The 72,089-nt window shown below is 39.7% G+C and overlaps 3 protein-coding genes across 6 annotated transcripts in view; all 3 read left to right on the forward strand.

Annotated features, from left to right (window-relative positions):
- Nucleotides 1–1,407: 1,407 nt before the first annotated feature.
- Nucleotides 1,408–36,370, forward strand: arid3b.S (AT-rich interaction domain 3B S homeolog). 3 transcript variants are annotated; one of them, XM_018255553.2, is made up of 9 exons: nucleotides 1,408–1,628; nucleotides 5,453–5,998; nucleotides 19,210–19,275; nucleotides 22,581–22,653; nucleotides 28,883–29,066; nucleotides 30,497–30,741; nucleotides 31,748–31,996; nucleotides 34,221–34,307; nucleotides 34,442–36,370. In XM_018255553.2, exons 1-9 carry the CDS (start codon nucleotides 1,593–1,595, stop codon nucleotides 34,594–34,596), a joined length of 1,641 nt encoding a protein of 546 aa, XP_018111042.1. In that variant the 5' UTR covers nucleotides 1,408–1,592; the 3' UTR covers nucleotides 34,597–36,370. The 3 variants fall into 3 exon arrangements, with proteins under 3 accessions (XP_018111042.1, XP_018111043.1, XP_018111044.1); XM_018255554.2 differs by having other exon boundaries at nucleotides 1,410–1,628; nucleotides 34,224–34,307; XM_018255555.2 differs by lacking the exon at nucleotides 1,408–1,628 and adding an exon at nucleotides 4,731–5,243.
- An 8,331-nt stretch (nucleotides 36,371–44,701) lies between these two features.
- On the forward strand, nucleotides 44,702–60,266 carry LOC108712974 (synaptotagmin-4). Its single transcript, XM_041588351.1, has 5 exons — nucleotides 44,702–45,065; nucleotides 50,211–51,025; nucleotides 53,050–53,212; nucleotides 58,938–59,104; nucleotides 59,795–60,266. Exons 1-5 carry the CDS (start codon nucleotides 44,972–44,974, stop codon nucleotides 59,942–59,944), a joined length of 1,389 nt encoding a protein of 462 aa, XP_041444285.1. The 5' UTR covers nucleotides 44,702–44,971; the 3' UTR covers nucleotides 59,945–60,266.
- A 9,235-nt stretch (nucleotides 60,267–69,501) lies between these two features.
- The window catches only part of clk3.S (CDC like kinase 3 S homeolog), a 22,792-nt gene continuing 20,204 nt past the window's right edge, over nucleotides 69,502–72,089 (forward strand). The window contains exon 1 of one of the 2 annotated variants that reach the window (XM_018255557.2): nucleotides 69,502–69,635. The gene's annotated coding sequence lies outside the window, so the exon portion shown is untranslated. The other variant, XM_018255558.2, reaches the window with a different exon arrangement.

Consider the following 72,089-nt stretch of genomic DNA (forward strand, 5'->3'; position numbering starts at 1 on the left):
TCAGCAGCAGTTTTGAGCGTGAAAATAAACTCACCAAGTGACATTGGGGGGTTTGGGACTGATGCTGTGGAATTCATCGATTGGCTGATCGCCATGTCATTATTTTCCATGTCCTGTCCAGATTTCCTAATTTAGAAATCCGGACAGGAAGGTTTCATCCAGACAGCCCTTCCAAATACCGGGCTGTCCGGATGAAATCCCGAAAGGTGGCAACCCTATCTATATTCTGCCTGATGATTATGCCCAGTATTTAATTGCAGGTATAGAATATATTATACAGAAATTAGCTATCCAGAAAGATCTGAAATATACTAATGTTAATATAGAAAAAAGTTTTTTTATTGATTTGCTTTTTTTTTTGTTTTGTTTCTGTAATAATAAGAAATTACCTGCACTTAATAATAACTAAGCTGTATGTTAGTATTTAAATGTTTTTCATTTATTGACCAAATTATTGTTCAATTTCACAAGACTGAAAACCAAACAGAAAGTTGAGATCCGGAAAAGTTTGGGTCAAAACAGAACAGGTGGCAACCCTAGTGCCGACACTGCTCCAGGAGACATTTGTAAAGACTCAGCAGTGAATGTTCCACTAAAAACGTAAGCTTCTCACTGAAGATGTAGGTTGAAAACCGCATGTCAGCTAGGGTTGACACCTAGCTGCTATTTTACCCGCCTGGTAGGTAAAAATTAGGCTTGATGCCAATGTTGTTAAAAGGGAAAAATGACAATATAGGAAGGCTGATGTTTTTTTCCCAGGTGGCAAACCTGTCAGCCAATAATGCTCATATGCACATTTTTGTACAGAAAACTACTTGGGGATAGGCCGGTAGATGTATTATATGTTTCAGCTGGCAAATAAATCTGATGTGCCATTGTTTGGCCTGTACACCTGCCATTATACTTCCTGGGTATCAAAGAAACAATGCTGCTGCACTTGCAGAAACACCAACATGCAAAGTAGATATTATAATAAATAACATGTAAATATATACACTACATAAAAACTGCCCCTGAAGAGAGAACACCTGTGTAACTCTCCCCGCTTTTCATTAGTGAATGCAGACAACTTTGCCACCACGTGCTCTACCCACATACCCAAGAGCACACAATTCAATTCTGAACCATTATTCAATACAAAGGGGTGTAGCAATATGGCACTGCTTGCCCAGCCCATAAAGGGGGTACTTTGATGTTCTAACGTGGCGAAAACGTATTCATATGATGCAGAGAAAGCCGCAAAATACTGACGAGACGTTAATGCGTTTCCCAATATTTTACGAAACGTCAAAAACATCTCCAAATAAATTCCAAAAACAACTCTCAGGACGACTTTCGCAACCATTCACTAAACATCAAAAGCGCAAGTAGGTGTACAAAGATGGCGTCGTTATCAGCGTTTGCGCATGTTTTTACAAGAGGACGTGCTGACGCTTGGATATGCGGGTTGACGTCAGCAATGGGTTCGATGTACCGGGAGGGGCCTAGGAGAGCCAGGAGGTTGCGGTGAGACGGAAACGGAGGGGAGGTCGGGGTGGGCGGTGGAGCTGCAACAGGATAGCGCGGGGCCGAACGGCCTTCTGGCAGACGTGATGGTGGAGAAAGCCGGCGGCGGGAGAGAGTCAATGGTGAGGCGGAACGGAGTGAGGGTTTCTACGTACGCACGCATACAGTCCGACCAGGGCAAAGCGTAGTAGGAATCCTTGTTGTGTATTCACCCTGCCCCCTGCCTGGAACTACACAGTGGGTACTCGCTACTGTGCGTGATAAAAACGTAAACATGTCCCTGAGTCCAACGCCCAGCCATTAGAAAACAGGAGGGAAGCCTCTGAGACACGCTGGCTAAACGTGCAGCCCTCCCGCAGTTAGAGAGCAGCAACAAGCACAGAGCTGTACTGGGTCGGTAGTAGAAGTGGAATGCGTGAACTCGATGCATCGTATGGATTTGCTGCCAGACTGTGGGGGGAAGTGCTTGTTTGTAAACTATATGCATTCTATCCCACAATCCCAACTCCGAGGCAAGGCTACAGTGTTTGCCTCTTTAGCTTTTTCAGTTCTCATCATTTGGGACAACTTTCCTATTTAGACGTGACCCGTGCAGCTCTTCTGCTTTCTCTTTTGCACAATTGTAATCACAGCTGTGCCGTGAAATAATGTAGGCAATATGTGTTTTCTTTCAGTCACCAAATGAAACCATAAGTTGACAATATGATAACACTGTGGTTGGCTCATCTGGGCCCTTTAGCTGATGTTGAACTACAACGCCCAGTTGGGGCCGGGCTGGTGTTTTAGTTCTGCTGCATTTGTCCCCTAATAAAACAAGTCCTTAATTAGGGATGCACCAAATCCAGGATTCGGTTCGGGATTCGGCCTTTTTCAGCAGGATTCGGATTTGGCCGAATCCTTGTGCCTGGCAGAACCGAATCCCAACCCTTATTTGCATATGCAAATTAGGGGCTGGGACGGAAATTTCACAACTTTTTGTCTCAAAACAAGGTAGTTAGCAATGTTTTCCCCTTCCCAGTCCTAATTTGCATATGCAAATTATGATTTGGTTCAGTATTTGGCCGAATCTTAATAATACAGGTTATCAGCCTTGCTAAGGAGATGTGAGGGGGCCAGGTCTGACCCCCATCCCCCAGTTAGCTGCTAGCAACATATGTTATACAGATTAGAATATCTCGCCATCTTGTGTGGGGATTTGTGACCTAACCGCGAATTGCTGCTTGCTAAATATATATTGTCTTTTTATACAATATTTGTTCACGCTTCTTTTTCTGTTGGATCTGTTAAGTATGGCAAAAGAGTATTTAACATTAACCACAGGGAGTAGGTTTAAGGACCCATGCAGTATATTTTAAGAAACTGTCATATAACCTTTAAAAAAATAAAATAAAGCTTGCACCTTACTTAAATTTGGGCTGAAAACAATTCTGACCCTGTTACAAATGAGCAGTTGCCATGTCCCAGCTCTTCTTCCCCTGAAGCTCAGTACAATATAGGTAGCCAACCCAGTTTCCCTAAAGCTGGCCATAGACTCAAAGATTTTACCTCAATATCGGACGAACGATCGTACGTCCTCATCTCCAGACCTGCCACTTACCATTCAGACCAAATAAAGCAGTAAAAGAACAGATCAGCCGATGTTCTCACCCTACAGCAATCGTACGAAAGTTTATGTACGGCAGCCGACAAATTTTCTAACCTGTCCGATTGACTGAACAACCGATCGACATGGCAAGATAAATGTCGGGACACTCCACACACGATCCAAAAATCGTACGAATCGAGGATCCGTACAATCGAATCTGTGCGTCTGTGGCCAGCTTTACACAGGGAAATATATACTGCAGATCTCTCTCTGCTCCACCATACTGCCTGCTCACAGGACAGAGATGGGCTGATATCCTTCAGTTTAAAGGGCTAAGTGCCATCATCCTTTTCTAAAAAAAAAACTTTAGAAAGGAGGCGATGATGTAAAGGCTAGGTGTTGCTAGGATAATTTTTTGTTTTTCTCTTTTGTTAAAACAGCATAAATGGTAACTTATCAAGGGACTTTTATATTTTTTAGAAATGTGTAATGCATCAACGAATCATTTTGTCACAGTGTATCGCCATGCTTCCTCTCCATGATTTGCATTCCATTCATGCTAACAGAAGACAAGCCTGAGTCATGGGCCTGTTTTGAAAACTTTATAATCTTCCCCTTTGGGTGCCGAACCGCAAAGTGTTTTTCAATTATGCCTTTTACAGTACAAAACCGGTTTAATTCAGCGTGGGTCCCCCTGGTTAGATGTGCTTGTTCCCTTTTTGTGTAGGTCTGTTTTAAAAGTTTTATTTGTCTGTTTAGAACTAACTGCCATTTAGTCCCCCTCCCCCACTCAGATTCGCCAAGGCACAGTAACAGTTTATCACACCTGTAAGGGTAATGGCATATGTTGCAATTCTGTTGGCGAGGGAAAAGCATGCAGAATCATGGGTGCAAATGTGCATCAGTTGTTTGTCCCTTGGAAATGCTGATTGACACCTTTCTCAGCAACAATTACCTGTCATGGGAGTGCACCCATGAATCCAGGCAAAAGCTATTCCAATCAGTTGGAATTCCAAGCATGTTGTCATTTACCCACAGAGATATTCATTACTGGACAACAAAAGCCTTATTATCTGTTTGGCATTGTACTAAATAGCTCTGTGGGCAGGTGATAACTCCCTTTAAAACTCTCTCTCTCTCCATTTGTCTGGCACTTACCTGCTATTGTGGGTGCACATGCATGTGAGCTGATAATCTCAGATGAATGGGGAGTGATTCCAAACTTTTGACTCCCATCCACTGTTAATTACTTTAGAACTCCCTGGATCAATGTGTGCACTATTGATGTAAAGGGGAGACCAGTACTGCACATATTTTTATTTCCCCCCCCCCCCCGCCTGACTTAATTTTTTCCCTCCCAATGGGAACATATAGTGGGACATAAAAACTAATTTCAGTGGCTGCAGACACATTACACGTTTAAATTAGTCATATCATGGGCATATAATTTTGGATAACATTTTCTATTTTTTAAAAAAAATATATATAGTTATACATTCCAGTCTTGTACCTTGCTTAATAGTATAATGGTCATTATTGAAACTCTTAGTATAACTGAACAAATCAATTTCCCCTCCACTGCTGCTTGTGCAAGAACCAGTGCACGGTGCATTTTGGCTAGTGTCACAAAGGTGGCAGTTGCTGTTGTATTGCCAGTAACAGTATATATTGTTTATTCAGGGGTAGCCACCATTAACTCATTGTGAATTGAAAGAGTTAATCTTTTCTGGCCTATTGCTGTAAAGACAGAAGTATCTGTATATTCTCAGCTGTCATTCTTTTGTTTCTTGCCCTCTGGGAGGGCACATTATTCCCCAGGGACTTAATTGCAGTGAACGAATAACTGTTGAGACATTAACATTAAATTAAAAAATTTGCTTACCAGCACTAAGCAAATTGGCACTTGAGCAGTAACCCATAGCAACCAGTCATTGATTGACTTTATTCAGCCTGGTGCAGGCAGAACAATGGAAGAAAACGTTTGATTGGCCCTGTGTTGGTAAATGAGCCCCCATTACAATTGTTTTAACCTATGCAAACCATATTAGGGAATACGGACTTGTTGGCCTTTTTGACTGCCATCAATTTCCATGGCATATTCTGAGACCTTGTGAATCGTCATAGAGAGAAAACTTCCCCATCTGTCATTGCCGTAAGTTTCTTTTGATATCTTTGGTAGGTTAAGCCAATAAGATTATTCTTGAAATGATCTGCCTGCTAGCTACATGTTACATAATAGTCAACGTGTTTAATAAATAGTATATTATCTCAATCTTAATTACCAGTACTGGATGTTTGTAACGTTTTGTAACTTTTTTTGCTCTTCTTTATTTTCATTTTTTTTTTTTTTCCTTTTTACAGCCCTCTTTAATTCCTAGTGGGTTAAATCCTGCACTCTCCAGCAGTTCCCACATGCATCCAAAGCAGGGCATGAAACTGGAAGCTGTGATGGAGCAGCTCCAAAAACAGCAACAGCAAGCTGCCCGAAGTATGGAGGAGCGTGAGAGACAAATCAGAGAAACCCAACGCTTATATGCACAGCAACTGGCATCCCAACATGCAATGAAATCCATACCAGGGCCTTCTCCAAACTCATCGGGTAGGACACACCTGCCAGTAGGACCACCCCATAGTGCTAGTGATCCTGAAGATGATGATGATGAAATGGATGGAGATGGGAGTGACGAAGACGACTCGTATGAAGAGAGGGAAGATAGTAGGGAAGCACATGGTACCACACTGGCACAGAAATACCTCCAAGCTCAACGCGAGCTCCAAGGCATAACCGTTCCCAATCGACAAGGGAATCATCGGTCTTTAACAGTAAAAGAGGAGCCTGTAGAGGAAAACTTCAGTGCTTCTCCTGCTAATATCAACAAGCCGCACACAGAGGAACATATGAAACAGGTAAAGTTTCCAAACGTTTTGCTTGCCACCAGAAGTAGTTGTTGAAATCAAAATTTCTCATAAAACTGGGTATTTAACTGCAGTGTTGAACTGGGATGCCAGGGGCCCACCAGAAAACCTTAGACCATGGGCCCACTCCCCAAACTATTTCTGCTCTTCTTCTCCTCACTGAACTTCTCTTCTCCAAGTCTCCTTTCTATTCTATGATCTATTGTTCTATCTATTTAGCCTATTTGTTCCCATACAGAAATATATAATGACCATGAAATAGGCCAAATGGTTAGAAGCTGGAGGGACCACTGGAAGTTTTACTGGTAACCCAGTGGGCCAGTCCAACACGGTTTGCTTGGTTCATTTAGCTTTGTACATAGTGATACCAATGTGGCTTGTTATGACGTTTCTAAATGACTTAATGCTGTGTGATGACTGGATAAAGGCACAAGACCAGTCTCCTCCCAAACTTGAATGGAAATGGAATTTGTGTTATATGTGGGGCCAAGACATGGCGCATTTGTCCCAGATGTTAAAATGCTAAATGTTATAAGAATGGATGTGAGCTCAACTTGATACTTGCTGGCAAGTTTCCTGACTAGGGTTGCCACCTTTTTTTAAAAAAAAAAAAAATTACCGGCCAGTGGTGGGGCGGAAAATAAAGGGGCGGGACGTGATGCAAAAAGGGTGGAGCTGATGGGGTGCAGCACAAAGAGGGGCGGAGCCACGGGGTAGCGTCACAGAAGGGACGGGACCACCGCCCAAAACCAAAGAAAATGTAAGTTTTCATCGGCGGGCAAGGGATTTTGTACATGGTATTACAAATTACCGGCCGCTACATTGCCAGTAAATTTGTAATACCGGCCCTAGCAGGTGTTTTACCGGCTAGGTCGGTACAATACCGGCCGGGTGGAAACCCCATTGCTGACACATCTTTGTCTTGAAGACGGAAGCATTCTTTATGAAGAGCGAAAAAAGATAGGCAGTTTAGGATCATTGCATACATAGTGTGACCGTTAATCCTTGCAGTGTTCTTGGTGGACACATTGTATAGCCTGCTGGACCTTTTAGATCAGTGTGTCTGTACAATAAATCTGCCAGGTCTGCCAGTGCCTTCCATCTGCTTAAGTGACATTATTGGCATTCTGTGGCACTTTTCAACATAGTGCATTTTGGTTTGTATGAAAACTGTCACAAACTGCCTGTCGTGGCTCCCATTTACTGTACAGTAAACACAGAAATCTTTATATACAGTGTATTTCAGTCTAAAAATGATCTCAAATGATTTTTGGGCTGAAAAGCATCTCTACCAGAAATGTGCCAGGTCTTCTAATTTTTTGGACAAACAACTGAATGAGGCAGTTTGGCAATTCACCTAGGTGGCTAAATCAACTCACATCTTTGCTTAATGTGTGAAACAGACATACATTTTAAAAATTAACTGATTCATTTTAAATCTACATATCTGAGCTCTCTGACAGAAAGAGGGATCTCTGGGAGACAACAAATTGTAGCTGTTCGTGTGACCACATGATAATCCTCCCTTTTGCGTCACTTTTAAAGCAGAATAACAATTAATATAAAATATAGGATGACCTTCCCCTTTAAATGCCCTACAGACAAATATAATTGGTGAACAAGGATTTTTTATTGCATCAGCCAAATGTAATTACATTCTGTTGTCCTTTAAAAAAAACTTTAAAGGATTTAAATGTGGTAATTAATGATCTTTCTTGGAGTAGTAGGTTGTATTAAGTGTCACAGTGGTGACATATTTCACTTGTGTAACAGTAGCCAAACTAAACATTTGACTTCTACAACAGCATCTTTAAAGGGGTAAGTATAGTCTTCTGTGAGTATCAGTTCACTTACCTTGTCTGTTCTGAAATGTTTTGAAACATTGAGCTTTCTCAATAGAATAGCTTGATTAATGCCCCCTCCCTCTACTGGCCAGCAGCAGGCCATTGTTGGAGGAATCTACCACCCCCTTCTATCATGGCTGTGAAACTGAGAAGGCTTTGGAATTCCACACACTTCAGAATACAGTTCCTTAGCAGTGGACATTTGTGTTCATGGCAGACCTGGCCAGTTATGCATTATAATATTGTTGTATAACACTGATAATCAGACATTTTCTGGGAGGGCCCAAAAGGACAACATTTGAATATGGTTTATTGTTGCTGCCAATTGAGCAAATATTATCTTAGCTTCTGAATCCTTTCTCTAATCAGCTCTCCTGAGAAAACCTTGTATTTGACCCTTTGAGTGATAAAATTAGTTGCCCCGGTTGACATTTTTTTTTTGTAAAATCAAAAACCGGTCAATTCTGTTTATTAAAAAAAAAAAAGCATTTTGAGTCACTACTTCAAAAGTTCTGTAGCAAATAAAGCCAGAACAGCACAAACGGCCTGTCATTGCTTCCCACAGCCAAACATTAAACATGGGTGTGATAGATGGATGCTGCTCACAAAACACATAAGTGCATTTCTGAGACGTGTTCTCCTATGTGTAAAGAACATTTCTCATGTTTGGGAAGCAGTGACAATTTACCAGTGTTGTTTGCAGGATCAAACCGTGTGCTATAGACCTTACCTCTAATCAGGGTTCTAAACCCTGTGTATCAAGCTGGGCAGGTTTTCCATCAGCTTGTGACAAAACTTCCTATTGGCCGTGTTCCTGTGTCTGGAGTCTTGTGGGGGAAATGATCTTAGATGTCTTGTTTAACTGTAGCAAAAGCTGAGAGAGCATTTCCCATACTATTATTTCCTGGTATTTACATAGCACCAACACATTTACAAAGTGCAGTTTATTCATTCACACGAGTCCCTGCCCCACTAAAGCTTAAAAGCTGGCCATAGACGCAAAGATCCGATCGTACGAATCAACGTACAATCAGACTTTTCCATCTCCCGACCTGCCACTAACCATTCAGATCAAAGTCTTACCATTCAGATCAAATAAAGTAGTAAAAGAACAGATCAGTCAATGTTCTGCCCCTGACAGCAATCGTACGATAGTTAAGTCTGACAAAGCTAGTGACAGTCTCCCACTGAAAATCGTACGATCAGCAATACCGCAGAGATATTATCGGCAGCCGACAGAAATTTTCTAACCTGTCCGATCGACCAAACGACAGATCTCCGCCGGGACGAAAAATGTTGCGACTCTCCACACACAGCCTGAAAATCATGCGGATCGTTGCGTCTATGGCCAGCTTTACAATCTAGGATCCATAAAGCCAATGGCACCAGCAATCATTTTGCCACCACACTCTATAATCGGTTAAAAATCCTTACTGCCCTGTTTACAAGTCATAATCACCTGACTCTGCAAGGTACAGAGTCCAGGTGATTATCATTCAGGCCAGTTGAGGCAGAGGGGTAACTGTGTGCATTTGGGCACCCTAACTGGAAATTGTGCCATCGGCAAAAATCTTCACCCCATGTGCCATTGCCCTTATGCTCAAACCTTTTGGAGATATTGTATCAAATAGTTATGTCAACAAATCACTTATACAGGTAATGTGCAAACCTTTTTGCTTGTGGCATTTTGTGGCTTGTGGTTTAGCTTGATGAATAGGGCAGCATTGGTATATAAAATAATCTTATACCAGTCTTAATCCTATTCAGAATATAAAAGGTCTTACTTTGTAGTGCAGGGGTGTCCAAACTTTTTGCAATGAGGGCAAGATTTAGTGAAGTGAAAATGTGTGAGGGCCGACCATTCAGCCTGACATCCATTCTCATGTAGCTAGCTGATCAGGGTGGCATGTAGTGGCACACTGCTTTTGCATACGTCTTTAGCTCACTGTACTGGCACGTCAGTACGTTTATTGCACCTTCAGCCCTAAAAAAGTGTGTGAGAGTAGCGTGTCACCATGTGCCAGTACGTGTCTATTGCACCTTCAGCACACAGGCAACAGTACAGACCAAATGGCAGATCATTTCACTAATGTGCCCAATAATTACAGCTAGGTGATTCCTGATTGCACTGTGCTGGAGGGACGCATTATTATTAAAGGGATACTGTCATGGGAAAAAATGTTTTTTTCAAAATGAATCAGTTAATAGTGCTGCTCCAGCAGAATTCTGCACTGAAATCCATTTCTCAAAAGAGCAAACAGATTTTTTAATATTCAATTTTGAAATCTGACATGGGGCTAGACATTTTGTCAATTTCCCAGCTGCCCCTGGTCATGTGACTTGTGCCTGCACTTTAGGAGAGAAATGCTTTCTGGCAGGCTGCTGTTTTTCCTTCTCAATGTAACTGAATGTGTCTCAGTGGGACATGGGTTTTTACTATTGAGTGTTGTTCTTAGATCTACCAGGCAGCTGTTACCTTGTGTTAGGGAGCTGCTATCTGGTCACCTTCCCATTGTTCTTTTGTTTGGCTTGTGGGGGGGGGGGAAAGGGAGGGGTTGATATCACTCCAACTTGCAGTACAGCAGTAAAGAGTGATTGAAGTTTATCAGAGCACAAGTCACATGACTTGGGGCAGCTGGGAATTGACAAAATGTCTAGCCCCATGTCAGATATAAAAAAATCTGTTTGCTCTTTTGAGAAATGGATTTCAGTGCAAAATTCTGCTGGAGCAGCACTATTAACTGATTCATTTTGGAAAAAAATTTTTTTTCCCATGACAGTATCCCTTTAATTTCATGATGGAAGGTGAGGGCCGTTGTAAATTTGAAAACTGGCCGGAATTGGCCCGCGGACCTGACTTTGGACATGCCTGTTGTAGTGTATATCTGTGTGATACATGAAGGGTAATAAAGGAAGATAGTTTTCTGGTTATGGTATATTTACTTTTTAATTACTTGCTGCAGCTGAAATATATATCTAAATATGCAAAATAAACAGAAAGCCAGTCCATTTGTTCAGAAACTCTGCCATGTGAAACTTATATTTTATTTCAAGCATTGGTATTTGTGCGATTTACAAAGAAACCAGTTGTTATGTACCCTATTCTGAAAACAAAAAATTGTTCTAATTCACCATCTTTCATAGTTTGGTTATAGGTAAAACTTTGAATGAGATCCTGACTAATTTAAATAAAAGCCGTGTTGTAAACATCTTACTAAGGACGTTCTGTATTCTAGTATTTCAGATGAGCTAATCCTTTTAGGAAGACTTACATGGAATGAGTTAAATGCGTTAAGCCTTCTGTATCCTCTTACAAGCTGCCGCATGTTGGATATTGTGACTCCCTACTAGATGAAACCAATTGAACGACCAGTTTAGCCTGACCAACTGGCCACAGCAACATTGAGTTCTAGATTTACTTAAAGGGATCCTGTCATCGGAAAACATGTTTTTTTCAAAACGCATCAGTTAATAGTGCTACTCCAGCAGAATTCTGGACTGAAATCCATTTCTCAAAAGAGCAAACATATTTTTTTATATTCAATTTTGAAATCTGACATGGGGCTAGACATTTTGTCAATTTCCCAGCTGCCCCTGGTCATGTGACTTGTGCCTGCACTTTAGGAGAGAAATGCTTTCTGAAAGGCTGCTGTTTTTCCTTCTCAATGTAACTGAATGTGTCTCAGTGGGACATGGGTTTTTACTATTGAGTGTTGTTCTTAGATCTACCAGGCAGCTGTTAGGCTAAGGCCACACTAGGCGATAGCGCCGCGATTTGACTCGCGGCGACTTTTTGCCGCGACTTTTAAGCCGCAATCGCTGGGGAAACTTTTGCGCTGGCGTCTATGGGGAATCGTGAAAAATCGCCAGCGTAAAAACACACGCGGCGATCTTTTCTCTACTGTCGCTCGAAATTGCCTCGCTAGGCGATTTCGAGCGACAATAGAAAAAAGATCGCCGCGTGTGTTTTTACGCTCGCGATTCCCCATAGACGCCAGCGCAAAAGTTTCCCCAGCGATTGCGGATTAAAAGACGCGCCGAAAAGTCGCCGCGAGTCAAATCGCTGCGCTATCGCCTAGTGTGGCCTTACCCTTAGGGAGCTGTTATCTGGTTACCTTCCCATTGTTCTTTTGTTTGGCTGCTGGGGGGGGGTGATATCATAGTACAGCAGTAAAGAGTGATTGAAGTTTATCAGAATTCGGCTGGAGTAGCACTATTAACTGATTAATGGAACTATGGGGAATAATTGACGGAGAACGAGCTAAAGAAAAACGTATGGATAGTGAACTTAGCTTTCTTATTACTTAATAATAAGCAATGCCAGTCAGCAGTAGGAAGGGCCAGCAAGACCTTATCCTATATTAAAAGGGGTAGACCAGAGAAGTGAGTGATTTTCCCTTGTCCTGTTAAGGCTCTGTCTAGAAAATGCAGTGGAGTTTTGGTCTCCAATGCAAATAGGAGAACTACATTTGTACTGCAACCTATAGCAGCGCAGATGTGTGCCTCTGAATGGTCCCTCAATCATCGTTTCTGCTCTAGGCTGTTGGCAATTACCTGAGCTTAGCGACATACAGTAAATATGTAATATGAATTTCACAATACAAAACTAATTGATTTAGATTTGTTACACATAGCATGCAAACAAGTGCCTTGTGTAACAGAATTGCTAATAATCCGTACATTAGCATCTGTGACCCAATACTTGACTTTTAAAGTGTCACTGACTAAAAAGTCTTATCTGGGATTCACTTTCATGGCCCAACCCCATTCAACCTGGGCTAAACAGGGCACTCTGGGGAATTGAACTGCTATATGTTTGGTCCTTGCCAGTGCATAGAGTATCCTCCTTCATATTGGACTCCTGCTAACAAAACCATCTCAATAAAGGATGATGGCATGGTGTACCTTCAATTTTTATATTTGCCTTGTTAGCCCCCCCAAAAAAGGAAACCTTTTGATTTTAGTTACTAAAACAGGCTAAAATATTCTTGGCACAAGCCCTTAATTGAACTGCTGTTGATCATAGCTGTTCAACATAGGCTGTTTGATGTTTGCTACAACAATTTAACATGTCTTTTGGGTAGAGAACATGCTCTATATAATTTATCTGTAGGTTAAATCCCACCAACTGTAACCTCTCACATTAGGAGCCCTCTGGCTCCATATGTCAGTTTTGTGCTTGTTTTGTTGTGACTGTGACTTTCTCCGTTGATGTTTTTACCCCTGTTTTGTCTTTTATTACCCTTACCCATCCATTATTGCATTTATTTTTTAATCAGGCACACAAGCGAGTACACATTTAAAGTTGATGCTGTACAGACCGATCATATTTTTTTAAAGATGATAGATTTTGCAGGGCCTCTCTTGCGGAGTAAAACATTAGTGCTCCCATGTCTGAGTGACGCTTTGTTATAAATTAATCATTTGTAAATCCACCCTAGCATTTCATCATTTTGTCATGAAAATTTGATGAAACTGGGAGCTCTGGGAGTTAGATTACCTAGTCATAGTGATCATGGCTTTTTCCAGTGCTATAATAAGCATAAATATGAAGTTAATGTTCCCTATGCAGAACAATTTGGGTTGCAGGTATGGGATCTGTTATCCAGAAACCCGTTAACCAGAAAGCTCCGAATTACGGAATGGTCTCCCATAGACTCCATTTTATCCAAATAATCCAAATTTTAAAACGTTTTATTTTTTTATCCTGTAATAATAAAACTGTAGTTTGTACTTGATCCAAACTAAGATATAATTAATCTTTATTGGAAACAAAACCAGACTGTTGGGTTTATTTAATGTTTATATGAAAAGATCCATTATCCGGAAAAAAACAGTTCCCGAGCATTCTGGTTACCTGTTCTAATCATAAGTAGAAAACAAGGTTGTCCTTAAAGGGATACTGTCATGGGAAAAAAAAATCAGTTAGTGCTGCTCCAGCAGAATTCTGCACTGAAATCCATTTCTCAAAAGAGCAAACAGATTTTTTTATATTCAATTTTGAAATCTGACATGGGGCTAGACATATTGTCAATTTCCCAGCTGCCCCAAATCATTTGACTTGTGCTCTGATAAACTTCAATCACTCTTTACTGCTGTACTGCAAGTTGTAGTGATATCACCCCCTCCCTTTCCCCCCAGCAGCCAAACAAAAGAACAATGGGAAGGTAACCAGATAACAGCTCCCTAACACAAGATAACAGCTGCCTGGTAGATCTAAGAACAACACTCAATAGTAAAAACCCATGTCCCACTGAGACACATTCAGTTACATTGAGAAGGAAAAACAGCAGCCTGCCAGAAAGCATTTCTCTCCTAAAGTGCAGGCACAAGTCACATGACCAGGGGCAGCTGGGAAATTGACAAAATGTCTAGCCCCATGTCAGACTTCAAAATTGAATAAAAAAAACTGCTCTTTTGAGAAATGGATTTCAGGGCAGAATTCTGCTGGAGCAGCACTATTAACTGATGCATTTTGAAAAAAACATGTTTTCCGATGACGGGATCTGTTTAATTTTTTTTCGCGTGTGTGTATATATAATTAGTGTTCTTTCTTACCCTAGCATGTTTACCTGCTACAAATAAGTCAGCCATACTGTTTGTTAGTCATGTATTGTTAGATGTTGCTGACATATGCTTGAATCAGCCAGTTAGAGCAGGTGAAATCTGTCAGCAACTCTCAGCGTGTCTTGTTTGCAGCCAGACAAAAATATTGGGTTAAGGAATAGTACGTTGTTAGAAATAGATTTGTGTTAGTTGGTATGGCATAATTTGACATGGGCTGGTACATGAGCCCCGAACCATGTCAGACATTGTGTTTTAAAGATGTGTTTTAGGTTTTTTTTATGACTCTAATGTTCTTCCCAGGGCCATTTTGCCGGATGCATCCCCCTTCTCTCTTACCAACCCCCACCCGGCCTCTTCCCCCCGCAGTCCCCACCCTGAGTGTTTTATTAACATTCTCCTTTTAGAAGCCAGCAGGACTGTGCAGAAAACAGGAAGGGGAGGCACGTAATAGTTGGTATTTGGGTCCGCCCGCGCTGGCTAGGTTGTGCTTGTTCTGGAGTACTTGGAACAATGTAATGATTTTAACTGCTACTTGGTTGCTAAGGTAATTAAGCCATAGCAATCTGTTAAAACTCCAGACTTGCACAACAAAAATGAGTGTGTATCCAGTGGTGACTAAATATGCCTGTGTATGGCTTTAGATTGGGACAAATACCAAATTTGGATTTGGTACATAAGACGTACTTCATACAAAAATCATTTTAAATTAGAAATACCTTTAAAAGAAGAGTTCAGTGTAAAAATAAAAACTGGATAAACAGGTAGCCTGTCCGATATAAAAAAAAGTTTCTCGTATAGTTATTTAGCCAAAAATGTAATCCATAAAGGCTGGAGTGACTGGATGTCTAACAGAACAGAACACAACTTCCTGCTTTTCAGCTCTCCAACTCTGAGTTAGTCAGTGACTTTAAGGGGGGCCACATGGGACATAACTGTTCAGTGAGTTTGCAATTGATCCTTAGCATTCAGGTCAACAGTTATGACCCATGTGCCCCCCCCTCAAGTCACTGATTAGTTACTGCCTGGTAACCAATTAAGAAGTAGTGTTATGTTAAGGTGGCCATACACGGGGAGACCCGCTTGTTTGGCGATGTTGCCAAACAAGCAGATCTCTCCCCGATTTGCCCACATTGAGGTGGGCTTTTCTGGCTGATCCGATCGTGGGCCCTAGTGAACAGAATGGAGGCCATTCTGGTGGTTGGATCACGGGGCCGCATCAATGAACAGATGCGGCCACGATCTGACGGGATTTTTTTCCCTGCCTGATCGACATCTGGCTGACTTTCGGCCAGATATCGATCGGGGAAGGGCCCCACACACGGGCCAATAAGCTCCCGACTCACTCTGCCGGCAGCTTTAAGTTGCCCGTGCATGGGGGGGGCCTTTAAACATCCAGTCACTCAAGCCTTTGTACATTACATTTTTGGCTAACTAACTCTATTAGCGACATTTTTTTATTTTTCACAGCCTGTCTATTTACCCAGTTTTCAGTTTTATACTGAACAATTCCTTTAAAGAAGCCCAGAGAATGACATGTCTAATTATGTGTTAGGTATATTTTTGTAGCTGATGTCATTAACCACTTATTGACGAGGCCAGATTCTGGATACCTACATTGTTTTACGGTTTATACTTAAAGGAGAACTCTAGCTCATCCCCCAATGCCCAATGAGTTCAAAAGCACCATCTTCCCTGTCTTTATATCATCTGTTTGTTCTTTGATGTGGATCTTGCAGAAGCATGCACAGTTGATTCAGGATGTAGGCTCAACTGCACATGCTCCTGCACAATCTGTGTCGGTGAAATAACTGGGGACTATGGTGCCTTTCAACTGTGCTGATGCAACTCAGATTTCTGGCATGTCGGCACATGGGCACTTTTAAGCAGAATAGCTGTTGCAGCGAGGGAGCTTGTGGGGGGGGCAGCTAAGAATGGGTTAAGATTTTAACTTCTCCTTTAAATTATTGACCCAGATCATCTTATAGGAGGCATGTCCCAAATAAGGATAGGCATACGATCATCATCAGGGGCTCATGCTGTGCATTTTACACTTGAGTATGTTGCCCACAGTGCATGTTGATGTCTAAGTACGGTATTTCAAGCTGATTGAAAGGTGCAAAAATTTGCTTTAGGTTTTATAGTACTTATTACAAAAGAATATGGGCATCCATGAGAACCTCTTCTCGGTAGGTGCAAAAAGGAAAAAAAGAACAACTAAAGCAGGCATGTCCAAAGTCAGGCCCAGGGGCCAATTGCGGCCCATTTTCAAATTTACACCGGCCCTCAGCCTCCATCATGAAATGAATAATAATGCGGCCCGCCAGCACAGTACGATCAGGAATCATGTAGCCGTAGCAGCAATACATGCCAGTATGTGTCTATTGCTATCACCTTCAGCACACAGGCAGCAGTATAGACCAAGTGGCAGATCATTTCACTAATGTGCCCAAATATTATTGCTACGGCTACACGATTCCTTGAGCCGGCACACTGTTTACTGAAAACTGCACAGGTCTGGGGTATTTCTATAGAAGATAACTATTACCATCTTCTTTGGTTTTTTCCATTTCCTCATTGTTCAGATGCATGCACAGGCTGGAGAAAAGAAGACCAAACCAAAACATGATTGAACAGAATCTACAGAAATACCCTGGTGGATTTTTTAATGGGATTTTCTTGCTTGGGGCAGGCAAAAGCCAAATTAGGTGTAAGAGAATGTATACATCAGTATTTTATTTGACTCTTTTGTCTAGTCCAAATACCAGGTGCAGGAGCCATAATAGATGTATTTAATCCTTCCTTAGATGTAGGATATGTAGCAAATACATTACAATTATAGTTAAAGGAGATCACTAGCCTGCTGTTAACCTGAAATGTGGACGTCTGCATTTTCAAGTGATAGTTGATTGTGTACTATGAGCAATGCCAATTCCATATGTCATAATGGAAAATTAATTGAGAATTTATATCTGTTCTGCAGAACTGCATTAGCTCAGCAGCTTTGTTCAACTTTTTCATGTAGTTTGTTGGATCTTCTCTATTTTTATAGGTCCATAAAAAATCCCTTGATAGTCACGAGAGACCTTTAGTGAGCCGGCCTGAGGGCATCAAGTTGCTGAACCACTTTGCTGCCCAGTACTACTGTACTAACTGGTTCACAAGTGGGTCTTCTCTTGGAACTTGCTATTTATTGAGGGTTTCGACAAGCTGGTGATTATGGCTGTACAAACAAGCCTCTTGCATTGACACAACATGTCCTGTATAAACAATGCAATCCGTTTGGCCTCTTATAGGGTTTAGTCCCTTAATTACTGGACGTTAATGTAAGATTTATAATTACCAACAGAAGGTTTGAGGGTAACATTCTGTGGCAGGGGGAAGAGAGAGCTCCAGGCATCTGAAGCTGCATTTAAACCACAAGACCAGGTGGTTTGGTGTTAATCCCAGCTGTTTTTTGTTTTTTTTTATCATCTACTATGTGTTAACATCATCCACAACTTTTTGTTTTCTGAATAAAAACACCCTGACATTTTTTTTTTTCTTAGATAAATGCTTAATACAAATTTTTTTTTTGGAAATCATAGTTAAGAGAATAGCATGTTGATATTTTGGTTTGCTGTATAAGACCAGAAATGTTATATTTTTTTTACATATTAACGGGGAAATTTAATAAAAGTCGGCAACGGAAAAACTTCGCAATGCAAAAAGTTATACCTTTGTGTGAACAAATTTTGCTTTGCGCGAATTTAATAAAGTTTTTGCGAACCTGGAAACTGTTTAGCGACCACTTCTGACAGTGGTAGACCATTTGCGGATTTTATAGTTTGCGCCAGTGCGCAGTCAATGTAATAAAACTTCTTTCTGAAAAAGTCGTTATGTTTGCTCCAAAAGATTACGACACCTTCAAGCACTTCTTAAGAGTGCACAATTAAAATTGCATGTGGATTTTTATTCTTATTGGTGCAAATTTTGTTCTTCGCGACTTTTATTACATTCCCCTGTAAATTTTTAAAATATTTTCTTTAAAAGTAAAATGAGCAGTAAACCGCTTACCCATGCCTCTGTATACTTACCTAATGAGCAATGGTTTTGCAAATGGTTTCTGTTGGGAGTAGATATAAATGTTCTTGACCCAAATCTAAATTGCTCTATAACAAAGTCTAGTGTAAACTACAAACAAATCAGTAAGGTCAAAAAGCTATTACTGTCTATGCCATTAGTAGATATCTCGAGAGTTCACTATTCTCAACATATTGAAACCTACACCTATAGGAAGTCCAGATCCAGGCAGGTTTGTGGCCAGTTATAACATTTTTAAACTTTAGAGCTCATACACACTGGCATTTTTCCTGTGTTTTTTATGCTTTTAACATGCATTAAACAGGTTTGAGTACAAATAAACACATTCTCTAATTGATTATATTCTGCCTGGCTGTACTCATAAGTGTTCTGAGTTGCAGTTTTCTCCATTTGCATATTAGTGCGTTTGTTTAAATGCTGCATGCTGCCATTTCTTGTGCTCAATGCGTTTTCAGTTATTAAAGGAACAGTAACACCAAAAAAATGAAGTGTTTTAAAGGAATTGTTGAGTATAAAAATAAAAACTGGGCAAATGGATAGGCTGTGCAAAACAAAAATATATGTTCTAATATATAGTTAGGCAAAGATGTAATGTATAATGTAAAGGCTGGGGTGACTTTATACTCCTTTTTATGGAGTGACAATATGATTATTGTTGGAATTTACAATAAGAAAACATATGCTAATGATCTTTTCATTGTGTTTATACAGGAAAATTCTTCTTGGTGTGAAGATCCCGATGGCCGTAACAGAGAAACATCAAGGGATTTTGCAAAGGTACTAATAACTATTTTTTGTTTAGTTGTAAAACAGTTCAACATCAGGAGTTTGAAAACAATTCACATGGGCACATACATTTAGTGAATCTGGACTGCAGCTCAGAATGTATTTAGGTAATAGCACACAGGGAGATTTGTCTCCTGGTGGTGGTTCTTGTTTTTTTTTTTTGTTTTTTTTAAATTTGTGCCCTGCCTCCTGATTTGATGTCGGAGGTGGGCAGGTTGGTGCTGGTATGTAGGTGGTCAGCATGGCAGACTGGGCTACCAATTTGTTTACCCACATGTTACTACAAGGCGGCATTCGTTTTCTAAAAAAATGAATGCCGGATATGATATATTTTGTTAGTTTACGTTTTTTTTTTGTAAAGATGTTTTATCTGAGTGTATCAGTGTCGGACTGTGATGCCAGGGGCCCACCAGAAAAACCTTAGACCATGGGCCCACTTTACAAACTATTATTCCTCCTCTCTTCACTCAACCTCTTTATTCTCCTAGTCTTTTATCTATACTCTTTTCTTCCATTATGAATCCTCTTTTCCCATAAATAAATAAGGAATGACCATGAAATAGACCAAATGGATAGCGGCAAGAGGGCCCACTGACACCTGGGCCCACCGGGAGTTTTCCTGGTATCCCGGTGGGCCAGTCCGACACTGGAGTGTATGACTCCTTTGGGGAGAAATTCACACAGTCACAGCGTAGAAAACCTTTTACAGTCTTCTTCCTGCTGTTCTAGGTTTTTTGCTATTCTGCTTTGTCAGTTCTGCACAGCAACTAGAAAGCTGATTTTAACGCTATGGTCTGATTTTTCTTTTATTATTATTTTCCTTATTTATCTTTCTGTCCAGACACGCTATTCATTTTTTACTTTATCTTTCAAATGAGTTTCAGTTGATGCTAGCCACCACCATTGAATTTAAATTAGTTTGAGGATATTTATCTATTTGCTTTTCCCAGGAATGTTCCCCCTTAAAGGAACCGTAATACCAGAAAATAAAAGTGGTTTAAAGGAATGACTGTATAACGTACTGTTACCCTGCACTAGCAAATCTGGTGTGCTTGATTCAGAAGCACAACTATAGTTTATATAAACAAGCTGCAGTGTAGCAAGGGGGGGCAGCCGTTCAAGCACAGGATACACAGTAGATAACAGATAAGTTCTGAAGAATCTCTCTGTATACTACAGAGCTTATTTGTTATCTGCTGTGTATCCTGTGCCTTTTCTCCCTTTTCAGATTTGAATGGCTGCCCCCATGGCCATACAGCAGCTTGTTTATAGAAATTATAGTAGAGTTTCTGAAGCAAGCACACCAGTTGTACCAGCGCAGCACAATACTACATTATATTTTCATTTCTTTAAATCACTTTTATTTTTGGTGTTACTGTTACTTTAATAAAATGAAAAGAGCCCAAACATAATGTGTGCAAAATCGTGTTGAAATCCACTGCACCTGCCTGCAACCAGGTTGAAGTACCGTAATGTTTCCAGGTGTAGGCATATCAAATAGCGGAGTAGTGGATTTTCTCCCTGCATTTCTCCATAGTCAAGAGACCCACTACATGTGGCACTAGCCTAAAGGGGCCTTCCAACGCTTTTTCAGTTAATTTTCTTCCCCAGATAGTTAAAGGCAGCTGTTATAAGTGATATAATAGTTGCTAATATTCCACAGATCCTGCTTAGAAATGTTTGCAATGTAGCAAATTGTAAACTTTTAGAATCTGCAACTGGATTACTGAGCCACTAGGCTGAAACACGAGAGAGGAATTTAAATCCTCATCTTCAATTTTGGTATATGGCAAAAAATAATATTGAATAAAGTCTTTATTTCTGGTGAAAAATAAAACTGAACTGAAAAACAAATGTATGGTAGGTGAACTACCTCTTTAACCAAACCACAATAAATGCTTGTTAAAAATATATATATTTTTGTGTAGGATCCCTTAAGGGTAAGGCACACGGGCAGATTTGGGGAGATAAGTCGCTTGGCGACAAATCGCCTCTTATTCGGGGCGACAATCTCCCCAAACTGCCTTTCTCTACCTTCCCGCCGCCTATAATGAAAAATCACCAGCGGGATGGCACTCGCGGCACTTTGTTTTCCGAAGTCGCCTGCATATGTAAATTAGGATTAGGTTCGGTATTCCGCGGAATATTTCACAAAGGATTCGGGGGTTCAGCCGAATCCAAAATAGTGGATTCTGTGCGTCCCTAGTCTTTACTGGCCATTTTAAACTTAATAAGTATGTATAAATACTGTTAGAACATTGCAGTTTCTTCTTGCAAATCTAATGCAATCAGTCATCCCCCTTCATGTAATATCTCATGGACTAAATTATTTGTTGTAGGGATTCACCAAATCCAAGTGTCTCTCTGAACAGAGTCCGAACCTTTAAATTCATGTGACTTTTAGCCACACAAACAAGGAAATGTAAATGCTTTGCCCTACAGTATACACATGGTTCTTTATCCCTTCCTTTAGTTCAGGACTTGCTCAAATCTTTTATGAAAGCCGGATTTGTTTGAATCCCAAAGTAGTGGATTTCATGCATTCCTAATTTGCTTTTGTAGACTGGGTCTTAAAGGATTGTAGCCAAAGTTGATGTTAGTGTCATATTTACAGGTGTAACTAATATATAATGTATGTATATTCATAGCTGTCTGGAAAGTTAAATTAAACTATAATGTAGCTGTAGCACAAACAACTTGTCTGCATCTTGCACATTTGTGCCCAGTGGGAAGTCTAGGAGTGTGGCACAATTTAGGGCTAGTCCACACGGGGAGATAGCGACGCGTTTGCGGTCGCGGCGACAAAGCGCCGCGACAGTCGCCGCGACCGGCGCAGGCGACAGTTTTGTATGGGCGCCTATGTAAAAACGCCTGTGCTAACCACACGAGGCGATGCGCTTTTCAACAGTCGCCTGAAAATGCCTCGCCAGGCTTTTTCAGGCGACTGTTGAAAAGCGCATCGCCTCGTGTGGTTAGCACAGGCGTTTTTACATAGGCGCCCATACAAAACTGTCGCCTGCGCCGGTCGCGGCGACTGTCGCGGCGCTTTGTCGCCGCGACCGCAAACGCGTCGCTATCTCCCCGTGTGGACTAGCCCTTAAAGTTTGTGGGGCTTCTTCATTCCCAAAACTTCATTTTTGATTTTCTAGTCTACAGATTACCTATTTGTTTACGTTGTCTCTGCTGCAGTTTAAATCTGAAGCAAATCTAACCCACCCATGGGAAGCCACTTTTTGATTGTTAGCCTGATCACACAATTTTTATCAATCATTAAACTTTTTTTTTTTTTTTTGAAGTTATACGAACTGGACAGTGACCCTAAACGCAAGGAGTTCCTCGACGACCTCTTCCTGTTCATGCAGAAGAAAGGTGAGCTGAAAACCTACAGCAAATTCACTTTTGCCTAGACGCAATCAAGCAATACAAAATTGTTAATAGAACAGAGACCAAAATCTATATGGGTAAATTGTTATGCAACATTTTGTATTACTTAGTGTTTGTATGCTCAATAACATGGGATGTTTTGAAGGACCATTTTGGATTGATAGAATGAATCCTGAAAGCTGGATGTAGTGTGGATCAAAATTCTATATCTTTGTCTTAGGCTCATGGCACACAGGACTTATTCCCACACCCTTCTGTCATTAGTTTTAAAGGAACCCACTTTGATAAGTGACAGACTGATTTTGACCTAAAACACTTAAATGTGCAGGTTCCTTTGAAACCAATGGCAGGATCCTCAGCCATAAATTTTAAATGTATGTGACGACTTGTATCCCTGTTGTAAAATATAATGATCTTAGTTGTCACCCTGGAGTTTTTTCACTTATAGAAATTCACTCAGCCTTTGGCCTTGTGGTTTCATATGGTCTTGGGAATCTTCATTGACTTGTATATCTGATTGATTTACAGTTTGGGGAACATTCATTTCATAATAGCAATACCTCCCTCCATCCCCTGAAATATAAGGGCATACTTTAGTAGTTATTAATGGTTCTTGTGTGTTATAAATAAATGCATTGAACCCTGAGACTGGGAAACTGACCTTTGAAACATCATCTGTTCACATATATGAACTACTTAGGCAAGTCTTCTTTCCCTACCATGGCTTAAGTAGTGCATAGGGATAAGTAACAATTTTGCTGTCATTTTATTATGTGTGTCCATGTCCTTTTACTAATTTTGGACCAGATGAGTTATTTCTTAGGGTAAAAGGTCCCTTTAAGACTCCCCCACCACCTCCAACTTTCCTCCTCTACTCCTGTCATTTAGGTCTAGTAAACAAGACAAGGACTAAAATGAATCTACACTTATTGTACATTCTTGAGGAATACAATTCAGAATTTCCACTTTATTCACAATCGAGAATATGCTCATCACTACTCACAACTTGCAATGTATAGCATCTCCCATTTTTTTGGGTACTAAACCAAAACATTATATAAGTTAAAGGGGTTCTGTTATGATTTTAATGGTGTAATTTTTGTTTCTATATTACACTGTTTACACTGCAAATAATTCACTCTACCATATAAAATTTAATTTCCAACCCAACAAGTGTATTTTTTTTTTTAGTTGTAATATTGGTGTGTAGGCAGCCACCTCAGGTAATTTTTCCTGGTCATGTGCTTTCAGAAAGAGCCGTGCTGCACTATGGAACTGCTTTCAGACAGGCTATTGTTTCTCCTACTCAATGTAACTAAAGCAGTCCCATTGGTACATGGAATTGTACTATTGAGTGCTATTTTTATATCTAGCAGGGAGCTGTTATCTGTTATCTGTCCATTGTTCTGTTGTAAGGCTGCTGCGGGAGAATGGAGGGGGTGATTATCACTCCCAACTTGCAGTAAAGAGTGACTGAAGTTTGTCAGAGCACAAGTCACATGACTGGGGTCACCTGGGAAACTGACAATATGTCTAGCTCCATGTCAGACTTCAAAATTAAATATAAAAAAATGTGTTTGCTCTTTTAAAAAGCGGATTTCAGTGCAGAAGTCTGCTGGAGCAGCACTATTAACTGATACGTTTTGATACGTTGGCTTTAATGCCATGTGTCTTTTGAACTGTTTAGTATGTTTACCCCTCTATAGTGCATGTGAATTTTCCTGGCTTACACTGTCTGTGTATTATGGTTTAACAGTAAGAAAATCCCTGTAAACCATATCATTTTGGACAACAATACTTAGAGCAGTAACCCTGTGTGTGTTTGTATTTATTTGTATCTTATACTAACTTCACAATGTATCTGTGGTTTGATACATTTGTTTACAAAGTTTTTAAGGGGTATTTCCTGTAGTTCGCCTTCCATCAAGTTTACACAAGCACATGGATTTGTGTAGCTGCAAAAATTACCAAAGTGTTTTTGTTTTTTTTTTTGTTTTTTTTACATGTTCGATGTGCTGCATTAACCCAAGAAATATAATTATGCATTTCAGTATACAACTGTGCAAAGTTCTGCTTTATTTTTGGGGTTCTCCTGGACAAGAACAGTAGTTTATCTTCCACATATTTTTGAATTTAAAGAAAAAATACCAAAGCTACAGGTCCTCTGAATAGTTTGAAATATAATATAGTTTTATAGTATAATATAGAATTATGTGTCAGCCCAGAGGCTGAGTCCACGACAGTCTTTTGTCAAAGTGACACGAGGCATTAAAAAAAATTGTGTGTGTATCTTCTCTTTTTTAATTATGCACAATTCACATATTGTTTACTCATAGATCTGTTCATCCAAGTACTAAGCTAGGTGATCATGTACAAAAACTAAAAAATGTAAATAATGATTTAATTAGTGAAAACATTGCTATGGTTGTCTAATTGCAGACGTTTATATCCTGTTCCCCTTTTTCTGTGGGCACTCATTCCCCTTTCACACAGATCCTGAAATCTGATAATCCTTGAAGATCTGTCACTATCATTTATTGAGGAAGTTGTTTTGTTTTGGGGGAGGTGGGGTGTACAATTGAAGGAGAGAAAACTAATGCTGGACTGGGTAAAGTCACACTAGGGGGCTGGAGTCCTGCCATTTGGAGCATGATTAATGAAGCCATTACTGCTGTTTGTGATAGATATTTGAGCTCTGATTCCCTTCCTGGAAGCTCAATCCTATACAGAAACCTGCAAGGCAGGAAACGATATACTGAAGCTCAGCACAACGTTTGACTTGAAGCACAGCCACTTGGTTAAGTGTTTAATTTAACACTTCTCATGGGAACCAAATATCACATAAAATGTCTGAATATGGCACCAGAACTTGTATTCATTGCATGTTGTATCCATTTAAGGGGTAGCAGGCAAATTGTTTATTTAGGCTCAAATACTCTACAAAAGACTTTATTTATAAACTCTCCTAGTGGATACTTATATATTGCACAGTTTTATTGATATCTAATTATATCAATGTGTTATCGTCACAATGTCTAAGACATAACTTTTTACAATTTCTTGCTGGCAATTAATGGCCACAGGGTTATCAGATTTATTTTCCTTCTTTAATCATACAGTTTGTCTAATTGGTTAGTTTTGGGTTGTTGCATAAGACAAATGGTTGATATTTGAGCACTTATTATACAAGTAAAATCTGAATGTATATGGCCAGCTTTACTAGAGTTGTAGTTAAGTGACAGCAAAAGTTCACTGCTGTAATTTATATGCCTTAACTGATGCAGGTAATATGGTATTTATTATATACCGAGAAGAATGGACTAGAGCCCAAAACTGCACTGCATACACAGGGGGAGGCCTTACTAGGGACCTATAAAGAGCGTACATTGTTTTTATCCCTTGAGTTAATGCCCTTTTTTTATGACAGAACACTATTTGCTTTAGTAGCCACAGAATGACACTGCCCAGAATTAGACAACGTGTTATCTACAAACCCCCTAGTTCCTTCTAAGTTAAGGAAACTCCCAACACACTGCCATTTAGTGTATGACTTGCATTTATATTATTTCTGCCAAAGTGCATAACCTTGCATTTATCAACATTGAACCTTTTGCTGCCCAGTTTTCCAATTTAGTCAAGAACTTATAGTTCTGCACAATTTAGTATCCTCTGCAAAAATAGAAACAGTACTTTCAATGCCCACCTCCAGGTCATTAATAAACAAGTTGAAAAGCAAGGGACCTAGTACAGAGCCCTGCGGTACTCCACTAACAACACTGGTCCAATTAGAAAATGTTCCATTTACCACCACTCTTTGTAGTCTATCTTTTAGCCAGTTCTCTATCCAGGTACAAATACTATGTTCCAGGCTAACATTCCTTAATTTAACCAGTAACCTTCTGTGTGGCACTGTATCAAATGCTGTAGCAAAGTCTAAGTAGATCACATCCACTGCCATCCCAGAATCAAGGTCCCTGCTCATCTCAGAAATCCGCCTAAAATCCGACTCAACCACCGCTTTTCATATTTTAGTGAAATAAAGACAGTTTACAGACATTTTTATGAATCTGTCTTTCAATTGACAAAAATGGCGCAAAAACGATATTTTAAACAACATTTTCCGACGTTTTAAAAATGGAGTAAAGCTCAGTGTAACTCTTCCCCATGTGTCAGATCAATCCTAAAATAACTTTCTCTGCATTACTTCACCCAATCGTCATTTCACACTTCTTGTAGCTTCCCCGTTGGGGAAGAATTAGCATATTAATAGGGATTACCATTTTATAGTCAGGGCACAAGTTTCTGTCTAACCCTATAGGTGCAAAAGCCTCATTAACAAAACAGGTAAAACACTGATAAAACAAAAAAAGTGTATTATACAATTTTATGTGTAAAAAGTTTTTACTCACACTTGCATTATTTTACTAGTTTAAGCTTAATGAATGAGGCAATATTAGCAATTTGAGTGAAAATATTATCTAAAGGAATAGTAAAGCCTCCCAGCCATTTTTTTTAGTTCTAGCAGCACTTACACACCTAAGATATTAAAACATATTTCTTATACAAATCCCTATATTATGCAAAATAGCATTTATTGTATTTAGACCCTTATATCTTGTTACAGAAGTGGAATTACACAAACATGTAGGCAGATTTAAAAACCCCAGGTTATGCTAAAAAGATGTAACATTTTCCTAGGTAAAATAAACCCCCTACCCCAAAAATTTCAACTTGACTGATAGGTGTAGTAAGAGCTAAAGACAAATTCCGGAAAAAATGTTGTGAAAAAGACCAAATCTGAACTATCTGTTTAAAAGACGAATTCAAAAAAGTGGAGATGGAGGTTTGTGAATTTGGTGGGAAATCCAACTCCACTTTTATTTTGTCTCAATATCACCACTTTTGTGAATTCCCCCCATAGTATTGTTATTTGAAATTAAGTTAAGTATCTTATGCCCTAATACCCCTCCGAACAGCTTTCATACCAAAGACGTCAGACTAACCAGTCTATAATTTTGAGGCAGGATCCCCTTTTGAATGGCAGCACCACATTAACAATTTGTAAATCTCTCTGCACCATGCCAGACCTCATTGAATCCTGAAAAATTAAGTAGAGAGGTTTGGCAATCACAGAGCTAAGCTTGCTAAGTACCCTGGGATGAATACCACCCGGCCCCAGACCACTGTTTATGTTTACATGTTCTATTCTACTCTTTTGAATTTCCTCTTGAGTGATCCATGCAACATTAGTTGTGATTACTAGATTTGGGCTTATATAGAAGGAAACCTTCATTAGCTGCTTCCTCATTTGTGTAGACGTGAAAAATAACAGTTCAGAATCTCAGCATTTTCTTTCTCAATAAATTGGCCTTCAATTTGCTTAAATGGTTTTTGAATTATTTCCCTTCTTCTACTGTTTCCAAATTTCAAATGAGGGTCACTTATTTTAATACTCATGTTTCTATTCAGGGCCTCTCCTATCCATATTCCACAGGTGCTATTTTTTCACTTTTAAGGTATATGCTGGCTTTGTACTCCACTCTGTGCTAAGGATAGAGGCCTAAAAGTAAGGGTTACATTGTGTCTACATTTTGTTCTTATAATATAAGTTACTGCTATACGTTTTATTTATATATATATATATATATATATATATTTATTTATTTTTTATTTATTTGTATTTTTTATTTTCTGTCATTAATTTTACATACAATATATTACATACAATACATGCACACAATGAGCTACAGGTCTAATCACCTATAATAACCAGTTAGCAGGTAAAAATATATTTGTCACCAAAACATCTTGCCGAAGGGAAGGAAGAAGACTGGAGATCCAGAAGATGGCGCCCATGAGGTCTGCTGCACTTACTCTGCACTGATATGTGAGCAAAGTGTTGAGGGCACTTTCAGGGGTAACAAACTATGCAGGATGGGGGACTATCTAGGGTAGTAGTTAGGGGCTTTTCTTATTGGGGGGTTTAGTTCTCCTTAAAGAGGAGGAAATTAGCATGTTGACTTCAATTTAATGGCAGATCTTGATAAGCCAGGATGAACAGTATTATACAGTGTCCTCCAATTGTAGTCTCATATACTATAAACATACTTTTTTACACAATATCAATAATTTTCAACATTGTTTGAACGTAGATGTCACAGCTTCTGTTTGGGCTCATCTCCACCCATATTATTATTTTTTCTTCTTCATTCAGGTACACCGATAAGCCGTATTCCTATCATGGCAAAGCAGTTGTTGGACCTCTACATGCTATATAAACTTGTGACCGAGAAAGGTGGTCTTGTGGAGGTGATCAACAAAAAGATCTGGAGAGAGATTACCAAGGGGTTAAACCTTCCTACCTCTATCACTAGCGCAGCCTTCACTTTACGTACACAGTAAGTAGTTGCTGTACTTGTAGCGATCATCTTATCCAGTGCATTTTGTACTCTGTCTTCATTATATTTAGTTTTTTTTGAAAATGCTGCTATTGCAGTCTTTACTGAATGTCTTAAATGACAATGTATCCAAAGTAAAGTCTGAATGGTAGCTGCCTTAAGTTATATATGTGTTTTGGTTTTGCAAGCAGTGAACATGTGATGCCTTCACCATATAATAACGGAGTGAAACTATTTCACTGAAAATTCTTTAGGGGATGTTCACCTTTGCTTTAACTTTTAGTATGATGTAGAGAGGGATATTCTGAGACAATTTGCAATTGGTTTTCATTTTTTATTAATTGTGGTTTTTGACTTATTTAGCTTTTTATTCAGCAGCTCTCCAGCCTGCAATTTCAGCAAGCTGGTTGCTAGGGTCCAGATTACCCTGGCAATCCTGTACTGATTTGAATAAGAGACTGGGATATGAATAGGAGAGGCCTGAATAGAAAGATGAATAATAAAAAGTAGCAATAACAATACATTTGTAGCCTCACAGAGCATTTGGGAAGCCGGGAAGAGTCAGAAGTAAAAGGCAAATAAATAATGAAGACCAATTAAAAAGTTGCTTAAAACTGGCCATTCAATAACATAAGAGTTAACTGAAAGGTGATCCACCCCTTAAATACATAGGGCATGCTATATGTTAAATGAAAGAATCACTACCTGCTACATAAGTATGATCCATCATTAGTTAGATTTGTCAGGACTAAACACCCAATCCTATGCTTAACCCTGCATTCTTGTTGATATTACACATTAAGTTAGATATGGGTGCATCATGTCAGGGCCTCTCCTATTCATAGTCCTGTCTCATATTCATATCAAGCATGGTTGCTAGGGTAGTATGGACCCTAGTAACCAGATTGATGAAATTGCAAATTGGAGAGCTGCTGAGTAAGATGAACTCCTTTAAGGCTCCCCAGTGAACTTGTATTGCTATGTATTAATAGTTTACCTGTACAAACTAATTTGTTTAATCTGATTGTCTCTAAAGATGACATATACAGACAGATTTAAGCTGCTGAGTTGCCCCTTCAGATCGATTTGGCAGCCTATCATCCCATGTTGGGCAGGTTTAAAATTCACATTGGTGTGTTCCATTAGCCCATTGATTATGTCCTCTCCCAATGAGCTGCATTGGTCTCTGATATGATCTGATTGTTGGTCCTAGGGCCAAACCACCCGATCAGCCTGATGGCCAGCACATAGGTGGTCCCAACATGCAAACATCAACTCATTTGGCAATCTCACTAAATGAGGGGATTTTCAGGTGTGTGGCCACCTTAACATACGTTTGTTTATTTATCGACTTAACAGATTTGTTGTCTATATCTACCACCATGTAGTAGTTGAGTATGTTGTAAGTCTGTTTCCTTCTTTGTTTTTAGATACATGAAGTACCTTTACATTTATGAGTGTGAGAAGAAATCTCTTAGTTCGCCGGCAGAATTGCAGGCTGCTATTGATGGCAACAGGAGAGAAGGCAGACGCCCAAGCTATGGATCATCATCTTTTAGCTATTCTCCAACTCCACAAGGTACCGCTGGACTACTCGCAGCAAACAAGGTTCCTGTAGCCATAATGGGAGGTCACTCCAGTACTCGCATCTCACCCGGGACAGCTTTGAGAAAAGGTCTGTTGATGGATGCTTGTGAGAACAAAAATAAAGTTAAGACTATAAATGTCTATGATAAAGGGCCAGTTTTTACAAAAGTCCAAAATAGTTTATGCCAATCTCAGTCTATTAGCAGCTGTATTTCTCAGTAATAAATCACATTTTATAGCAAAGCATGATGTGTATATGGAGAGAGAGAGAATTTAAAAATGAACATTGTTTTGGCGGGAGCAGGGCATTCTAGAAATGTCAATTAAGTTATTGCTTTGAAAGTTTCTTGCTGAGAGGGTAATGTGGTTGTTGATAAATTGTTCATATGCAGTTGCATAAACTCTCCACTAGCAGATGGACCCCAGACTGGTTACACAGTAGGTCCCAGTATTTAGATCATACACTCCTTTACCTAGTAAAAATACTGCACAACTAGAACTGGTACTACAAACCAGTTAAATATTTTGAAGTAGCTATGACAAGCTAGTAAAATGTTAAAATTAATTTATCATACACATCCGTAAATATTTCCCTTTTACATTTTTCACCTTGAGTGGCCATTATGTACAGCAGGGGTGCCCAGACTTTGTTACCCTGGGATCTACTCTTGACACCTGGCCTCCATCATCTACCTTGATAAAAATAGTGTGCTCTCCCAAGGCAGAAGAATGCAGACTCGCCTGTATTGTGCAATTTCATGTACAAATATCCCAGAACTCATAGAAGGGTGGCAATTCCATCCTGTATATAAATACCCCCCAGAACTCACAGCCTAACATATCTTACAGCAGGGAGTACATTTTATTTTTTATAGAAATAATCAGGGAGGGAGGATTTGCTAATAGTGGGGCAGGAAAAACTAAAGAAATAATATATCGCAGATCAATGAAAAGTTAAACATTGTATTTGTGCTGTGGGCCTGGTGTATACCTTATAAAACCTGATTTACTATTCTACAGTGCAAATGCAGAATTTAGTTTATGGATGAATTGTTGGTTGCTACCTTTATGTTCATGTGTTTATTACTTTTTAGGTGACAATCCTATTGGCTTGATGTCAGGCCGCACAGCACTTTCTGTGGGCACACAACAGACCCCTCCTGGTGTACGTACAGCATCCCTTGAACAGTTGAAGGAAAGGCTGGAGAGGGACGAGCCTCCGGAAAAGCGAGCTTCTCGAATGGCTGTAGAGGAGCAGCAAAGGCTCATACAGCAAGCTCTTCAGCACAATCTGCTTAGCATGGCCCGACAAATACCTATGAAACTGAAAATCAATGGCAAAGGTAATTAGCATTCAGTGTTCATTAATTTGTTTCCTGTTGTTTATAGATATAGGATATTTCATGTGGAAAATATAACATCTGGGTTTTCCAGATAAGGGTCATTTGGATCATGATAAGTCTGCTAAAAATCATTTAAAATTTAAATAAACACAATAGTATTGTTTTGATGAATTTGTTTAGCTTAGTTAGGATAAAGTACAAGTACTTTACAGAGAATTAATTTTTCTAAAATTGGAATTGTTTTCTTAAAATGTCCTCTCTGGGAGATGGCCTTCCTGTAATTCAGGGTTTTCTGGATAACTGGTTTCCACATAATGACTCGCATACCTTATTTAAATAGCACAGAGATATTATGAATGAATTTAAAGAGACTGATGATCAATCTGTTACGTCCTAGTGGTGTGTGCAATCAAAATTTCCTTTCACTTTTCCACAACACACACTACGGTCAATTTAATCTCCCAAAGCAGCAATATTCCCCTTGTTCAACATGAGCTCAAAGAAGGATTGTACTGAACATACTCTTTTTGCCTACTGTTTTAATAATGAAAACTGTGCACAGAGAATCCTCCTGCATAATGGACTCTTGCTTACAAAGCAGTCACAACAATGGGGAAAAGGTGGGTGTTGTATACTGATATTCAAATTACTTACCTCACAATGACCAAACATGGAGTAGATTCCGTTTTTCGATTTGTCAGGTTTGGTCAAGAAATAACAGAAAACATATATTGTTTTTTATGATTAAAAAAATAATATACTAAGCACAAGGCTATTTATTGTACTGATGTTGAACAAGGGGTTTCATTTCATTACCTGTATGATGTTGTACAGTGAAAGGAAATCCACACAGGAGTGCATACTAACTGCTGTTACTAGTAAAATTGGAATTAGCATTTTAGAGAGATTTTGTGAAACTCTCCCCGTGCAGGTATGGGATCAATTTTCAGTAGAGCAGTTATTGCCATTTCCCAAAGTGTCCTCTTAAGACAAGTACTTATTTTCTTTATTCTTTCCTAAACATTAGAGAGTACGTGATTAAAAATAAGCCAGATATTCATCAACATTTTTTACATTGTTTGGATTTATTTCAAGCTATAAGGCAGTTGTACGCTCTCCTATATATGGAACAACTCCATAGCTAGAACACATCAGGTCTGAAGCATTTTGGACAATAAATTTGTCACTTGTCTTGCTTTATTTTTCCACATTAGAACAGTGGTTTGTCAGAGCTTTGTTAAAGTGATACTGACACGTTCCTATAAAAATTCTCTTTCAAAAGAGCAAATAGATTTTTTTATATTTAATTTTGAAATATTACATGGGACTAGACATCTTGTCAGTTTCCCATGTGCCTCCAGTCATGTGACTTGTGCTCTGATGAACCTCAGTCACTCTTTACTGCGGCACTGTAAGTTGGACTGATATTGCCCCCCTCCTGTCTCCCCCCAGCAGCCCATCAGCAGAACAATGGAAAGGTAACCAGATAACAGCTCCCTGGTGATATAAGAACAGCACTCAATAGTAAAAATCCACTTCCCACTGCGACTCCTTCCATTACATTGAGTAGGACAAACAATAGCCAGTCAGAAAGCCCTTCCATAGTGCAGCACTTTCTGAAAGCACATGATCAGACAAAATTACCTAAGATGGCTGCCTACAAACCAATATTACAACTTATAAAATACACTTGCTTGGTTAGGAATTAATTTTACATGGTTGAGTGAATTATTAGCAGTGTAAACAGTGTAATTTATAAAATTACACCATACAAATTATGACAGAATCCTTTTAAATATTCAGCCACTGTTCAAAGAAAGTTTAGCCTCTTAATAAGTGTTCTCTTAAATCTCACTACAGTTGACCTTCTTAATGGGCTTTCAGGGGTTATAAAAGTCAATCCTAAATCTCACTCTAACTGGCCTCCCTTCCAGTGCCTGTGAGTATCCCAGCCATTAAACAAGACAGAACTTCTGTTGTTTGCAGAAAAGGACTAAAAATGATCATGAGTCCCAGCTAATGAATTTCTCAAGCATAAATAACGGCCATAAGCTTGTAGAAGTAACATTAAACATTTGTTACAAGACCACATTTACCCAATATTACATAGTGTGAACAGGCAAAAGTAAATATGTTTTTATATTCAAGACTGGGGCTGCCTTCCTTTTCACATTCTGTCTTCTGTCATATCCTCAATAAATTCTCTCCTGCCTCTCTATCCAAGTAGCACAGGACCGACAAGAGGCAGCTCTGAATCTGGGAACAAGCAGCATCAATATGTCTATTGAAATTAATGGCACCATGTATACAGGTGAGTTGAAATAAATAGCCATGTTGCCTTTACAGTGACCATCTTATTTGTTCTGGATGCCTAGCCTTGTGTTCATATTTTTTTTTTCTTTCGCATTTCTGCCTTTCCACAATAACCCTTTCCATTTTTTCTAGGTATTCTGTACGCTCAGAAACCAGTTCCTTTAATTGCGGGGTACACTGGACAGAGTGTGGGGAGTGGCAGCAGCAACACTTCCCAGGCATCACAGAGCCCCACTTCCTCTAGGGGAACTCCAGGGGCTGAGCCATCCACCAGCTGGTCCATCTGAGCTCCCATACTATGGGGAGAGCGAGAACCAAAATTTGGGGGAAATATGTTTTTGGTTTTTTTTTTTTCTACATACCTCCTTCGCAAGAAAGCGTTACACAACCGTACCTACCTCAGCTTGCAGAAAGACATTAACTTGGCTTACCTCACATTATGGAAAAGTTAACACAACCGACTTACCTCGTGTTTTCAAATGGCATTACACAGCTTCAATGATGTACAGGATACAGGGGGACAAGAGGGTTAGCAAAACCTCTCATTTGGGGCAGCATCTCTCTTGTGCTCTATGGCATTTTGGGAGTGTAAATGTACAGTTAATAGATGTCCTGCCACGGCACTCCTCATTCTCCTAAGTATTTTTAAATTCTATAGAGGAGATCAACTTTGGTTTTTTTTATGGGGAAAGGCACAATAAAGAAGGGGTCATCTAATTTGTGAAACTTAAGAAATGCAAAATGGTGGTGAGGACATTTCTACTAACCCTGGGATGTATACCTACCCATGACTCCTTAGAGCACTAGAATCTACGTTCCCCCTTGTTGCTGTTGCGCTAACCTCAGAATTATTGACTTTTATATAGGGTGGAACAACTAAAACCATGGGTGGTTTATGGCAAGTTTTTAAGTGTCCTATCATTGAAGACTGACTTTTTTTTTTTTCTACGGATACACCTTTTATTCACATGTTGAAAGGTGCAGTCTCGCTTTTGCTGTTCTAGATATTTAATTTGTGTATTTAGCATTGCTGATACTTGTCACTAACCTACAGCAAGCTTTTTTTTTTACTTAAGACAAAAAAAGATACTATAATGAAGTTAATATCTATCACCAAAGACCAGAAGGGTATATTGTGTCTTCTGCCTCGGCTGTAGAACACGGCACCTTTCTAAACCACCGTGGGGCTCATTTATAATCACTGGGCAAATTTGCACCCGGGCAGTTACCCACATCAACCAATCAGGTGATTGCAGCTGGCTGTAACAATCTAATCTAGGGCATGGGAGCATTGGGTATGATGGGAATTTGTTTTACCTTCATTAGTGAATTTTCTCAGATCCATGGTTGCCCAAGTTTCTACAATAGATTGCTGCAATTCAATTCAAAAACTGATATGTCAGATACTCTTCACAGCACATTAGAAGAACAAAATGACAAAGGCCTGTATTTTTTTTTTTTTTAAAGATATATTACAACTGTCCATATTTATGCTTCTGTTTGCCAGAAAACCTTCATGTATTTTGTGAGGTTGGAGCATAACGAATCCTCTTTTTTGGGACACTTTTTAAGATCATATTAACAAAAATAATGCTTGGATCAAATTGGTTTTTACAAATGGTTTTAGCTCATTAATTCGATTTTTTTAAACACTTGTTGATTTCGGCAACATTGGCATTTCCAACATGCATTGACTTTTATATTTTTTTTTTTTAAACAGCAGTTATGCACAATTTTAAAAACTGTTTGCTAGAGTTCCAAAACATTGGCCCTGATTTGCTATATATACAACACAACTATGTAAATTATTGGATTGATGAAATCATGCCTTTAAGCTGACTCGGTGCAAAGTAGTCTCCAAATGTGTTGTGAATCTTTTCAGAGGCCATCTTTATGACAATCGCATTGCCTGTAGGGGCACATTGAATCCTCAATCATATGTTTGTGACTTTTTGATTTGATATATTTTGTGTGTTTTATTAATTTTGGATAATTTCAAAAGTATTGATGAAGCAAAGCATTTTGGTGCGTGTCTGAGCTGTTACACGCTTTTAGGAGGTGCAAAAAAAAAAAGAGGTCCGTAATGCTAAATTGAAACCTGCTTATCAAAGTCTCCAGAGGCTGTGAGCTTTGTTTGATGCTCCTTTTCAAGTAAAGTCAGAAAAGGTTTTAGTAGACTCTAAGCAATGCTTTCGTTATGTCCTCATTTGGGGAGGGAGTGCAGGGCAGAGCTTGGGTTATGTTTGGAGAGTAGTTTGAGTTAAAGGGATATGGCACCATGGGTATTTGTGTAGAATGGTATTTGCCAGAATCTATAGATTGAATTTGAATTCTGCCAGAGCTGTAAGATGCCATAGACAGTCACTATTTACTGGGCCTCCGCAGGCATCTGTATACTTGAAATGCCAGGGCCTCTTGAATTTTAGTCTGGACCTGATGCATATCACCACTTTGCACAGAGAGGTATGGCGGCTCTTTGCGGTGATAGATGGCATGTGCTTGGAAACTTCAAAATGAGCATATCTGAATAGAGACCCTCTGTCATTGCCAGGATCTGTACTGAGAAGCAATTGATATCCGTGTGTAAGCAGAGCATTTCCTCTACTCCTTTGTGGTAAGTGGTGTCAGGTGATTAGCCCTGTGCCATAGCTCTAGCACAGTGGTCCCCAACCAGTAGCTCGCGAGCAACATGTTGCTCTCCAACCCCTTGGATGTTGCTCCCAGTGGCCTCAAAGCAGGAGCTTATTTTGGAATTCCAGGCTTGGAGCCAAGTTTTGGTTGAATAAAAACCAGGTGTACAGCCAAACAGAGCCTCCTGTAGGCTACCAGTTCACATAGGGGCTACCAAACAGCCAATCACAACCCTTATTTGACATCCCCATGGACTTTCTCATGCTTGTGTTGCTCTCCAACTCTTTTTACATTTAAATGTGGCTCACGAGTAAAAAAGGTTGGGGACCCCTGCTAGCACATGGAAATTCAAAACTACAATCTACTTGCACAAAGTTTTGTTTAATGCTCCTGCAATTCATTAATGTTCCATTCTTTACCATTTAAAAGATATTTGCAGTTTTATAGTGCATAAAGACTTTTCTTATTTGCTAGGGAATTGAGCACTAACATAAGGTTCATATTGGATCAGAGCCCAACAATACTAAAGAGGCTGTACATACGGCTCTATAGTCCCCAGTGAAGAAAGTCACAGTATCTGAATTTAATCCCTTTAGATCTCCAGCTAAGCTGCCTTAGTGAACTTTTGAGCTGTAGGTCACATTTAGCATTGTAAATCTGTTAATATTTAAATGGATAAAATTAGAAAATTAAATTGCAAGTTCAATATTCTTTTTGTCCCCTTTAAGATTTGTTTGTTTCTCTTACCTTGATCCCCAAAAAATTGTTCCTTGTGGTCCATTGTAGCATTTGATAGAAAAGCAGATGTTTCCAGAACTAGTGTCTTGTCTTATAACTTTACCAAAGTAGCTGGCCTTAATGCCGTGTATGAGATTATATTTTGGTCCTTTTTATATTCTAGGCCATCCCTTTTATTATTTATTTTAATGTTACTGGAATACATGACGTACATACATGAAAATCAAAGAAGTTCTAAATCTGTCAATATGTGATAATGAATAGTGGATCTGCTCTACTGACATAATATATAAATAAGAAACAACAAAGTCTAAATTCAGTAAACTAAGATGCCTAAATAAATATCAATTAGGGAGTGATCAATTATAAATGAAGCATATGTTATAAAGACATACAGTGAGATGTATATAAAAAGCTTTTGCATTATTACCAGCATAGTCCCAGTAACTGATGACTTTACTAGTTCCTATAAACAGTTTTACTTATGTTAATAAATGTTCCTAATCCCTTTAAGTGAGTAAACCAACCATTCAGATGCACTCTCCCCATGTAGCACAACTCTGCAGATTACTGCTGCTGTTCTTTACAGATGGCATATGGTGTGTCACCTTTACTTGGACAATCTAGTCAAAAAAAGTAAAGAGTAGCAGCTCCAGTATGGAATGTTCTGTACAATTCTTTCAAGAACTTCACTCCTTCCTATGCACACACTCCGTAAAAGAGGCAAAATCACTGCCTCTGTAAAACCAAACAGTACTGAGAGCATCAGATTCAGTCTACCACATCCCACCATCCAGTGGCTTTCATCTGTAAAATTTATATAGTGACATAGTACTGCATTCACTGGGAATACTTGTGAAAAATCGAAATTTGTTGAAAAAAAAAATAGTGCGATCGTACGATCGAAGGATTATTCCTTCGATCAAACAATTTAATCGATTCGAAGGATTTAAATCCAACGATCGAAGGAATATCCTTCGATCAAAAAAAGTTTGGCAAGCCTATGGGGACCTTCCCCATAAGCTAACATTGACTTCGGTAGCTTTTAGATGGCAAACTAGGGGGGCGAAGATTTTTTTAAAGAGACAGTACTTCGACTATCGAATAGTCGAACGATTTTTAGTTCGAATCCTTCGATTCGAAGTCGTAGTCGAAGTAGCCCATTCGATGGTCGAAGTAGCCCAAAAAAACCTTCGAAATTTGAAGTTTTTTTTACTTCGAATCCTTCACTCGAAGTTAGTGAATCGGCCCCTTGGTGTTTGAAATGTCTAATTTTTTTCAATTTTTTTATTTAATTTTTTTCAATTCCCAGTGAGTGCAGTAGTTATCTGCGGGCCGACCTCGCACCCCCCATTTGCGGGTGGTGGATGGGTCCGGCTCGATCTCTTCTTCCTGCTTTCTCCACTTTTGTGACATTGTCGGCGGGGCTGGTCAGTGCAGGTCTATAAAAGAAACCCGGAAGTCGGGCGCGGATGGAGAGAGGACGGGTTTGGATCAATACTAAACATTTTTTTTTTAAACCCGCACATCACTTTATTTAGCATTTTTACCAGCACGTAGCCAAGTTGTTTGAAAAGGGGCTGGCTTTAATATTGCTTTAATACAATTACAGAATACAGCACACTAGGAAGTACGGTCATCTTGTTTTTTCTTTTATGACCGAATAATATTTCTTTTGTTTAGTATTGCCAGTGTGTAAAATGTTATCTATGCTTTATTAGAAAGCAGTTGAACATCTGGATTTCCTTTTATACATACATGCAATAAGCTAGACAGCCGTTTAAATGATCAAGATTTCATTATAACACACAAACACTCTCACTAAATTTGCTGCAATAAATGCACACAATAAGCTGTTGCTGCTGCCTTATGGCAGAACATGAAATGGTGTTGGGCGCCACCATTTTTATCTTGTCTTTGTGAACTGTAGCATGTGAAAATGTTACCTTAGGGAAATGTCGCACCTCGTGAAAGGAACTTGTTTAGTTGTGATATTAGCTTGAATTATATTATTTTATGTTAAATACTTGAAGCACCAGATGCTCAAAAAAATTATTTTGCTTTGTGAAAACTGGCGTACCTTTTAATTTTTGTCAGCATAATATAAGCAATGGCACTTGGTCAGTGCTGTCCAGTTTATCTTCTCAACATTACACTCAAGGGATAGTTGGTTTTAAAACTGTGCTGACAAGACACAAGACAATCTGGTTTGTGATGGCTGGCACCTGCAGGGTTAAGCAGTCGCTCCATTCACACAACCCATACACCTCACTTAAATATTTTGAGCAGCTGGTGCTTTTTCTCACATACCTCAAAACCATCTTCTCTTCTTCATGAAGACAAGACACTGAAGTTTTATAGAAAGTGGGGCATGGAAATGCAGTGGGCCGGCTAAGCAATGAGCATAAGAGAAATGGCTTTAGATTGTCCAGGAAACGTTTACCCTCATCTGAATTCTGGACAGAATATTATTGTTCATTGGTGGACAGTGTTTGGACGGCCCATTTCACATCCCCAGATTAATTACCTCAGTAAAAAGTTGTATTCTTTTAATAAATTGTTTTTGCATTATTTCAGCCTTTTTATGACCCGGAGAGATGGCGAAATGATACAGCTCTCTGGTTCTGAAAAGGTTTTACTCTTTTTGTAATATTTGTGTGGTCTTGTGTATTTTATTTTTCTGTGTGTATATTTTTTTTTTTAATGTTGAACCAAAGAACCTCGGGGATAGGGGAAAACTATATGCGTTTTAATCACTATTTTTAAGCCTTAGAAGTAAAGTCTGAACACCAGGCGCACATTGGGTGGGTGAAAGTAAAGGGTGGGGAGAAGGAGGAGGAACATGTTGTCGCTGGTACAAAGATATTGTTTGTAAAGGAGATTTTTAATGATTTTGCAGTAAAGTGACTATTAAAAGAACGGAGAAAAAAAAGAGTCCATGTCTCCAGTTCATTTTCCTTCATCTTCAGTTTGTACTTTTTGTTTTCCCTGTGCACCTACTTATTAATATGCAGATGTTAAAAGGAAATAAGATGAATGATAATATAATCTAGTATTTACAAAATCTTATACAAGGCAAATGTTCACACTGGGCCACTTTGGTTTCCCTTTATATATCTGAAGTGTCTAGAAGAAAGCCACTTCCATCCTCCTACTGCTTGCTCTTCCTTGCAATGCTTCTTTAAGAAGAGAATATATTTGGTAATATCAAGAATGGATCCTTGCGGTTGTGAATAATCTGGCCACTGGGAATGCTGTTTCTGGGAAAATATTTTTCTGCTTAGCTTTACCAAGTCATTCATTTATTGAGATATAATTATAAGAAAGCTGTACTTTAAATATTTACCATTTAATATTTAGGACCATGTAGTAAAAGTAAAGTCTATGGGGGAAATTTAATAAATTTCTCAGAGAATACATTTGTGCAGAAATACGAACAAGTTTGTCGCAATGTAATTTAGACTTTTTATCACGTTGGGAAATTATCACAATCGCTGTGTGAGGGGCAAAATGTCCACAAATGCAAAATTGTTCACTTTGCAAACATTTTATTCTCATTGTGAACTTATTACGAATGAGTTTTGCATTAGCATCCAATATTCTATATATATACACACACACACACCCATGCATAAACTGAAAAAATGTTTCAAGATTTTGCTTTCCTTTGAATCACTGAACTAATATTTAGTTGTATAATCAGTGTTTCTGAGATCTGCTGCACATCTGTGTTACATGGAGTCCAACAACTTCTGGCACCTGTTACATTCCACAATTCTTCTGCATTTCTTGGTTTTGCCTCAGAAACAGCATTTTTATGTCACCTCATACCAAAATGGTCCGGGGATTGAGCTGGCCACTCCATAATGTCAATCTTGCTCAATGTTGCTCATTTACTGGTGTGTTTGGGGTCATTGTCTTGTTGAAACTGCCATCTCAAGGGCATTTTCTCTTAAAGGAAAACTATACCCCCAAAATGAATACTTAAGCAACAGTTCATATCATATTAAGTGGCATATTAAAGAATCTTACCAAACTGGTATATATATTTAAGTAAATATTGCCCTTTTACATCTCTTGCCTTGAGCCACCATTTCTTGATGGTCTGTGTTGTCTCAGAGATCACCTGACCAGAAATACTACAACTCTAACTGTAACAGGAAGAAGTGTGGAAGCAAAAGACACAACTCTGTCTGTTAATTGGCTCTTGTGACCTAACATACAGTACAGTGAATCCTACGATCCCAGGGGGTGGCCCTTATTTTTTAAAATGGCAATTTTCTATTTATGATTACCCAATGGCACATACTACTAGAAAAGTACATTATTATGAAAATGGTTTATTTACATGAAGCAGGGTTTTACATATGAGCTGTTTTATGCAATATCTTTTTATAGAGACCTACATTGTTTGGGGGGATATAGTTTTCCTTTAAGTCAACATGACCTCTTCAAGTATTTTGATGTTTTGAAACTGATCCATGATCCCTGGTATGTGATAAATAGACCCAACCCCATAGTATGAAAAACATCCCCATATCATGATGCTTGTGCCACCATGTTTCACTGTCTTCACACTGTACTGTGGCTTCAATTCAGTGTTTGGGGGTCGTCTGACAAACTGGCTGCAGTCCCTAGACACAAAAAGAACAATCTTTCTTTCATCCATCCACTAAATGTTGCGCCATTTCTCTTTAGGCCAGTCAGTGTGTTCTTTGGCAACGTCACCATGTCTTTTTTAAACAATAGGACTTTGCGGGGCTTCTTGCTGACAGTTTGGCTTCTCATAGGTGGCTTCAAATTGTTACAGTACTTACACATAACTTTAGACTTTTGCTCTTCCTGAAGCTGATCATTGGCTGAGTCATTGCCATTTTGCCTATTCTATTGTATTTCATTTTCTGCACTTCTTTATATTTTTCCCCTCTAATATGAAAATCAAATAAAACATTTTCAAAATAAATATATTTTTCCCCTCTATCGACTTTTTTTCATCCATTTTATGTCCATATAACACCTGCTAGTTTATCCAGAGGGAAGCGAATACCCCCAAATTACCTCAGGGGGGAAATGGCGATTGGACCAGTCTTTGGATCAGTTTGTACTAGCAGCGATTTCAATAACCCTGTATCTCTTCATTAAAAAGTTGTCCAACCCCGTCTTCAAGTTATTTACTGTATCTGCCATTACAACTGATTCAGGGAGAGAATTCTGCCACAGCTCTAAATTCATTTATTAAATATTAAGATGGAACCTCATTTCTTCTAATGTCTTAGAACCAAAGAACCTCGGGGATAGGGGAAAACTATATATGCGTTTTAATCACTATTTTAAGCCTTAGAAGTAAAGTCTGAACGCAAGGTGCACATTGGGTGGGGGGGAAAGTAAAAGGGTGGGGAGAAGGATGTTTTTCGGCATAAAGGGGAAGGAGTTGCCGCTGGTACAAAGATGTTGTTTGTTCAGGATATTTTTAATGATTTTTGCAGTAAAGTGACAATAAAAAGAACGGAAAAAAAAGAGTCCATGTCTCCAGTTCATTTTGCTTCATCTTCAGTTTGTACTTTTTGTTTTCCCTGTGCACCTACTTATTAATATGCAGATGTTAAACGGAAATGGGATTTATGATAATATAATCTAGTATTTACAAAATCTTATACAAGGCAAATGTTCACACTGGCCCACTTTGGTTTCCCTTTATATATCTGAAGTGTCTAGAAGAAGGCCACTTCCAGAAGCAGCTTCTGCAACTTATTCTAGCTAAAGGTAAGACAAGGCTTAGGTAAAGGCTGACTGCTTGGAGTGTTTCATTTAGGGGCTGTACATAAGGCAAAGATAGAGGATGTGGTATGACCTAATAGGGCAGTTGTGCGTCTATGTAAATGCCAATTTAATAGTAGAGGCAACACTAAGGGGCTGACTCATGAAGTATTAAACTGAGGAATACTGAAAGATTCCCAGCAGTTAGATATTTTCTTATTTTACAAACATTTCCTATCAGAATTTTTTTTAACAAGCTACCATATTTAGCTGAACAACCCGAGGGTATATTGGCACTATTAAAATATATTGATCTTATCCCTTTAAATAAGGATTGTTTGTAAAAAGTGAAATTGCCGGAATGGTCTGTCCCATTATGAATGATACCAGGCCCGGACTGGCAATCTGTTAATTCGGGCATTTGCCTGAGGGGCCGCTCTGTTCTTTTGTTTAACTGGGCTGCTCTTGCACAGATCAGCTGTGCGTTTCCCCATGCAGCCACCTCCCTCCCTCCTCTGCCTTGACTGAAGATAAAAGAATAACGATCAGAAAAAACCCGACACAAGACTAGGCAGCCTGTGCCTGGGACTGCTGCGCGGAGCCCAAAAATCGAGCAGGAGCTTTCTGAAGAAATATTAGGGCATGATGTAGCTGGTCAGGCACCAAGAGAGGTACAAAACATAGTAAGTCCACTCCCACATGACTTATTCTCCCCTTAAATTGTCTCCCAGAGCATCTGGGGAGTCAGTGTGGAGAAATCTGTATAGAGCTGTGGGCAGGCTGCTTTGTGAGATGTCTGTGTGTATTGACTAGTGCTTCCCCCAGACACTTCCCTTATCAGCTTATTCCTTGCACAGATTTGCCAATTAGTGTTTCTCCCACACTGAATCCATTAACTCTTTCCTTGCCTGAGTTATACAGGGAACTCTGAGTATCACTCATGTATTATAAGAGATAATGTACTCCCTACTGTAAATGATAAGGATATTAGAAGTCACTGAGGGGTTCTGTGACCACATAAAGGCACAAGGCTGAGTTATACAGGGAACTCTGAGTATCACTCAAATGGATGAGTTCAAAATCATTGTGTGTTTACATGTGGGCTGCTTTGATTTTTTTTGCCCGGGCTACAGATAATATCTCTGCATGTATTGCCAATTGTACGATTTTCAGTGGGAGACTGTCACTAGCTTTGGTCGGACATAACTATCGTACGATTGCTGTCAGGGGCAGAACATCGGCTGATCTGTTCTTTTACTACTTTATTTGATCGGAATGGTTAGTGGCAGGTCGGGAAATGGGGAAGTCCGATTATTCGTACGATCTGATCTTTGCTTCTATGGCCAGCTTTAGAAACCTTTATGCCAATCTACAGCAGAACAAATAGGCCAAGTTTGTTGACACTGACTGTGGAAATAGATCCTGCCCACTCCCTCCTCTTTCTCCTTATCAGACTGGTTTCAGCTCCTTTGCTTCCAAACTGTACATTCTCACCATCTCGCTCCTAATCAACTAGACCAGCTTACACTTTCTCTTATGGCTACCTGCTTTCTCATTACATCTGCTGCCTTTCAGGAACCAGCAATGGGTCTGGAAGTAGCTGTAAACCCACCGTGGAAATTCTGGACAGGTAAATCTCTAACCTGCACCAATGTGTTACTTAACATTCAGGTGGGGAACCATGGTTGTTTTCATATAGAATTGCTTGCGTGATCTTTATAAGGTTACTTTATTCTTGCTCTCCTTTAGTGCTATATAAAGTTGTTTTTCCATTTGATCTAGGCCAAATGTTTTGTATTTGTCAACTTCTAGTAGGAGCAATCTAGTGATTATTAGGCTGTTCCTACTAGAATTGGCCAAACTCTTGGCCTGGTTCAAGTGGCCCTAAATCAGTTTCTATCTGTCCTGATATTGTTCCAAACAGTGGAACTGCATGAAGCTTAGACATCATTCAACTCAGTTAGTGGGGGATACTGGAAGATGTAGTGTCCCAGACATACTGCAAGTCTTTTGTCAAAAAAACTGTACAAAGATCTTTATAGGAGGATAAGCCTGCATGGCCTTTACCAGTCTTTGTTTTGTTCTGTACCATGCACATCTGCTTTCTATCAGGTTAGAAATACATGACCAGATGGTTGGACATTAGTCACAAATTGGGAAACTGCCTTAGCAAGATTTTGTCTCAAGCTTTACCAAGTTAGCAGTTGGTGTGGTCTTAAAACAACTGATATTTGAATAGGTGTCCTTCAGATTTTGGGCCATATGGCAAATGCCCATAACACTGGCCACAACAAGGCATGGATGTAACCCCCAGTTGACAATCTGCACTCTAATCCGATCACAGACAGGGGCACAATTTAGCCCATCAATTGGACCGAATAGGGCAAAAGTTCACTCAGTTATTAGTGACTCTAATTTTAGACAGCTATCTTAAACTACTATCCTGACAGTCGTGTCGTTTCCAGTTAGAAGCACTGCTTAAAGTCATACTGACACTAAAAAACTACTTTTTAAAATCTGAAAGTACATTAAAAGTTACCTATAGGTCAAGTTTTTCGCCGAGAGGTTTGTTTATGTAAGTGATTGTTAGTTGAAGTTCATAAACATGACTGTTTTGCCAACCTGACTGTCCCATCTCAGCCTGTCAGTTAGAGTTTCTAATGTTAATGGACTCCTGCTGCACAAATATGGCAGCCCCCTCATAGGCGATCACAGTGAGTCAGACAGATAATGTATACAAAAACTGGCGGGAAATTGCGATGACGATGGCCTATGGTAATTAACATAATCAGGCAATTACTTTTTACATAGAGACTCCCCCTGTGTATATCTTGAATCACTTGTATATAATCATGGCCCCATTCAACCTCAGACTCCACAGTAAAAAAAACATATTTAAAAACAAAACACATAGTTACCCACATCCACTTCCACTCTTTCAACAACTTCTTTCTGTATCATTTTTCAAAAGTTATTTGGATTAATAATGTTGCAAAAATTGAGGATGTAACAATAAACACATGGACACATTTATTTCTTAGCTCTCTCAATTAATAGCCCTGTATACAGTGTTTGCCTTTTATTAAGTGTGTGTGGAATCAGCATGGCTTCAATCCCCGTGGCTAATCCTCCTCACCATTTGAAAAAATCTCACTACTCTATCCTCACGCTGCGTTCATACCAAAGGATCTAAACAGAGACCTCCTTCCTTGGGGTCATCGCATACCCAAAAACACCCCAGTGTCACTGTTTCTATTAGGACATTCCTATATGTGTGAAAAATATATACATTCATTACCCCTAAACTAAATCCTAATTAATTATTGACCCACATATTGTGTCTCTGTGTTGTGATGAAACGTTAAATCCCCGTTAATAGATTACAATACTGTGTAAGTGAATTTATAAAAGTAAAAAATAAAAAACTAAATTCATTTTACCTATATGTCACATTCAAGTATAAGTGCAATCAATTATGTGTATATAATATATGTTTAAACCAAAATTTCACTTTATGAAACAGTCTTGGACCGCTAGAATTAACTTTATAAGGCTAGTGTTCAATGATTTAAAAAAGTCCACCAGTCATAGGTAAGGGGAGTCCGTGAACAGCTTCGGATGAAAGTGGTTGGTATGTGACCAACATGAATATGGAGGCAGCAGTCTCTGTGGCATCCATCAGATAATAAGTACTTACGGGGTGTATTGTTGATCAAAATCATCATAAATGTATACTATAAGAGCCCCGTTTTGACAGTCCTTTTCGGCCTAATTAGATCTTTGATGGTAAACATGGTTCATCGGCGGCCATCTTGGGGCGATGTGGGGATTAATCCCATTCAAAGGAGGCCCCACGTCGATCGGATCCTATGCCAGTACCATGAATAAGTGCCCACGGGCGGCACATCAGCAGTTATCGTTGGGCTGGGTACAGAGTAGTTCCCCACTCAAGCAGCATATCAGTCGTCATCCCCAGGACACATGCAATTTTGCACTCCTCACACGCTGTTTATCTCCAGCCGGCACCCAGGGCCGGATTTACATAGAGGGCGCCCGTAGGCCCACTGCTGTTCATCACCCCTGTCACCTCCCCTTTATTCATGCAAATTTTCATCACCAATGGGGAAATTTAAAAAATGATTGTATCTCCAGCACATCCCCAGTGTTTTTGAACCAATGTGGGTGTGGTTGGGCAGCACGCCACCCCCCTAAAATCCTGCCGCCCTAGGCCCGGGCCTAGGTGTCCTTTGCACAAATCTGGGCCTGCCAGCACCGGACTGTATGAAGCATGTACTCACATCCATTAGGGGCCCAGCGGACAATAGAGCGTCCCTTGTCTTGTGGCCACAGATCTCCTTATTCCCCGCTGGTATGGGTGATGAATGAACGCTTATGTAAGGAGGGCTCCTTTTTATCACTGTAAGGCAGATTTGCACAAATAGCCACTTTTCCCACGGTCTTTATTCACTCAATGGCAAAACAATTGTACAAGTGAAGTCAAAGTCAAAGCCATCTCGTTGAGCACCGACCAGCTTGATCATAGAGAGAGCTGTGGGTGTCGGTTAAAATATGTCCAGGGCTTCGTTCCACATTGCTCTTTCCATCGCTAGTGAGGATATATGCTCCAAATGTTACTTTATGTAAAAAGTAATTACCTGATTATGTTAATTACCATAGGGCATCGTCATTGCAATTTCCCACCAGGAAAAGTTGTGCTCACCACCCTGCGCAAAAAAAAAAAATATATATATTATATGTATATACTAAGCCAGAGCCAAAGCTACCTACAAGATACTTTTTAACATATCAACCAACTCACCCTTCTGTAAACTGTTAATAATACATCCCCAATGTTTGCTGTAAATTGAATTAATGCTTCATCATAGTTCTTGTGCTTTGAGATTAAATGTATGTTATCAGGAAACTGTTGGAGATTAGATTGTTTTTCTTTCCATGATCAGACCTATTCCTGTTTTTTTTTCAACTCATAATACATTTTCATGAAGGATATACTATTCAAGTAGCAAGGCATTGGCAATGTTTAAAGTTATTGTATAGTGCTGCCCTTTGTTTTATTTGTTCATGTTTTTAACACATTTCAGAGACACAAGGACATTGTCTCAGGCTGGCTGGATACAAACTTCCTTGCGTAATTCCAAAGTCTTCCCTTACTTCCCAACTGTCCTGTTTTTTGCGAGACAGTCCCGATTTTGACAGCTCAACCTGCAGTCCAGGATTGTTACTGAAATGTCCCGACTTTCTCTTTGATCTCCTGCACTGAACAGCCAGAAAAAGATACAACATTTCTAAAACCTAATTGGCTTTTGGCATAGAGCCGAGAATATATACTTTTGTAACAATTTAAGATAAGCAGGTGAGAACTGAGACCAGCTTTAGGGCAATTCACCTTCATTAGCAAAATTGTAATAACACATAAAAACCACAGAAATGTGTTCAACTTTAATAACTTGCCAAATTTTGTAAAATGGACATGGTAATTAGTGGTGTGGGCACAAAAATGGGCATAGTCAAAAAATTTGCTGCACTCCATGCCATGTCTATTTCCAGAATGTTGGGAGGCATGGCCTTCCTTTTATGTTACAATCCCCCTAAGAAGCTAGCAAGGAGAAGGGCCTGGTAACCTAGGGTTGATAGTTTGCCATTTACAACCAAAAACAACCATAAATGGTTACCAGCAGGTAAAATAAGGCAGGGACACCATCAATCTATACCAGTATAGTATTCCCTTGTAGCTGTTTCAATCCAGCAGAACAATTTGGGGATATAATGCCCCTTTAAATGTAACTCAGAATGATCTTCTTCATATGGGTTTATTGGGCTCTCCTAAATTTTATTCTGACTCCTCCATAGTCTACTATAGTATACTATAAAGGACCTATACAGCGCCGATTCTGGGGCTGCTGCCGCCTGGGCTACTGCCCCCCTCTCCCGCTCCATGCTTAAAAATCAGCGTTGGAGCAATTCAAAAGGAGGCAGCATTGCTAGTGCATTGAGCGCAATTGCGCTCTTTGCACTAGCGGAGCCGAATTTCTGGGTTAAAAGCCGGAAATTTGGCTCTTAAAGTTACAAGAGGCGGCTCTTTGCCGCCCCGTTTGAACTGCCCGTTCACTGCTGCCTGAGGCAAGAATCTCACCCTACCTCATGACAGGAGCGGCCCTGGACCCATATCACCAACAACTAAAATGATTTCATGTCTGCTGAAATCTTGGACCTGATCCATCTGTTCCATAAACACTGAACTCTGAAAAGATATGCAATCAGTAACTTGAAATGCCTTTACCTGCATAAAAGCAGGAATTGTCAGTTCAATATACATTGCAATATATCACTCTAATAAACTACAAATAATGAACCCAAGATATTACCCAATAAAAGAGTTTATATGTGGGGGTTTAAGTCCTCAGGCCCCTAGTGATGCTATCCAGATGAACGCCATATTCCTAACTTGCCCATTGGCCTTGAGGCTTTTTAGCAGGGACCAGAACCCCGGGACTCAGGTGACCAGTGGGCTGATAATTGAGTCCTCCTGGGAATCTCCTGAAGCCCCATGTTTACTAATGAAATGCCTGGTCCTGTGTGTGTTGAATCTTGAATTGAAAATACATTTGCTTGTACTTATTCTAATGTTCAGCATAATTATTACAATATTAATTATTATTATAATACAAGACTCATTATGGGCTGGCTGAAGGGGATATTTTTATTTTTTAATAATACATTCAAGGTAAACTAGTGCATGTTTTTTCTTTTTCAGTTTGCTTGCAGATACTTCTGGGAGCTGGCCTGGCACTTTTTTGTTTCAGCCTCTTGCTTGGATGTGCCATCTGTTGGCACCAAAGACGCAGAAACGATTCTTTACATAGCCTCAGTGAGGCAGACAAGGAGCTGGCAAAGATCCCAGTGAGATCTGCTGCGGTTCCAATACCGACTTGTTACCAAGAGATGGATGGGGACATCCCTTCACAAAGTGTTGACAACTGGGAAGATGTCCCAGGCAGGGCCTTATATTCTAGAGCTTCTCTGCCCAGTTTACACCATGTTTCATCAAAGACCAAACGCATGCTACATCGGCGTAGCACATTAGTAGTGGACTATTCTCAAGAAGGGGATCATGTGAAACTTGTGAGGATGTCTGTCTCCCACACTGAGTCAAGTGGACTTTCTAAAACAAAACATAAATCCCATCCATTCCTGCACTTCACTTTGCACTACTCCTTAGAAGAAGAGACACTTACAGTGACAGTTACTGGCCTCTCTAATCTGCCCAAGAAGTTCCATCAAAAGAGAGATTCCTTGGTTAGAGTCTATCTGATGCCTGGTTTTATTGAGCCACTACCAGCAGCGAATGAAGGTTCAGACCAAGGACAGAAGTTCTTGTTCTGTAAGTACAGCCCAGAGCAGCTGAGGGAGCTCAATTTACGGCTTGCTGTGTATGCTCAAGAGAAGCAAAGTCTAAGGGAAGGATTCATTGGAGAAGTGCTGTTCTCCTGCGCACAAATTGACTGGCACAGTCATGGACCATGTGTCTACACCAAGGAACTGTCTGTTACCAAGACCAAGCTTAAGAAGGTGGGTGCTGTTATTTCTTTATATGATGTTTTGGATGATGTTGAGGATATCAGCAATATACCCAGCTATAGTTTAAATCAGGGGTCCCCAAACTTTTACCTATGAGCCACATTCAAATGTAAAAAGAATTGGGAAGCAACACAAGCATGAAAAAAGTATCTTGGGTACAAAAGCATGAACAAAGTATCTGGGGTGCACAATAAGGGCTGTGATTGGCTATTCATTTACCCTATTTGGACTGGCAGCATACAGGAGTCTCTGTTTGGCAATAAATCTGTTTTTTTATGCAACCAAAACTGGCCCCAAACCAGGAATTGAAAATTGATCACCTGCTTTGAGGCTATTGGCAACATCCAAGGGGTTGGTAAGCAACATATTGCTTGTGAGCCACTAGTTTAAATGGTCACACTACTCCTTCTCAACAGTAACATTTATCTACTCTAATCTGCCAAAGTGAAGTTCTAATCTTCATTAGGACAACAAGCAGAATAACATAAACACATGTGACGATTAAAGATGGTGTTTTGTTGCGTACAACAACAAGCAATATGCATTACTGGTAAAAAACATGAGTACAGTTATTGGATCCATTATCTGGAAACCCATTATCCAGAAAGCTCTGAATTATGGGAAGTCCGTCTCCCATAGACTCAATTTTAATCAAATAATTCAAGTTGTTAAAAATTATTTCCTTTTTGCCTGTAATATAGTTACATGTGATCATAACATTGTCTTCTTTTAGATTAAGTTACAGAAGCAGCTCTATAAGAGAGTAACTACAACACAAAATTTTAGATGTGCAAACTTTGACAGTATAAGGGCATCTCTGCAATGTATTAACTGGAAAAGGATTTTCACAGGGTTAAACACAGAACAAAAATGGGAAGTCTTTAAAATGCTGCTTAATAAATAAACATCCGTATATTCCCCTTGTAAGCAGTGAATGTTGTTGCAAAACAAAACCCTTGTGGTTCAATCAAAGTGTTAGTGTTGAAGTGGGTAAGAAAAGACGTGTTTTTAAGACATTCAGGTTAGCTGGGACAGCTGAAACGTTTATCAGGTACAAGGAGGCCAATAAATCATGCAAAAAAGCTAGTCACGTTAAAATTGAGATGGAAAGGGTATTGCAGCAGCTAGTGAAGTTTAATAGTATTGATTCTAGTAATACAAGAGATGATGCATGGATCAAAAGAGACTAGAACTTGTAAAGATAAACAAAGGTCCAGTACCAGATGGTATTTATCCCAGGGCCCTAAACAAACTTAGCTCTGTGATTGTCAAACCTTTACTTAATTATTCAGGAATTATTGAGGTCCAGCCGAGAGACTGGTAAATTGCTAATGTGGTGCCGCTATTCAAAAAGGGATCCTGTTCTCAACCTTTAGAACCATAGTCTGATGTGAGAGGTAGGACATTTTTCGTAGGGGTATAAGATACTTGACTTCATGCTGTGCCAGCATGGTTTTATGCATAATAGATCTTGCCAGACTAATTTCATTCCTATTTATGAGAAGGTAAGTAGAGACCTCGATTCTGGGATGGCAGTGGATGTGATTTACTTAGACTTTGCCAAAGCATTTAATACAGCACCACACAGAAGGTTACTGGTTAAATTAAGGAATGTTGGCCTGGAACATAGTATTTGTACTGGCTAAAAGATAAGACTACAAATAGCGGTGGTAAATGGAACTGCAGGGCTCTGTACTTGGTCCTTTGCTTTTCAACTTGTTTATTAATGACCTGGAGGTGGGCATTGAAAGTACTGTTACTATTTTTGCAGATGATACTAAATTGTGCAGAACTATAGGTTCTATGCAGGATACTGCCACTTTGCAGAGTGATATGACTAGATTGGGAAACTGGGCAGCAAACTGGAAAATGAGGTTCAATGATAACTGGTTTTGTAACTGTTATGTTAATGTTTATTATCAGTAACATAGAGGTATATTAGCATTGTTACAATAATAATAAAATACCTTATGTAAAGGACCTTGTAATATAACATTTCATTTATGTACCTATAGAGTCTGAGCACAACAGATGTAATCTCCCCTCCAACTGGACAACCTAGATTCCTCGGACAGATATTTATCCTGCTTCAATATCAATGCACGGCGAGTCGTATAAAAGTGATGGTGCAAAAGGCAGAGAATTTGGGCAAGCGAACACGCATTCCTGGCCCAACAGGTAATAGATGAAATCTCCCCAGTCTCACAGTAAGGGATTTGTTTCTTGCCCTTGTGATCTGTGTTCTTCTTCTTTATTATGGTGTCTTGTGAATGATGCTGGAAATAGCACTTGCACTTTCTATTATATATGAGCCAGCCAGATCAATCTTGCAACAAATCAATTGAATATATTCTGTATGGCCTTTTGCAAGATAATATAGAAGAGGTGAATGCTAATCACTACATTGCTGATTTTTTGCAGCAATGTATGAATTTCTCATGCAGAAAAAACCTTGTACTACACTGCAGGCCCATTTACTTGCACACCCCACATACTTCATCAATTGCTACTTGCACATAAATGTCTCTATACCGAGCCTTTATATTCTTTCCTTATGTACAGTACTTCTAGTCACTCTTCAGCTGCCTCTGCCAGTATGCTCCAACTGTCTCACAGATGCAGGAAAAATCAATAAATGTGTTTTCACCATCGTAAACTATAGAGAACATATTAAAATTATATTTAAATATAAGAGTAGGGCAGAGAGAAAGAAACCTTAGCTGAATCAAAAACATATATAAAAAATACAGGTATGGGATCCATTATCCAGAAAGCCATTGTCCAGAAAGCTCTGAAATATGGAAAGACCATCTCCCATAGACTCCATTATAATCAAATAATCCAAATTTTCTCTGTAATAATAACACAGTACTTTTTGTACTTGATCCAAACTAAGATATAATTATTATAATTGTCAACTTCTTTTTGTTTGTGGTTTGTATTTTACAACATTAAAAAACCAATAAAGAAAAACAAAAGAAAATTCCCAGTTATACACCTCCCAGCTAACTAAAATAACGTTTCACAAGTTATTTTTAACCGCTTCCATCAAAAGTGGGGCTTCTCCATTACAAACAACCTACTACATGTCCCCTACTATTTCCTTATGTTACCCAATAAGAGAGAACCCAGATCGGCTACACATCCGGGGTATTCAAACTGTCCATTTTGCCCAGATCGTATCAAATTTACTAGGGCAGTTTCTGGAGATGCAGACTGCTTTGATATGAGTTAAGTTAGTGTTCACAAGCTGCTTCCAGTCTCCAGTTGTCGGGCCTGGATGTCTTTCCAGTGGAGCAGAATTAGTTTTTTAGCAAAAAATAATAATTGGAGGAGCAGTAGTCTCTCCGGCGTTTTTAGATGTAGTGCCTCTGTGATGCCTAGCAGAATTAGTTTTGGTATGGCTATGTGTGGAAGGTCCAATTGTGTGTGCATGAAATTCCAGATGTCTTTCCAAAGTAACTGAATTTGGGCACACTGCCAGAACATGTGATAGAATGTGCCTTTCTCTGGGCATCCTCTAAAGCAGGTGTCCCTTGTGTTCGGGTAGATTTGTGCAAGTCTTTCTGGAGTGTAGTAGATGCGGCTGTGAAATTTTATTTGTATCAGCCTGTCCTTGGCAGAGATAGATATGTCCTTTATTTGGCTCTGGACCTCACTCCATGTCTCCTGCACAATATTTCCCAGATCTTGGCTCCATTGGGCTTTGGCTTTGCCTATGGGGTCTGGTGTTAGATCCATCAGACCACAATAGAGGTTGGACGTTAGATGGCGTAGTCCCACGGTCTTAAGTTTTTCCAACAAGGGTTCACTGAGCTGTACGGTTTGGGTTGGGAATTGTGCTGTAAATGCATGTTTCAGCTGGAGATACCTGAATAGGTAGTTGTTTGGTAGGTTGTAGTCATTTTTAAGATGATCAAAGGTTTTAAGGGTGTTCCCATGTAGGATGTACCGAAGCTCTGTAATACCTTTATTAGTCCAGATGCTGGGATCCGGTGTTTGGGAAAGGTGTTCCATCAGTCTGTTGTTCTATAATGGCATAGCCGGGGACCATAGGTTTGTGCTTATGTAAGCATGTTGGGAGGCAGCTACCTGTTGTAGTCCAGTGAACGCTATCTGCAGTTTTTCCTCTGATTCCAGGGTGTGCATTTCCAGTGTTATGGCTCTGTTGTCAAAGTTGGGGTGCCACCATTGTTGCAGATTGGCAAGTTGTGCAGCCAAGAAGTAGTTTCTGAAGTTAGGGAGAGCAAATCCTCCTTTACACCAGGGGCTTTCATGGTTGCTCTCGCAAGTCTTGGTTTGAAGGTACGCCATAGAAGATTGTGAAACAGCTTGTCAATGTAATTGAACCACTTAAAGGAGAAGGAAAGCCTTAAAGGAGAAGGAAAGGTTAAAACTAAGTAAACCTTATCAGAAAGGTCCATCTAAATATACCAGTAAACCCCCAAAGTAATGCTGCTCTGACTCCCCTGTCAAAACACTGCATTTCGTTCCTTCTATTGTGTACAAATGGGCTTCTGTATCAGACTTCCTGCCTTCAGCTTAAACCTCATTGCCCTGGGCAAGAGCATGCTCAGTTTGTTCCTCTTCCCCCGCCCCCTCCCTTCTCTGCTGTAATCTGAGCCCAGAGCAGGGAGAGACTCAGGCAGGAAGTGATGTCACACGACGTTAATACTGCAGCTCCTATCCTAAACAAACAGAGAGTTTCTAGAGCTTTTTACTCAGGTATGGTAAAACATTCTACAGAATAAATATAGCATTCTAGCTTGCACTATTGCAGCTAATCTATTGACAATAAAATGCCTCCGTAGCTTTCCTTCTACTTTAAAAATAAACCACATCTCAGATGTTCATCTTAAACCCCTCTCCTTAAACGCTGCCTTATTAATTTCAAATCGTTACCATTCTCACACATTAAAAAATCCCCACTATTTAAAAGTTTACCGCCGCGATATTCCTCTGTGCACGTCACTTCCCTTCCTCCACTGTAATGCTACTGCGCTCTCGCCAGAATTTGACCCCACCAAGTCAGCTTGTAAATTGAATGCTCTGTTCGTACAGACCACTGTCAGACAGACCTGAACACAGCTGATATATCTCTGTGTACTGCTCCTCTGCTCCTGATATACTGAGGAGAAGGCAAGCGAGCGCAGTAGCTTCAAAATTTATCTTAGCTTCAGGGTGTCTCCATGGCAACGGGACAGCAGTAATCCTACTGGCGCTTGAGCTAGTGCAGGCAGGGGCAGCGAGGTCAGCAATTACTTTCAGGTCACTTGACCTCTATACACTGGGAAAAGCATTGGAAGTTGTGCGCATGTACAGGGCACCTCAGAAACTAACTGCGTGCACGTGTGCCCTGAATTTAAGAATTTATGGACTGCAGCAGAGGTATACTTTGCAGAACAGCTTGAAGCTTATTTTAGAATCGATTCCACCTTCAGAATAACTGACTAATTGTAGGAAAAAAATACTGATGGTATGTATATGTACATTTTATGGCCAATTAGAGCTTTAATTATTTTTAGCCTTTCCTTCTCCGTTAAGTGGGATATAGATAGGAGCGTTAGCTAGTACATATAAAAGTTTGGGTAAACAGATCATTTTAATTAAATTCACTCGACCAACAAGAGAGAGTGGTAGTGCGGCCCATGATGGGGTTTTGGCCCGGAGCATAGCTAGAATGGGTTGTAAGTTCAATCATAGGAAACTTGACTTGTCTAGTGAGACTACAATGCCAAGGTATTTTATTTCTATCACCCATTTCAAAGGAAGATCCACTCTGGGGCATGGGTTATAGTCAGTCGGGGATACTGGATTTATTCCAGTTGACCTGCAAACCTGAGTATTTCCCAAACTGCTTTACTAGCTATAGCAGTTGGTCTAGGGAGTCATTGGTGTCTGCTAGGTAAACAAGAGTGCCGTCAGCATATAGGGAGATTTTTTCTTCCCTATTGCCGATCTGCAGTCCTCTAATATTAGGGCTGTTTCTAATTGTGGCTGCTAGGGGCTCAGCTGCTATGACAAATAGCATGGGTGATAAGGGGCACCCTTGCCTGGTACCTCTAGTGAGTCGAAAGGGTGTTGAAAGGAGCCTGTTTACTAGGACAGATGCCTGCGGGGAGTCATACACTAATATCACCCATGCAATGAATTTTCGGCCAAAGCCAAATTTTTTTAGTACTTTGACTAGGTATGGCAATTCGACCGTGTTGAACGCCTTTTTCTGTGTCGGGGGACACAATCGCCCTATGTAAGGCGTTATTGTGTTTTATATCTATGTTGTGGAACAGGTGTCGTATATTCGTATATGTAGAACAGTTAGGTATAAACCCTGTTTGGTCTGGGTGTATAAGGTTCTTACTTACCATCAATATTCAGCAATGAGATGGGCCTATAGGAGCTGCACTATGTGGGGTGCTTATCCTGTTAATAAGTGTTATGGCACCCTTATTTTAAGCCTTTGTTATCCAGCCAAACATTTACTTCTTGTGGATCAGCAAAAAAAATTGTGTTTGCCGTCTGAATGTATCCTTAGCTTGGCCAGATACAGCATCGCAAATAGCAAAAAAAGGTGCAAAGTGTATGTATAAGGGCAGTAGTAAAGCATAGATAAGTATAATTAAGAAATTAAAAATACTCATAGTTCACCCCAGTGTATGGGGGCATATAAACATACCAAATAGCAAAAGGATGCGAGTTTTTTTTTTTCAAAAAAGTAAACCAAAAAGTGGTTTAAAAGTTCAAATACATTTATTAGGACAAAAGAAGTGAAAGCCTAACGCGTTTCCTGCCTATTGGGGCACTTACTCATAGGCTACAGCATCGCGAAGGGTATGTTGTTGTATGTGTTTTTTCTGTATTCTAGACAAGAGTTTGGCTAGGAATGGGTGCTGTGGGGCTTCTGGGGTGCTGGCCTGGTTGGGACCCTGTGTGGTCTTTCCACCACTAGGTGGGTGGAGAATGAGGACTCACCCAGGTGCTGTTTCAGTCACTCCGTGAAGAAGGCCTCTGGGTCTCTCCCCTCCACGCACTCCAGTAGGCCACCTCACATTATACCGACTTTGCAAGTTTTCAAGGTCTTCAGTGTGAGCCACCGCTTGTTTAATCTGCGTGCGGAGCTGCTGGAACCAGTGGGGTGCAGGTATCTTCTAGGCTGCTGATGCGGTATTCTGTCGCAGTGGTCTGCTCCCTAATGTTCTGCATGTCTTGGCGTAGGATTGATACTTCCATGAATTTGTTTGTAAAGGTGGAGATTAGCGTTGCTTGGCATTCTGCAAGTGTGGTTAGCACCTGATTAATCGGCATCTTGTGGTGCCGGTCGCGGTGCTGGCTGCAGTGTAGTAGGGGTGGAGGGTCGTGTCGCTCCGGAGCCACCATCTTCGCCTGCTTCTCTTGCATAGACACTGAGTTTTTGGGTAATTTGTGCCTTGTTTCGAGGCCCGCTCTTGCCTCCCATCGATGTAGGTAAGTTGTCTTTTGGTGTGTTGGCTGGTTAGTAGGTTTATGATGTTTATTGAGGATCCTATCAGGATGGTTTTCAGTCGGAGCTCTGGCTGTGCACGTCTGCTCTCTTAGGCTGTCATGCCATGCCACCGAGCCTTTTGGGTTTATTTAATATTTACATGATTTTCTAGTAGACTTAAGGTATGAAGATTCAAATTACAGATTGATCTGTTATCCGGAAAATGTCAGGTCCCGCACATTCTGGATAGCAGGTCCCATACCTGTATTAATGAATCAATGAGGCTTGTTCCAGCAAGAATCTAATTGTCACCTACTTGCATTATGTTCTTGCTATCCCAGTGCTTTATACACCTGTAATGTAAGGTGCCACCTAATTTGGCACCTTCCAACGCTTCCTCTGTAGTTTGTGTTATTCATTTGGTGTATCCTTTTGTCCCAGATCAATTTGTTAGTATACGCTTGATCCAGGAAAACATAGTTAAGGAGCGGAAAGAGACCCGAGCAGTGTCAGGCTCAAGCCCTGTATGGAATGCTCCATTTCTCTTTGACACCCCCGCCAAGGCTTTAGAGGAAGACACTATAGCTCTGGAGTTTGTGATAATGCAGGTGAGTTAAAAGTGGAAAGCACAAACATTGCTATTAACTACATAAAGGAATCAGTTGGTATTTGTTAGTAGAGCAGCAGGTGTCACATAGAGATGTTGCACCTGTCATATGAGCTCATTCACTCTTTGGGGGGGTTTATGCAAATCTTGCTTGTGAGCGGAGGCCTAGCACATTTAAGCTCCTGACAAAAGATATAACTAGTGTGTGAAAGTGAATTTATGCTGCTGCTATAGCTAGCAGCCACAGGCCCGTTCAGTTCAGTTGTTTGCTTTCCATGCTTGGCTCTACAACCTAAGAGCATGAAATCTATATTCTTAGCTTATTAAACTTTATTGAATGCAAAACAATCCTATTTGGTTTATTTAATGTTTAAATATTTTTTTAGTAGGTCATCTGAGTCCCTATTTGCAAAGCAAAGAGAACATAATAACCTAAATTTACTTTTCTTTACAATTTTGCATTCTGTTTTGCAGAATAAATAAGGCAACATTTAAAGATTGGCCTGTGATATTGGCATAATTTATTCAGTGCCAGTAAAGCTTTTTCTATGTGGTATATGTGATGTTATGTTTTACGTTACTTGTATATATTTCTATGTTATTTATTCCTATGTTACTGTAGGTTGCAGCTTATATGAAGTGCAGATTTTTATGAGGAGTTATGCACACCTTTGGTTCTTTTTTTCCCCAGGGTCGTGTTCATAATCTCGCTCGTACTCTTGGTTGTGTACGAATTGGTGCTGGTGCTTCAGAAGCTGGGCTAAGTCATTGGAAGGAAATGCAGGAGAGAGAACCAAAGGAATGTGCCCGTTGGCATGTCCTCCAACCTGATGTGTTTTAGAGTTTCCTCCATTTATATTTACTGTGTGTGTGTGTGCATGGCAGTGGTTCCCAGCCAGAGGTTCCTGGAACGGACAACTACATTGAGGAAACCCTAATCTCTCAACATTAATTCAGTCTCTTTTAACCTGCTGCTAGTAGTAGTGCTGAAAGTTAACTTGGGGCTGGGGTAATATTTAGAGATGGAAAAAGGGTCATTGCACTTGTTGGGAATCACTGCACCAAACAATAGACCTTTATGGGGGTTGAATGTAGGACAGGTATGGGACCTGTTATCCAGAATACTTGGGACCTGGGGTTTTCCAGATAACAGATTGTTCCATAATTTGGATCTTCATACTTTGTCTAAAAAATCATGTAAACATTAAATAAACCCAATAGGCTGGTTTTGCTTCCAATAAAGATTAATTATATCTCAGTTTGGGTCAAGTACAAGGTACTGTTTTATTATTACAGAGAAAAAGGAAATTATTTTTAAAGATGTGGACTATTTCATTATAACAGAGTCTATGGGAGACAGCCTTTCCGTAATTCAGAACTTTCTCTGGGTTTCCGGATAATGGATCCCATACCTGTACTGTACTGTACTGTGGAAAAGGTGCAAGAAACCATAGGACAACTCCAATCATTGGCGTTTCACTATTGTTATTATTAGATAGCTTGTAAATGTGCTTCATTAGGTATTTATTGAGGAATATAATGCTGCTTTTGACAGGAGATAGAAATGGAATCATGCATCCCATTAAAGGAGACATACCCCCAAATGTAATAAAAGTCACTAAGTTTGCCCGGGAGCCGTAACCCATAGCAACCAATAAGATGTTTTCTTTTAAACAGGTGACCGGTAAATCCTACCTGCTGATTGGTTTCTATGAGTCACTGCTCCTGGGCAAACGTTGTGCTTTATATTACATAACCCTCCTAATGTGTAAAAATCATTTAGTTAAAGGAGACATAATGTGTAAAAATCAGGAATGAGCCATCACATTATACTCCTCTAATGTAGACGTAATACTAGTAGTAGTAGTGTTTCATGTCACTGATGGATTTGTTGCAAATTTCTGCAAAAACCCTACTAGTCCCGTCCATCTGTTCCACCCTTCTGCGGCCTCCTTTCCCAGGCTGTACAGGGGAGCCAGTGGTACTCAGCACATTGCACTGTAGGCTAGGAACCAATCAGCAGCTATGCCTACCCGATAGAAAACTGAAGTCTTTGGTTGTGTGACTGCAGGGCTGTCATTGGCTATCCCCTCCTACTGTGCTTCTGGCAGGGAATGTAGAACACACCCACCTCTTATTTGAAACAAGGACAGGGACTGTAGCCCTGTGTTTTTGTGCTCATATCTAAATAAAGTATGAGTGGTAGTTTTAGACCAGGCATTGCATGTGCTGGTTGTGTTTCTTCTCCTGATGTAAGTGCATCCTATAAAGCTGGCACTCAACTTCCCAGTGTAGCACCTCAAAGCTATAACAATGTTGTGACTGCAGAAGGGCGTATGTAAAGTCATCATAGGAGGAGATGGTTGGGAGAAGGAGGCTGAATGAGATGTTCCTGTACCCATTGTTAGTAGTTTACCTGGTTGTGAATTCTGATCAGTGCATATATACAGTACTGCAGTAATCTGCAAATAGAAAACTGACACTTGGTTTTGAATCAGATCAATTGTGTCACCGGAACAAGGATTCATTCAGCTGCAGAACATCAGAATTAGAGAATCAGTTCAACTAGGGGGACCTATATGTAAGCCTGAGTTAGGAAATCTGTTTCCATGTTTTTCATCCACCTGCAATAAATGGAATTAGTTCTAGTAACCTTTTCTTGCATTCAATTCCTTTCTTTCATTTCTTATAAAGCACCACCAATAACACACCTGGAAGGCCTAAACATGTGGTTCTTATATAATTTATTTGCATTTCACATGTATGTATATTGATAAATGAACGCAAATAAATGGACAGACATATGATATAACAGCTGTTTCAGATACAAACACCTGCACAAATACTGTATATATAGAAAGTGTGCAGATGGGAGAGTTCACACGCATTTACCTATTGGATACACAAATGCAAACACTAGTAGATACATGCATAAAAATTTGCAGAATGGAAAACAAACAATAGAAAATAGAATGCTTACACGTAAACACAACAAAAATACACAAAAACAAGGCTATGGAAAAAAGGCTGTTGTTGGACTAAAAATCCCAGCCCTCTGCTTAAATGCCTTTGTAGATTTCGAAGTGTTTTTAGGGTCATTGTCTTGTTGGAATATCCAACCGCTGAGTAACTTCAACTTTGTGACTGATACTTGAACATTATCCTAAAGAATTTGTTGATATTGGGTTGAATTTATCTGACCCTTGACTTTAACAATGGCCCCCACCAAATCTGACAGTAGGGGGCATATTTATTAAGGGTCAAATTTCAAATTGAAAAAACTTTGAAATTCAAGTTCAAAAAGACCAACCGAAATTAAGTTGAAGTTTTTTTTTGGTCGAATAGGTCCGTTGTTGATCGAATAGGTCCGTATTCGCCCGAAGTCAAATCCCATAAAAACCTTTGATTTTTCAAAGTCCACCAATTGATTCCAAATGGGTTCTAGGAGGTCCCCCATAGGCTAAAACATCAATTTGGCAGGTTTTTGATGGCGAATGGTCGAAGATAAATTTTTACAAATTCGAATCGAATTTGGACTATTCCCTTGTCAAAGTGCACAAAAAATAGCTCGAAATTCAATTTTTTTTCATTCGAAAATTCACCTCTACCCCTTGGTGTTCTTCTTCCTCCATGCAAAGCTCTTCCAAGTAACTCCATTTTTGTTTTATAAGTTCAAAGCACTTTGTTCCAAAATGGCTGGTCTAAATGAGCTTTTGCATACAACAAGCGACTCTGTTTGTGGCCTGAGTGCAGAAAGGGCTTCTTTCTCATCACCCTGCCATACAGATGTTCTTTTTGCAAATTTTGCTGAATTGTAGAATGATGTACAGATACACCATCTGCAGCAAGATGTTCTTGCAGGTCTTTGGAGGTGATCTTTAGGTTGTCTGTAACCATTATCACAACCCTCCACATATGCCGCTCCTGTATTTTTCTTGTCCTGTCAGACCTGGGTTTTACAGCAACTGTGTCTGTGGCCTTCCATTTCCTGGTTACATTCCTTACAGTTGAGAGGGATTCCCAAAACTTTTCACATGACTGTATATACAGTCATATGAAAAAGTTTGGGAACCCCTCTCAGCTTGCATAATAATTTACTCCACTTTTAACAAATAAGTTTAGACAAGCCACAGTCATTTTGGAACAAAGTTCTTTGGACTGATGAGACAAAAATTTAGTTATTTGGTCATATCAAAAAGTGCTTTGCATGGCCCGAAAAAGAACACTTCATTCCAAGAAAAACACCTGCTACCTACTGTCAAATTTGGTGGAGGTTCCATCATGCTGTGGGGCTAGTTCAGGGACTGGGGCCCTTGTTAAAGTCTAGGGTCGGATGAATTCAACCCAATATCAACAAATTCTTCAAGATAATGTTCAAGCATCAGTCACAAAGTTGCGCAGGGGTTGGATATTCCAACAAGAAAATGACCCTAATCACACTTCAAATGTATAAAGGCATTTATGCTCGGTGGCCATAAAATTTAACTGAACTGGAAAGATTTTTTATGGACGACTGGTCAAAAATACCACCACCATCCAGAATCCAGACACTCATCAAAGGCTATAGGCGGCGTCTAGAGGCTGTTACATTTGCAAAAAGAGGCTCAGCTAAGTATCGATGTAATATCTCTGCCCAAATGTATGCACATACACACTACTGTTTCCATAAGGCATGTTATATATAAAGGAAGTTGCTACTTTTAAAGCTCAGCCAATGATAAAAAAAACTCCAAAGAATTAAGAGGGGTTCCCAAACTTTTTCATATGACTATATATATATATATATATATATATATATATATATATATATATATATATATATATATATATATATATATATATATATGTATATATGTATGTATGTATATATATAATTAACTTTGTGCTGGTCAGCAGGTCATTATCGATCAGCACTTTTTTGTGAGTACCTTTTAAATCAGACCTTTTAATAAATACAATGATAGTCATGATTGTAGAGTTTCTGAGTTTAGTCATGGTTTCTAAAGACCTCTAAACCCACAAAAACTGACCTTTAACGAATTAGCCTCGTAGCTGTCGATTCACTGGGGCTGCTAATATATTAGACAATGCAGTGAAATGTATTTTTTCACCAAGTCATTTTACATTTAGTAAAAAAATGCACCTATTTCTGGGGTCTGTGGTAAATGAATATATTGGCAAAGCCCTGAAAGCTGCTCACGTCTCACATGATTATGTAACTACAGGGTGCTGTTTACAGAGTATAAGAGATTGTACTCACTTGTGTTTTTGGCTGCACTCTCCTGCGTTCCGGTTTAGTGTTCAACCACAGGGGAGCGCAGGCCCAGGTGCATCTAATCATTCTTTAATGGGGCGTCCTCACAATGACGCAAGTAAGCGATGAACACAGGAGGAAGGGGCCTACTCTCCACTGCAACTGAATGGATTGAAATGGAACACAGCCCAAAACGCTCATCTGTAAGAGCCCTAAATTATGACGAAATTTTTCACACGTGACACAATAATATTATTTTAGAATAAAGGCTTCACACTTATACACCATTCCTTTCATTCATGGGTCCCTAGTTCAATACCGATATCAGGAACTCTTCTAATTTTCATTTGTACCTGCTTACACATACATGTAGGCATGGTATACAGGTGTTAAATGCGAACGGTTGAGAGAAAAGCCAAAGCACTTGCCACCGGTATTTTATAGGGATGTACCGATGCACTGTTTTCTTTCCCATCCCTTAATTGCATTTGCAAATTAGGATTTGGTTGGTTATTTGGCCGAATCTTTCACAAAAGATTTGGCCAAATCCAAAATTGTGGATTCGGTGCATTCCTAGTATTTTAGGCTGCAGAAAAAAATTATACAGATTTAAATTGTTTCAGTAAATCTGGGGTCTCAAGTACAGTTATTGCCCCCTATGCAGAAATTATACCTAAATACAAAAATAGATTTCAGTAAGTATCTGCTAGAATACAACTATCATATACAATCATTATCTAGTATAGTGGCCACCAGAGCTGGGCCAAGCTTGGTGGGCTGGAACAAGGTGAGGCAGAGCACACTCTGGTTTCTTTCATAGAGAAGGCCTGGTGCACAGTATAGAGAGTATGGCAACCCCCAATATATAAATGAAGTAGAAATACGCTGGCACTCAAGGCAAGTAAAATGCAGGGTTACCCCTTGCCAATTATTTTTGTGCGGCAGCTTGGTGGGCACTCTAGGCAACCCAGCCAACTGCTTGTTCATGTGGTGGGATCATGCAGCAGCGCCAGAGCATGTGGTTACGATCTTCAGCACGGAGAAGGCCTGGACTAGGGGTAAGAAAATGCAACAGGTATGTGCCCAGCTCCCCCTTCACCTTTGTGTCCTAGGCGTGCTTCTGCTGCCTATATTTTATCCAACATGGCCATTACACAGGGTCAGTAAATATATACAGTATACACACTCGATGAAAGCTATGACCTGTGTGTTCAAGCCCTGAGTCCCTCACACTCCAAATGAACAAACTTCAAATATAATTCTTATCTGCTATATTGGTTGGAACTTGCCAATTGATGTCAGTGGTCCAGGTGCAGCAGCCCTGAGTCCGTAGCAAGAGGAAAGATCCAGTACAGCAAACGTTGTAGGTTGTGCCAGACCACCAATCCAAATTAATGGTTAAAAGACAATCTATATTGGAACAATAAAAATATAAATGCTTGATGCGTTTCGTGTCCTGCACTTATTCATAAACATAAATCATCAGCTTATGAATAATGGTCCAATAAAAATTTTGTCTTTTAACCATTAATTTGGATTGGTGGTCTGGCAGAGCACAACCTACAACGTCTGGCATACTGCCTCTTCTGCATACCCCTAGTTCCGGCCCTGGTGGCCACAACCAACCTTTGGTGGCAACATAGTGAATATCAAGGGGCTGCTAGGGCAGTTTACATAATGTTAAGCCTTTAATTTGCAATATACATAAAAAGTATTTTATTAACAAAGCCCCCAAATCAGTATATATTTTGCCAACCCTATGGCTCTTGCTGAGCTATAACATCCAATAAAGAAGTGAATTCCATGTGTTATCAGATTTCTACATCCACATAAAATAGAATAAATGACATTACATTGCATTCAAACCATTTGCAGGCAACATTCCTACCTAGGTACCCATAACAGACAGACAGTCAGACTGACAGTCAGACAGACAATAGTTACACATTACAGACAGAGGGCCTTGAATTCAGCCGATACATTGTGTTTAAAGGGGAACTATCGGGAAAATGAACATTAAATATTAGCTTCGTCATACTGAAGAAACTTTCTAAATACAATCAATTAAATATTCTGCATTGTTTCTGAAATAATCAAGTTTGTATCTATCCCTCTCTCAGCATCTGTTTCTCTTTATTCTGTCTTCATGCAGCAGTTGGGTGTCAGATGAATGATCCAATATATCTTACAGGGTGGGGGCTTCCTTTTCTAGCAGATGAATTAGAGCCCATTAAAATAACTGATTCCAGTACAAACAGAATCTAACAAAATAATTGCCTGAATTCTGAATGTAGAGAGACAGGATTTCTGGTGATTTTAATAGAGTGAGCTCTAAACTAGGGGTAGGCAGCGTAGGCATGTGCCTAGGGTACAAAGCTTTGGGGGCGCCAGGCACATACCTTCTCTGCCTCTGCTACCCCCTAGTCTCTGCCCTGGTCGGCGTGTGGGGACTTTTTCGAACATGCGCGCTCTCCCTTTAGCGCCGCCGGTTTAGTCACGCATGCCTAGGGTGCCTGGCTGGGCTGGCCCGGCGCTGGCTCTAATACACCTTCTTTGCAAAAGGAGCCCCCTATAAGATATGTTGGATCTAACTGTCAATGATTATCTGACACCCAACTTCTGCATGAAGACAGAATGAAGAGAAACAGATGCTGAGAGAGGAATAGTGAATATAAACTTGAAACTGATTATTTCAGAAACAGTACAACATTTTTAATTGGTTGTATTTAGAAAGTTTCTTATTTCAGAATGATGAAGCTTATATTGAATTTTAATTTTCTTGATAGTTCCCTAAAAAAAAAAAAAGTCTTCTGAGCTGAAAGGCCTCTTTTGCTCCCCCCAGGCTGCTGTTCAATTATAACACTCAACTGAGGAGATGCATGTTTTTAAATTTCTTTTAGCACCTCAATATAAATCAATTTTAAAAACAATTAAATAATACTAATATAATTAAACAATTAAATAATACTAATAGAAGGGCCAAAAAAACTGAACTCATAAATTATTTCTAATTAACCATATACATTTCATATTAATTTGGTTTTGAAAGGAATTTCCGGCTCCTTTACACTATGCATAAAATGATAAATGTTGGCATTCCCCTACATCTTCCTGGCCTTTTTACTTTTACATTTCTAGGCCCTGTTTATCTGGAAATGTGGGGAGCATAAAAGAAAGTAGAAGCAAGAAGATATATAATGCATTTAGGGTGAAGAGGAAAATTGAGAGAAATGGATGACTGAGAAACAGATAAATCAGTAAAACAAAAATAGTAGTAGGGGTTATAAAGAGAAGAAAACACAAACATGAAAGGTGTCTATACGAGCAGTGTCGGACTGGCCCACAGGGATACCAGGAATACTCCCGGTGGGCCCAGGTGTCAGTGGGCCCTCATGCTGCTAAACTTTTGGCCTATTTCATGGCCATTCCGTATTCTATGAGAACAAAGTGGCTAAATAGATGGATTACTTGATTATAGTATGTAAAGAAAACAAACTAGGAGAATAGAGGTTTGATTAAAGAGATGAAGTATATTAGTACTGAGAGTGGGCCCCTGGTCTAAGGTTTTATGGTGGGCCCTCGGTGTCCCAGTCCCACACTGTATACAACTAGTACTCCTTGCTGCAGCTGCACCATTGAGCAAAATTACCCACAGGGACCCCACATTCATGAAGGGTAGGGTTGTTACCTGGCCGGTAAAAATGATGCTTGATGCAAATGTTATTAATAGGAAAAAATGACAAGAATATAGGAAGGCCAGTATTTTTTTCCAGAAAACGTGGCAACCCTAATGACAGGCCATAATAGCTATGAACCATACTTGGAAAGTTTCTTGTAAAAGAAAGTTTACAAGAATATAGATAAATGGAGGGCACACCAATCAATAAAACATTTAACAAAATGTGTTTAGAAGTGCAAAAAAACCTAAGGTTACCCTTCCATAGATTAACCAAATACTCACTATACCATATGATAGGTTTGCACACCCAGAGACAAAAAAACCCTTTATCTTAGATCTTTAATTTTTAACTATTAAAAAACAGTTTGGCAATTACAACGTTTACAGGAAAATCCAGCATACATAACAATGTTGTACATACCACCCAAAAGTTTGTATAAGGCAGAAAAAAAGCAACAAGGAGCGGATACAGCTGCCAGTAGGGTTGCCACCTGGCCGGTAAAAACGATGGTTGATTCCAATGTTATTAATAGGGAAAAAAGATAAATATATAGGAAGAACGGAATTTTTTTCCAGAAAAGGTGGCAACCCTACCTGCCAGAAATGAGAATGACCCCAACGTTTCGGCACAGCAGCCTTTGTCAAGGGGATAGGAGGATCTGCTTTACAAAGGCCGCTGTCATACCTCCCAACATTTTGCAAATAAAAAGAGGGACAAAAAAGTTGGAACATGTAGTAAAAATTTGGCAGGTTATGAAAGTTTGAACCTATTTCTGTGTTTTTTTTCCAGTTATTACAGTTTTGCTAAAGAAGGTGAATTTTAAGCTGCAAGTCTAACTTTTCCCAAGGGACCTGTTATCTTATCTTGTTACAATTACTTATTTGCTTATTTGGAAATTGTAACAACAGTATTTTATCTTGTGCTGTGGCTGTTCTAGGCTCTCTACCAAAAGCCAATTAAGTTTTTTTCTGGCTGTTCATTGCAGAGAAAAAACGGGACTTTCCAGTACAAATGAGGGACTATCCCTCTAAAAACGGGACAGTTAGGGGTCATTGGTGTATGCTGGATTGTCCTGTAAACATTGTTGTAATTGTCAAATTGTTGTTAAGCCTCCCATATCTAACCACAACATGTACATTTCTTTCAGCACTGAAAAGAGTTATCCCTCCTCATTTCATCGTGTGCTTTCAGCATAGCCGGCTCTTCCTCAAATATTTCCCGGACTGGATTTGATTTTTGGATTGCCTTTCAGAAGCGTTACATAGGGGTGTGGCCAAAAAGTGGGCGTAGGCTGTTTTGCCTCGTTTTATGAACAGATTTGTGTACTCACATTTCAGAAACCTGCAGTGTCTTCTCGGCCTCACTGCTCTCACCTCCCTATTTGCCCCTTCCAACCCGTTGAATGTTCCACCACAAGTCCATATTTGAATTTGTTACTCCCTTCCCTTAGCTCTGTCACATAGTGCTTATATTTTAAACCGGGTCAGGCGCTAGACACGCCTTTATGTGACGTCACGCCCCCACACGCATCTTGGTCACGTGGCTATGACTTCACAACTTCCGGGAAGCATTATCCATGCGAGAGTTTATTTTATGCGGTAAGTTTGTAGTCGGCGTTAGGGGGTTGAATATTTTGCGGGTGTTGGATGGTTGGGATATGCGGTAATATAACTAGTCTGTGATGCAATGTACCTTGTGTAACGCCACAGCAGTGCTCGGCTCCTGTATAGTCTCATGTCTGTTTAACGCGGGCGCTTGAAAACCTACGATATTAACGGATAGTTGTGACGTCGTATTTTGAATTATGAAATAATGCAGCTCTGTGTATGTGTTCGTGCGTCTAACGTTCCTTATTACGTTAATACTTCCCGCCTGCCCTTCTCACAAGTCACAATTAGTTCCCCATTGGTAAACATTGGTTGTCCCATTCACCCTTTACTGCCAGGCATTCTGGGAACACACCACTTGAGCTGGAGGGGCCTGGCCAGTATTTGATCCCTTCATTGGAAAGAACTTGAAATAAATTAAAGATTAGGTTTTAATGTTCGTGTCTCTAGTGTCTGGCAGCTCAGTGATCCAGGAGCAGATTCTGAACTGTTATAATTTGCTAGTTGATACAATTAGTGGATACATGTCTTAGCAGTAGCTGTGGAATATTCGCAACTATTGTATCAATTTGCCTTTAATGAAACTCAGGGTTTCTGCTCAGCAGGGTAATGATGTGTTGGTCAACCCCACTCTCTTCTTCGCAGGCGGGTGAGGGTTGAGCTCTCCCCGCCTGCCACCATGGAATTCCGTCTTCCAGGTTCGTCTTTTATAGACGCTGCACTTGTTTGCCCCTCTCCTTTTGTGACGTCGTCGGCGTGGGTCTGTAAAAGCAACCCAGAAGTCAGATGCTTGCTAAAGTAGGGTCGGGTGAAGGGCCAGAGGGGCCCTTCAATTTGCAGCCCCCCCCATTGCGCTAGTCTGCACAGGTTACACAGCAGATAACCGATAAGCTCTGCGGTATACAATGGGATTCTTCAGAATTTATCTGCTATCTACTGTGTACCCTATGCTTGAATGGCTGCCCCCCTGGCTACACCTCAGCTTTGCAATATGAACTGTAGTTGTATTTCTGAAGCAAAAACACCAAATTTACCAGTGCCAGGCAACCCTACATTATATTGTCATTCCTTTAAAAAAACTTTCATTTCATTGGTGTTACTGTTCCTTTAAATTCTGATGCTATTTGCACTGGTCTCTGTGCTGCCATGTAGTAATTGTCTGTAGTAATTACTAACCATCCTTATATTGTGACATTTCTATTCTATGTGTACTGTATATTTTGAGTTGGACCCTAAGCTCAGTAAGTGATAGCAGCACAGAGCATGTGCAGTGAATCTGCAGAAAAGAAGATTGGGAGCTACTGGGGCATATTTGTAGACACAGATCTTTACTGCTAAAGGACTGTGGTTGCCTTGGGCTGGTACAGAAGCACAAAACATAATGTACAACATTTCTAGCTACTTCTTTAGTTCTCCTTTTATTATTATTATTATTATTATTATTATGAACAAGTATTTATAGAGAGTCAACACATTGTGCATCGCTGTGCTTTAAAGGCAAGTTTTAGTTGCAAAAGAAACCCTACCAAACAGAGCCTCCTGTTAGCTGCAAGTCCACATAGGAGCTAGCTATTGCCAATCATAGCCCTTATTTGGCTCCCCCAGAAGCTTTTTGCATGCTTATGTTGCTCTCCAACATAATTTTATATTTGAATGTGGCTCACAGGTAAAAGGTTGGGGACCCTTGATATAAAGGCACAAGGCCGAAGGCCCATATTCACACAGATTGAATGAGTGTGGAAAATGTGTTCCCTGATATTTAGCTAGTAGAGACTGAGAAAGCTCTGCTGTGCTGGGCAGCATCCAAGCAGCTGATTCCCTTCTGTTGCCTACACATCTCTAAATGACTCAAGGAAATGGAGCAGTATGCAAAGTGATGTTTTAATCGAGACACTGCCTTCATGTTCATTTTAACCCCATTCCACCCTGATCTGACCCAGCCTTGAATTTGGAGTTGAGGCAATTACACATACAAATCAAATAATAATAATAAGAGTTATCAAAATAAAAGCATTTGAAAACTAGCTTGGCCTGTTTTATAGCATTCCTGCCGATTTAAAAATACATGTTAATAATAATAATGATAATAATTCTGGGTAAGTGAATAATGATGGCAACCTGGATTGCATGTACACATACATTTCTCAACTAGAAAATGAATTCTGCCTGATTCTTATTTTATTGTTGTTACTGAATGTAGCATTTTTTATAATGTTAAAAGAGGCATGCAAAGTTCTAATTGGGCACACTTTAACCTGCATTTTTATTTACTACTGGACCCACATAGCTTTAACGTGTAATCCACATTGCTACCTATTATGAATCTGACATCATTGCAATCATGGAAGTGACATTACTTAGGGCAAAATTATGGCAAGCTTTTGTACTGCTCTGGCCAGAATATAGTTACTAGCACTTATTGTACAGTTATACTTAGAGCAGGTA

Source organism: Xenopus laevis, chromosome 3S (genome assembly GCF_017654675.1).
Source record: "Xenopus laevis strain J_2021 chromosome 3S, Xenopus_laevis_v10.1, whole genome shotgun sequence".
NCBI classification, from domain to species: Eukaryota; Metazoa; Chordata; class Amphibia; order Anura; family Pipidae; genus Xenopus; species Xenopus laevis.

Bases quoted from the DNA above. Each gene is read 5' to 3' on its own strand.
- arid3b.S (XM_018255553.2), top strand. From the start codon at position 1,593: ATGGTGGAGAAAGCCGGCGGCGGGAGAGAGTCAATG. The intron at 1,629-5,452 runs GTGAGGCGGAAC...TCCTTTTTACAG, and splicing joins GCGGCGGGAGAGAGTCAATG to CCCTCTTTAATTCCTAGTGG. The intron at 5,999-19,209 runs GTAAAGTTTCCA...GTGTTTATACAG, and splicing joins CAGAGGAACATATGAAACAG to GAAAATTCTTCTTGGTGTGA.
- LOC108712974 (XM_041588351.1), top strand. From the start codon at position 44,972: ATGGCTACCTGCTTTCTCATTACATCTGCTGCCTTTCAGGAACCAGCA. The intron at 51,026-53,049 runs GTGGGTGCTGTT...ATGTACCTATAG, and splicing joins CCAAGACCAAGCTTAAGAAG to AGTCTGAGCACAACAGATGT. The intron at 53,213-58,937 runs GTAATAGATGAA...CTTTTGTCCCAG, and splicing joins ACGCATTCCTGGCCCAACAG to ATCAATTTGTTAGTATACGC.